This window comes from Corythoichthys intestinalis, chromosome 15 (genome assembly GCF_030265065.1).
Source record: "Corythoichthys intestinalis isolate RoL2023-P3 chromosome 15, ASM3026506v1, whole genome shotgun sequence".
In the NCBI taxonomy this organism is placed as follows: Eukaryota; Metazoa; Chordata; class Actinopteri; order Syngnathiformes; family Syngnathidae; genus Corythoichthys; species Corythoichthys intestinalis.
Window position 1 is genome coordinate 35428526 of NC_080409.1, and position 53044 is coordinate 35481569.

The 53044-nt window shown below is 39.7% G+C and overlaps 1 protein-coding gene across 2 annotated transcripts; it reads left to right on the forward strand.

The window, feature by feature from the left end:
• The first annotated feature begins 4590 nt into the window (after positions 1–4590).
• On the forward strand, positions 4591–51127 carry LOC130931343 (phospholipid phosphatase 2-like). 2 transcript variants are annotated; one of them, XM_057860066.1, is made up of 7 exons: positions 4591–4739; positions 4816–4897; positions 30578–30729; positions 38431–38693; positions 42909–42966; positions 45553–45729; positions 49778–50269. In XM_057860066.1, exons 2-7 carry the CDS (start codon positions 4837–4839, stop codon positions 49913–49915), a joined length of 849 nt encoding a protein of 282 aa, XP_057716049.1. In that variant the 5' UTR covers positions 4591–4739; positions 4816–4836; the 3' UTR covers positions 49916–50269. The 2 variants fall into 2 exon arrangements, with proteins under 2 accessions (XP_057716049.1, XP_057716050.1); XM_057860067.1 differs by lacking the exons at positions 4591–4739; positions 4816–4897 and adding an exon at positions 10447–10643 and having other exon boundaries at positions 49778–51127.
• Positions 51128–53044: the final 1917 nt, after the last annotated feature.

A 53044-nucleotide genomic window follows, 5' to 3' on the forward strand; every position in this document is an offset into this window, starting at 1 on the left:
AGACATGTCCCCCTGCTGAAGAAAGTACACGTCCAGCCCCGTTTGCGGTTCGCTAGAGAGCATTTGGATGATCCAGAAGATGACTGGGAGAATGTGTTTTAGTCAGATGAAACCAAAATAGGACTTTTTGGTAGGAACACAGGTTCTCGTGTTTGGAGGAAAAAGAATACTGAATTGGACCATACCCACTGTGAAGCATGGGGGTGGAGACATCATGCTTTGGGGCTGTTTTTTTGCAAAGGGACCAGGACGACTGATCTGTGTAAAGGAAAGAATGAATGGGGCCATGTATTGAGAGATTTTGAGTGAAAATCTCCTTCCATCAGCAAGGGCATTGAAGATGTGACGTGGCTTGGTCTTTCAGCATGACAATGATCCCAAACACACAGCCAGGGAAAAAAAGGAGTGGCTTCGTAAGAAGCATTTCAAGGTCCTGGAGTGGCTTAGCCAGTCTCCAGATCTCAACCCCATAGAAAATCTGGAGGGAGTTGAAAGTCCGTGTTGCCCAATGACAGCCCCAAAACATCACTGCTCTAGAGGAGATCTGCATGGAGGAATGCGCCAAAATACCAGCAACAGTGTGTGAAAAGCTTGTGAGGAGTTACAGAAAACATTTGGCCTCCATTATTGCCAACAAAGGGTACATAAAAAAGTATTGCGAAAAACTTTTGGTATTGACCAAATACTTATTTTCCACTATGATTTGCAAATAAATTCTGTAAAAATCAAACAATGTGATTTTCTGTTTTTTTCCCACATTCTGTCTCTCATGGTTATGGTTTACCCATGTTGACAATTACAGGCCTCTCTAATATTTTCAAGTGGGAGAACTTGCAAAATTAGTGGTTAACTACTTATTTGCCCCACTGTACATTTTAAAGATCGCGCAAACATTGACTTTTTTAAATCATAAGGAAATGAATAAGTAGCCTAACATATATGAACAAATATAAGTCAAAAGTGCACATTGACAGCTAAGATGATCTGAACCTCCCCATCAGAGTAAAAATAACTAAATATGATAAATAAGTCTCCTCTACTCTTTCGTAGCTCTTAAGCATTTGATCCATTTTATGTTGCATTGCATTTTTTTGTCTTATCAATTCAATTCAAATTTTTTTTTTTTTTTTTTTGCTGTTTCAGAAAACATGCACATTTAAACCAATCAGAGCTAACCATCTCTGCTGATCACATGTCAGTATGTCAGCCAATTGAACGGATAATTGAGTCCAGGCGTTCTGCTTTACTGCGTGCATTCGCACATTGACGTGACTCATCATCGTCAGACACAGATAACTGCAACAGCTGGGGAAACCTCCATACCGTCCGTGGAATAAAATAAATAATAAATATTGGTGGAAATGGATTACGCTACACAAGCACTTTATTATGCTCGTTGTTAACACTTGTGTATGTAAATCTGATGTTGGTAGATTGTTTTCTTCTTGGAAATGAAATGCATGTGTGGCAGCCAAGCATTTTAGGAACAGCATTCCGGCCCTGAATCTTATACTGGAACTGCGTTCCTGACCGTTCTGGCCCACTTTCACCCCTGGTTCAGGTGATATGCCATTCGATTGTACCCTTTGTTTTAAAAAACTACTAAAGCCACATTTTGAAAACTTCCAGAATAAATGTCTAAATTTTATTAGCAAATTTAAATGTAATTATTTGAACACTAATTATATTAACATACACAAGAAATACAAACTTTTTAAATCATCTCTTAGTATCCAGGAATGCCCAGACAAATGTTTTTCTTATTACTACTCAAAATTGTCTTTCTAGACCAGTGTTTTTCAACCAGTGTGCCGCGGCACACTAGTGTGCCATGAGAGATCGTCAGGTGTAAAGCGAGAATTTATCCAATATCACTTTTCTTTTTTTTTTTTTTTTTTACGTCGTTGGGCGGAGTTGCAGTCGGAAAGAATGAGTAGGTAGAATGTTGCGGTCATGTGCAAATGAGCAAGGTATTGCTTGTGTCGCGTTCAAGAACTGCTCAGATTTGTAGCCATCAGCCACGTTGCTGTCCGCGACAATGTGGACCCCAGCACGTCTACTGTACATCATTTGATTAGTCGTCAAGTGTCAATATACAGTGCCCTCCATAATTATTGGCACCCCTGGTTACGATGTGTTTTTTAGCTTCTAATAGTTTTTTGATTCAAATAATATGGGACCTTAATGGAAAAAAAGAGAAAAATCCAACCTTCAATACAAATGCATTTATTCAGTGGGGAAAAATTCCCATATAAAGAAATAATTATTTCACATCAATTAATGTGTGTCACAATTATTAGCACTGGTGTTAATACTTTGTACAACCCCCTTTCGCCAACAAAACAGCACCTAATCTTCTCCTATAATGTTTCACAAGATGGGAAAAGACCTAAAGAGGGATCTTCATCCATTCCTCTTTGCAGAATCTCTCTAAATCCCAGACCCAGTGACGACCCATCTTCAGCTTTCGGGCAGAGGGCAACAGATTTTGATTTAAAATGTCCTGGTATTTCAAAGCAATCATGATGCCATGCACCCTAACAAGGTTCCCAGGGCCTTTGGAAGCGAAACAGCCCCACGGCATCACTGACCCACCCCAATACTTCACAGTAGGTATGATGTGCTTTTCTGGGACCGTGTGTATTTTTGTGTGAGACCAAGATTGAGCTTTTTGGCAACAAACACTCTAAGTGGGTCTGGCGAGCCACCAAGGATGCGCATGCTGAAAAGCACCTCATACCCACTGTGAAGTATGGGCATGGGTCAGTGCTGTCTACACGCCAACAAGCTGTTTGGGAGGCATGCACGGAGAAAACCTTTCCTCACTCACAATCATAAACGCAAACGTCTGGAGTTCGCCAAGCGGTATTGGGGCTTCAACTGGAACAGTGTGCTTTGGCCAGATGAGACCAAGATTGAGCTTTTTGGCAACAAACACTCTAAGTGGGTCTGGCGTGCCATGAAAGATGCGCATGCTGAAAAGCACCTCATACAGTGCTTTTCACACTGAGTAAGTTTAAATATTGAGAAATTATTCTATAATGAAATATTCTATATAGAAAGTAATTTTGGAACATTTTTGGTTTGTGGTGTGCCGCGAGATTTTTTTCCAATGTAAAACCGTGCCGTGACTCAGAAAAGATTGAAAAACACTGTTCTAGGCAAATTAAATACCAGTGGCGCCACCAGGGGGTGGCCAGGGGTGGCCACCCCTATAAATTTTTTGGCCACCCCACTGGCCACCCTGCTTGCCAGTATATCGTTAGATTGTTGTAGCATCAGTTATGCATTTCATCCCAAATTAATGCATTTATTTTGTTTTGTTAAATGTAGGGCTGTCAAATTTATCACATTAACGGGCGGGAATTAAATTTTTTTAACTAATCACGTGAAAATATTTATCGCAATTAACGCACGCATTCGCAGTACGACTCATTCGCCCATTGCCGCAAACAGCCTACAATGGCGTCGTTTTACTTCTATACAGAGATAAGAGGCAGTGTCAAGTGAGTGGAGTAGATAAAAGCATTCATTTGGGCCGTGCTTTTAGTTGGCAAAAGCTTTGTCATCTCTCCCACAGCAACTATAAATATTGTGGGATGCGACGTGGGGAAGAATGACAGGAGTTGATCTTTTTCTTAACACCCTGTAATGTACCCAACGCAGAGAAGATATAGCATTTGCAGCCACCACACACAGTCATGGTTGCACCACTTCCCATCATGCATTTGGGCAGAACAGTTAAGTTGCTACAGTATCATTTACTGAAAGCTCAACAAATACACTAGATGGCAATATTTAGTCACAATATACAAACTCACATTTATCCTTTAAGAATTACAAGTCTTTCTATCCGTGGATCCCTTTCACAGAAAGAATGTTAATAATGTTAATGCCATCTTGTGGATTTATTGTTATAATAAACAAATACAGTACTTATGTACAGTATGTTGAATGTATACTGTATATCCGTCTTGTCTTATCTTTCCATTCCAACAATAATATACAAAAAAATATGGCACATTTTAGAGATGGTTTGAATTGCGATTAATTACGATTAATTAATTTTCAAGCTGTGATTGACTCAATTAAAAATTTTAATCGTTTGACAGCCCTAGTTAAATGTACACCTTATGCCTGATATATACATAACACAATAAAACAGAATTGTTGTGGAACTCAAAATTTTGACTGGACAGTTACGGACTATGCACATTAAATCATTAGTAACATCAAATATTACACAATACACCAAAGTATATCAGTAGCCGTGTGCTTAAGTCTTTCTGATAGTTTTCCCCTGACCTTTTTACTGAAATAATATAATGAAAACCTGAAATTATGGCTTTTAGTTTTGGCCACCCCAAGATTTTAAGTGGCCCCATCTGGCCACCCCTATGAAAAATTTCTGGAGGCGCCACTGAATATAACAAAAAGTTCTTGGTCATGGAGTAACATCAAAATTGTCTTTCTAAATAACATGACAAGTAAGGATTGGCTTTCTTCTGTCTTTGGTCTAACTTTGCGTCACAACCCGTTTTGACCCATCACTACCCGACCCCTCCTCCAGGTGGTAGTGCTGGAAGAGAGATTTCGGCCGGTCGACCCCTCCTCCTCCCGCGGGTCCCAGCTCCTCCTGACGCCCCCGCCTCCCGGTGCCGGAGCGCCCGTCAAGTCCTCCGCGCCACCGCCGCTGGCCCACCCTTCGGAAGTTCCTCCAGCCCGCCACAGCGCGACAGGTACGCCGAAGGGGGCAGCGAAAGACCGGGTCAGCCGACGCGGCGCCATCTAACGTCAAGTTTGTGGGTATTTTAGGACGACAATTCGTTGGCGAGAATGACAGAGCAGGGAAAGAAAGTGATTCTGGTGGTGGTGGATGTTCTCTGCGTCTTCGTAGGTGAGTTTTGTGGAATTATTTACCTTTTAGCGTTCACCCATTCATCATCCTAGCGTTAGCTGCCAAACAAGTTGCACCATGCAGACCACACTAGAAAACACGCGAGTGGGAAAATCTTCATTTATTGATTTCCCAAGCTTTATTCAGACACGGCACGTTTACATGAGAATGAATATGCGTAGCGACAGTGGAAGAAGGTGAATTATTCTGCTTGTTAGACATGAAATAATATTATATATGAAAACAGATGATTTGTAGTGAATAAATTTGATTTTTTTTTTTTTTTTTGGTGTTAATTTCTGTGTCCAACTTGTCCCCTCATGACATACAAAAGTGGGTTAGCGTCACAGTACTGAAGGTTCTATCTATCTTGTTCAAACAGGCCACAGTGGTGTGTTTCCCAACACAAACACACACAGTTACGCTTTAAAGAATGCTGGAAGGTCTCATGTTGCATAAACAGTTATCATTTTCATCTACTCGCAAACATTTTAAATGACCAGTGAGTGCAGGTTTGACAGATTTGACCCTACTGCCAAAACAGACAAAGAAACAGACAAAAAATGGTGGCCACGGTTCTTTCCTATCACATATATATATATATATATATATATATATATATATATATATATATATATATATATATATATATATATATATATATATATATAATACATATATAATATATATATATATATATATAATATATATATAATTTCATATCTTTATATATATATATATATATATATATATATATATAAAGATATGAAATTTATTTTTTTTGTCAAGAATCAACAACAAGTGGGACACAATCGTGAAGTGGAACAACATTTATTGGATAATTTAAACTTTTTTAACAAATAAAAAACTGAAAAGTGGGGCGTGCAACATTATTCGGCCCCTTTACTTTCAGTGCAGCAAACTCACTCTAGAAGTTCAGTGAGGATCTCTGAATGATCCAATGTTGTCCTAAATGACCGATGATGATAAATAGAATCCAAATGTGTGTAATCAAGTCTCCGTATAATGCACCTGCTCTGTGATAGTCTCAGGGTTCTGTTTAAAGTGCAGAGAGCATCATGAAAACCAAGGAACACACCAGGCAGGTCCGAGATACTGTTGTGGAGAAGTTTAAAGCCGGATTTGGATACAAAAAGATTTCCCAAGCTTTAAACATCTCAAGGAGCACTGTGCAAGCCATCATATTGAAATGGAAGGAGCATCAGACAACTGCAAATCTACCAAGACCCGGCCGTCCTTCCAAACTTTCTTCACAAACAAGGAGAAAACTGATCAGAGATGCAGCAAGAGGCCCATGATCACTCTGGATGAACTGCAGAGATCTACAGCTGAGGTGGGAGAGTCTGTCCATAGGACAACAATCAGTCGTACACTGCACAAATCTGGCCTTTATGGAAGAGTGGCAAGAAGAAAGGCATTTCTCAAAGATATCCATAAAAAGTCTCGTTTAAAGTTTGCCACAAGCCACCTGGGAGACACACCAAACATGTGGAAGAAGGGGCTCTGGTCAGATGAAACCAAAATTGAACTTTTTGGCCACAATGCAAAACGATATGTTTGGCGGAAAAGCAACACAGCTCATCACCCTGAACACACCATCCCCACTGTCAAACATGGTGGTGGCAGCATCATAGTTTGGGCCTGCTTTTCTTCAGCAGGGACAGGGAAGATGATTAAAATAGACGGGAAGATGGATGCAGCCAAATACAGGAACATTCTGGAAGAAAACCTGTTGGTATCTGCACAAGACCTGAGACTGGGATGGAGATTTATCTTCCAACAGGACAATGATCCAAACATAAAGCCAAATCTACAATGGAATGGTTAAAAAATAAACGTATCCAGGTGTTAGAATGGCCAAGTCAAAGTCCAGACCTGAATTCAATCGAGAATCTGTGGAAAGAGCTGAAGACTGCTGTTCACAAACACTCTCCATCCAACCTCACTGAGCTTGAGCTGTTTTGCAAGGAAGAATGGGCAAGAATGTCAGTCTCTCGATGTGCAAAACTGATAGAAACATACCCCAAGCGACTTGCAGCTGTAATTGGAGCAAAAGGTGGCGCTACAAAGTATTAGTGCAAGGGGGTCGAATAATATTGCACGCCCCACTTTTCAGTTTTTTATTTGTTAAAAAAGTTTAAATTATCCAATAAATTTTTTTCCACTTCACGATTGTGTCCCACTTGTTGTTGATTCTTGACAAAAAATTAAAATTTTATATCTTTATGTTTGAAGCCTGAAATGTGGCGAAAGGTTGCAAGGTTCAAGGGGGCCGAATACTTTTGCAAGGCACTGTATTTACAGACACCAATTTTTTTTCATTGTGACACAATTTGTTTAAAAGTTTAAAATATGCGATTAATTTTTTAAAGTCGTTTTTTTTCTTTTTCCAAATGAAATATTAGAAATCAATTAATGATTCTAAGCTAAAAATGACAGCCAATTTGAATAATAAATATAATTACTTACCTTTTTACGGCTGGGTTGAAACAAAAGCGGTTGCGCGACGTCCTTAAAAGGGGGTTTCCAGGGTAAAACGGACAAATTAAAAATAGTTTGGGGGCTTAATGCGCCATGAATCTGCTTTGGCAGCATATAGACATTTTGTTCTATCGAACACAACAGTTCTTTTGGCTTAAAATACAGCAGTTTATTTTAAAGAGGAGTGCAAGAGCAGAAACTGCTTTTTCAGTCTTGTCGTGTTTTCCGCCATATATACAGTATATATCGTATTTATTTTGAATAGATACATTTTTAAATTCATAAAATGGTAATAAAAAAGATAATCGAATGAAAACAAAACAGAAATTAACTGGTTTGGCTTGCAATACGATTCCAAAATTGACCTCCCCAAACATTTATAAATCCAATACAAAGGGTGAAAATGCGAAAATAATCCTAATTATTTTGATCCATATTGTTATCCCAATTATTAATCCTTAAAAATGTAGCCTGTCTATATTATTACTGCTTACATTAGACACAGAAAATTTGATGAAAATCAGCAAATCCAAACTTGGATCTTCATTTAAAAAATACAATTAAAAAAATGGCATTTATTTCTTTGAAATTTTAACTCAAGGAGATGTTCAGTAATTTAAGAAAATTTTAATAGCTCTGGGATTCATTTCAATCTTGGTTAAAGTGCCATCATTACTGGACATTTTTGTGATCATTTTAGAAATTTATACTAACTGACTCGATTAAATGACAACCAATTCCACACATTTGTAATGATTTTTTTCACCGCCTCGACGTTCCTATTATTTTATTTGTGAAGTTGTATGGTCTCCAATTGTTACACAAGCACATCATCAGCGATGTGTGATTGCTTGCCTGTTGTGACTTGTCCATGTCTACAGTCATGACACTGGAACTTGTAAGAGTTGACAAGCTCCAGGTGTTGTTGGTGTCAAATCATCATCTAAGTAGGTTAGAGGTGCAAAAAACTGTGCTCCTAAAAGTCGGAAAGATGGCTGAAAGGTTAGCGAGTTTAGGGAGTCATGGAAAAAACCCCCAGTAAAAAATAAACGGTTGTGATAAGTCTAGTAGCACGTCAAGCTCGCCCTTGGTGTACAGCTCAGGTTTCAAAAGATTTAAAATGGAAGTGGATTTCACCCTATTAATAGTCGCAGATAGAAGTTGAATCATGAGGAAGTAGAAAGGACCGTCCAGATTGTGCGTGTCAAAGCTGAGTGTGTAACAATGTAGTGAATATACCAATACGGTGATATGTACAGTTAGCATCCCTGCAATTCTGTCGGATAATGCTCAATTTCTCCCAGAAAATGATTGCAATTGCAAATGCTTTGGTAGTAATATCTTCATTTATTTTGCTTGCGATGGAAAAAAACACAAAAGAGGATGGGAAAAAAAATTAAATCATTATCATTTTACACAAAACTCAAAAAAATGGGCCGGATAAAAGTATTGGCACCCTCAGTCGAATACTTGGTAGCACAACCTTTGGACAAAATAACTGAACAACCGCTTCCGGTATCCATCAGTTAGTTTCTTACAATGCTCTGCTGGAATTTCAGACCATTATTCTTTGCTCCAGGTCTCTGTGATTTGAAGGATGCCCTCTCCAAACTGCCATTTTCAGTGCTCTCCAAAGGTGTTCTATGGGATTCAGGTCTGGACTCATTGCTGGCCACTTTAGAAGTTTCCAGTGCGTTTTCTCAAACCATTTTCTAGTGCTTTTTGAAGTGTGTTTTGGATCATTGTCCTGCTGGAAGACCCATGACCTCTGAGGGAGACTCAGCCTTCTCACACTGGGCCCTACATTATGCTGCAAAATTTGTTAGTAGTGTTCAGACTTTATAGTGCCATGCACATGTTCAAGGAGTCCAGTGCCAGAGGTAGCAAAGCAACCCCAAAACATCAGGGAACCTGCGCCATGTTTGACTGTGGGGACCGTGTTCTATTCTTTGAAGGCCTCCCTCTTTTTTTTTCCCTCTCATGTAAACTCTATGTTGATGCCTTTTCCCAAAAGCTCTAATTTTGTCTCAACTGACAAGATAACATTCTTCCAAAACGTTTTTGGCTTTCTCAGGTAAGTTTTGGCAAACTCCAGCCGGACTTTTTATGTCTCTGGGTCAGAAATGGGGTCTTCCTGGGTATCCACCATAGAGTCCCTTTTCATTCAGACACCGACGGATAGTACAGGTTGACACTGTTTTACCCTCAGACTGCAGGACGGCTTGAACTTGTTTGGATGTGAGTCGAGGTTCTTTATCCACCATCCGCACAATCTTTCGTTGAAATATCTCGTCAATTTTCTTTACCGTCCACATCGAGGGAGGTTAGCCACAGTGCCATAGGCTTTATAGTTATTGACGACACTGTGCCAGTAGACACAGAAACATTCAGATCTTTGGCGATGGACTTGTAGCCTTGAGATTGCCCATGCTTCCTCACAATTGTGCTTTTCAAGTTGTCAGACAGTTCTTTGGTCTTCTTTCTTTTCTCCATGCTAAATGTGGTACACACAAGGACACAGGACAGAGGTTGAGTCAACTTTAATCCATTTTAACTGGCTGCAAGCGTGATTTAGTTATTGCCACCACCTGTTATGTGCCACTGGTAAGTAACAGGTGCTGTCAATTACACAAATTAGAGAAGCATCACATGATTTTTCAAAGGGTGCCAATACTTTTGTCCGGCCCATTTTTGGAGTTTTGTGTAAAATGATAATGATTACATTTTTTTTCCATTCTCCTTTGTGTTTTTTCACCGCAAGCAAAATAAATGAAGATATTACTACCAAAGCATTTGTAATTGAGACTTTTCTGGGACAATTTGAGCATTATCTGATAGAATTGCAGGGGTGCCAATACTTTTGGCCAGCACTGTATGTAGTTATCGATATGCTCCCGTCAAAAATCAATATATATATTTTTAAAACGTGTTGCTGTTTATTAAACTAACCATCAGGTTGCTATTGAAATTTTCCATTGCAAATGTGCCTTTAAGAAAGACGTATTCGTTTTCAAGAATATTGCAATAATGCATTTGCTGTATTTATACAAATTCTTAGGGTTGTCAAAAGTATTGATACTTATATATTGTATCCGGATACAATATTTAATTGCAAAAGTAGCGATATTTATAGTTTAAACTTGTGACATTTGTTTTGTTGTTTTTGCACTACCACAGATCACCAGAAATTTGTTGTCATGGGGGAAAGTCGATTTTGTACTATTCTGGAAACTACTACGTAATGGTAATGTAGGATATTTTTGCATCTTTTTTCTTAATAAAAAATGTTAGTATTGTGATTACGGTTTTGAAATATTCTCATAGTCTGTGAAGAAGGCAATAGTTTTTGACAGATTGTCCGCAACAGCACTATAAATATGTTTATTTTCCCATTAAAAATGGCTTCGTTTCACTTTAATAGTTGTATCTTAGAATATCATAGACCTATATTTCGCAATTTTTTTATTGCCATATCGTGAACCTTGTATTCTGAGGTACCCAGAAGTTCTGTCCCTTAGTAGTGAGTTGTCGATAACTCGCGATCAGTATTGTCATGTTCTTGTAATCAGATTACTTTCTGTCAGTGACGAGCAATCTAACACGTTCATTTATCCAAACCAGTAATCTGAATAAAGTTAGTTTCCTTAGTGTCTGAGCGTTTCTATTTTGTTATTGCCTCATAATGTATGTAGAATGAAGAATACTGTAGTCATGTACAAAGAGCATTTTGAATAGAAAATGCTAGAAAGGTTCCCTCTACACATTCATTTCCATAGTAACCGCTCATAGTTACTCTCTGTTTTGGTCTTGAGTGACATACGCTAAGTGTTATGGGACTGATAGATGTGAGGAACACGGGTGCACATTCGAGCCGAGTGCAGTCACCTGTTGAGATGTGTTCCAGCAATAGGTGGGAGCCACTACATGCCCGGCCGTTTCGTAGCTTTGCCGTTGCAATAGTGGGTAGTCATCGATCCAAGTCAGTGAACATTATTTACATCATATTCGTATGGCACATTTATGCCGTGGGTTGACATGTTCATTTAGTATCTTTGGGATGTGTCGTAAGTCCGATTGAGTGTAAAGTGCAAATTGACGGCGTGTGTGTACGGCGTACTTTCGGGTCGTTCGTGCGCATTGGCGTCCGCCCTCACTTTTGTGTTTATTGTTCTGTGCAATTAATTTGTGTGTTGTTTATTATTGTGCAGTCAATTTGCATTGTTTTGCTAACCCGAAGTTCAGAATTTTTGACATTAGGCTTAATCTTCGAGTTAGCGGGGGTTTAATTAGTCAGTGGAGTTGATTTCAACAAATTCCATGCAGTTTGTCAGTTATTGTTAATTTCAAGCCTCCAGAGTGGCTAAGCTAGCGCGAGTCAATGGTGGTTGAAATCAACTCGATCGAATAATTAAACCCCAGCTAACTCGAAGATTAGGCCTTATGCGAAAAATTCTGCTCTTCCCCTTTAAATTCAATAATAGTGACATTATTCTGATGACATTATTCTGTTGTCATTCTTATATTGAGGCAGCAAAGGAAGAAAAATTGGTAAAAAGTAAGTAATAAATTACTTTTAAGTAGCTTACCGGTGGTTACGCCACTGTACAAGACTGTATCATTAACAATGGTTGCCGCTTCCTGTCTTGTACTTGCCCGAACCTTTTCAGAAGGACACCTGGTGACTGATTGGTTGGAATGATAATAACCAATTTCTGGCTTATTTATTTATTTATTTATTGCCTTCTCCCCTTAACCACAAGACATGCACACAGTCAACACCCCGATCACCCATTTTTATGGACAAACAATCCAATCTGTAATTTTGCCAGTTAAAGACCAAATGTGAAGTAAGGTTGGCCAACCATGTTTTTTAATAATATCAGTGGCTAAACAATTATAAGCATATTTTCGTTTTTTTTTTATTTTACGCAACCCTTGCAGATTCTTTGTTTAACCCATAGCAACGCCCTTGACAACGAAAATGCTTTTCTTCGACAATCTTCGGAAATTACGTCACACAGAGAACTGCGAGAGAAGTCCGCCATAGAACAGTATTGCTGCATTGCTTCTCGGTAAGATGCCACGGCGGTGTGTGGCGATGTATTGTTCTCAATCTAAAGAAAACTTGTATGAGTGGCCAAAGGATAGCAGGGCACGTAAATGGACATTTTTCGTTCGCATGAAGCAAATGAATTTCACGCCATCATCGAGTACTGTTCTCTGCTGCAAACACTTCGAAGATGCCTGCTTCCTCAACCGGTCTGCCTATGATCAAGGATTTGCCAAAAAGTAAGTGTGATTTTTGGATAGATGACTGATGACTTTGTCAAAGCAGAGCTGCCAACTGTTGTGGAATGAACAGTAGAAGGTAGCGACGTTAGCCGAAAAGTAACTCGAGGCAAAACCCCGATCGTGTTGGGGAATGAACAGTAGAAGCTAGCGACATTAGCCGAAAGCTAACGCGTGGCAATCCCCGATCATAGTTGTATTGAGTTCATTTTGCCTACACTTATAAGTTGGTCAAAACTTTTCTTTTATCCCAGGCAATAGTAGGTGGTTTATTTACCTGACATGTTTCGGCGAACACTTCCGCATTCGTCAGAGGGAAGGCGGAAGTGTTCGCCGAAACATGTCAGGTAGATAAAAGGTAACGTCGCTAGCTTCTACTGTTCATTTCACAACATGATCGGGCATTCGTCAAAACGTTTCTTTTGTCCCAGGCAATAGTAGGTGGTTTATTTACCTGACATGTTTCGGCGAACACTTCCGCGTTCGTCAGGGGGTCCGAAGGTGGAAGTGTTCCCAAGTACCGAGTAGGCTAACTGCTTAAACATGAAGTCTGTTCTTTTTTGGACAATGTAATCAGACAAAAAAATAAAATTATGTGCAAATGCCTGCATCTTCTAATCATAAAGATAATAACAGCCTATATCTTACCAATAATCTCGATGGGTCTTCTATCCATTCCATGTCAGGTCGTGTGGGCACATTGTTTGCATCCTGATTAGCGTCTGGCTAATACATATAAGGTCCAACATAATATTCCAACCTCCTCCTCTTCCTCCAACTCTTCAAAAACTTGGATCTCCTCACTTGCGCTCGATCTATCCGTTATATCGCTGTTTGAATCATTGTTTGAAGGGCTTTGTATGGCGGCCGTATGGAGCGCTGCCGTCGCTGTTCTCGGTGTGACGTATCACTTCCGGGTTTGTCCCCTTTCAGGCTCGAACTTCGGAAACACGATTATTTTGTCAAATATACAACATATAAATTATTTTTTCATGCTTTATTTGTTGGACAATGTTTAATTACTTTAATTGTGACTAGGGCTGCAGCTATCGAATATTTTAGTAACCGAGTAATTGACTGGAAATTCTATCGATTAATCGAGTAATCGGATAAAACAAATATATTTTTGGGTGAACAGCAATTATAAATATACATGAGAAAACAAGACATTTCATCTAATCTTGAACCATTTTCAGTCAATCAATGTCTTTATTTTCGATGTATATTGTTGAAAACAGCCAACAATTGCATCTCAGATGTAACTAAAATAAAAAATAAAAAAAAGACTAATTCACTGCTTTCACTCAAAAAAACCTTTAGATCTTATTAAAAAAAAAAAAAAAAAAAAAAAAAATATATATATATATATATATATATATATATATGCCGTTACGCTTGATAACACACATCACTTAAAACATAGGATTTTTTTCCCACGTGTTTCCATTGAATTTCTATTTGTGACAAGCCATTTTTAAGTTCTAGTTAAGTTTTAAGTTAGTCTAAACTGTAAGTCCTGATAAGATTTTGAGTTTTTGCAGTGTTCAAAATAAATGTATGATACAGGCTGTATTGGAGCACATTAGGGACCAGTGCTACTTAGTGTTTTATCCAGCAATGACTACTGAGCTAAAATTGATAGTTAGCATTATTGAGTTTTTATTTTACACCCTCATCACTCCACATTGCTATGTTATGTTAAAGCCTGTATGTAAGACACGTTAGCCAAGCATCGACAGTGGTCATAATTAATAGAAACCTAGCCCTCCACAGGGCTAACGTTACGTTAATCTTATTTATTAGCGCTTAGCGCTCTTTATTAGCGCTTAGCGCTCTACTGTTTTAAGATGGCGGCTGTTTACTAACGCTGCCCAGACGCGGCCGTGTCTGTCATTTGGCATCTAATTCAACATACATGTGATCTCTATGAGACTCATCAGACACTACCTGCTACCAACTAGCATCGTGCGGGCTAGTATTTAGCAACGTCGGCGTCGTTTGTAGCGGTTGTCGGCTGCAGTAAGTTTTTTTTCCTCTTCTTCTTCCTCTACGTACGTGACATCAGCGCGTCCCGCATTAAAAGTAGTCCGAGCAAAACGTGATGCTTAGAGCTGTCAAAATAAACGATAACTCGAGGTGAATAAAACTACTCGGATCAGTTTTTAAACTCGAGTTACTCGAGTTGCTCGAGTATTCGTTTCAGCTCTAATTGTGACCCTATTTGGCATTTTAAGAAATTACTTCACATTTGGTCTTTAAGGCCGCCACGTTTAATCATCAACTAATTCATTATCAAAGGAATTGGCAGTTATTCTGATAGTGAATTAATTGCTTAGACACAGCGTTGACCCAAAATTAATCTAAATCCTCTTTTTTTTAGCCTCATGATAATAAACACTGTTTTTTTTAAAATTTTATTTATTTTTTTTTTTTTAGAGATATTTTTTTACTTGAAAATCTGGAAATGGTAAATATTCCCTTTCATGTATTATATTTTTTTAACGCTTTGAATTATTTTAAATTAATAAAAAGCGGGGAAACTGTGACTATTCATCTGTTCTTCAAAACTAATTAAAAAGAAATCATTACAAAGACAGAAGAAAACAGATGAAAATCTTCATAGTTAATCAAAATGAGATATTTGCAAAGATCTGCTTTTGCTTTTGAAATCTGGTACAGCTACATTGTTACATAATATTCATAAGTCCAATATTTCCTAGGACATAGGTTTTAGTTCCAATGCACATTTCCAGCTAAAATATGAAGCCCAGACTAATATAACACTAAGTGCAAAAAATATTAAGCGATTATTTGACTATCAAAATCGTTTGTGGCAGCCCTACTGCTAGGTTAAAATGTCCACTTGAGTGAGTGTCAGGAGCGGATCAACATTTTGTGTGACGTCATTTATCTGTGTGTGCGGCAAACGGAGCTGGAATGTGCTGAATGTCCACATTGAAGCTAAACTCTCAATCTGTGTGTTTTATTTTGTCCCTTCCCCTCCGCAGTCAAACATCCATCCTGTCATTATGTGTTACCCCTCGATCTTTGACCGTTGCCCTTCAGTCCAGACCGCAACAAGCCCCTTTCACACAGCTTGTTAAAGCTGTGCTTAGTTCTCACCAAACAGTCTGAACTCATATGTCCGAGTGACAGCTAATAACTAGATTCATACTTATATGGTATATACTACAGTTGGAAATCTTTGGCATGATTCAGTATGTATCCAGATAGACGGGTTGCGATTCGATACAAAAAAACGATATCTATAAAGCCATGTTTACTTAACCTTGCTAAAGGTACCGAACCTCACGAATTTCACATAGTCATTCAGCGAACCTTTCGGAATTTGATAATTATTATTATTCAAAAAACATTTTTTTTTTTTTTTTTTACAAATTCAGAACCGATAAGCTAGCAAGCTAATATATAAGTGAATTACCGTTCAAATTTCTTCAAATTTCAGTTAAAAATACCGTAATTTCCCGAATATAAGGCGCACCCGTGTATTATGCGCACCCTAAATTTACTTGTAAAATCTAGGGGAAATTATTGTACCCGTTTATAACGCGCACCCTAATTTTAGCACCAAAAAATAGAAGAATACAAGAAAACAGAGCTCGTGTACAGATACAGAAATGTCATTTTACTGACTGGTGAAACACGGCACCAGCATAGCACATTGGTAGTTCAAATCATTACCATAAACTGACAATATTTATGGTAATTATATGATTTGACAACTTCTCCAACTTACCAGAATCTAGGAGAAAACAAAACATGTGAATTTTCTTATAAAGGCTGCTGTATAACTTTCTCGTTTCATCATGATGAATAAATATTTCTTCCATGGATTGATACGGTAAAATAAAAGTGGGGACTGAAGTCGGAAAACGGAAAAAGTGCATCGCTGTGGACTGCAACAAGAGGAACTCTTGTTATTTGGGTTTGAGTTTCCCGAGGGACAGATATAGTTGATGGACACAGGAACTCTGTGTTGTGTTACGTTTGTCACTGCAGCACTTGCTTATTAAAGTTAACGATGCCCGTCGTCTTAGATCTTGCCAAAGAAGGGGACTTCAAAGCGGAGCAATATGTCAATCATCGTTTAACTTGTTAAACAGTTTCTGCAAGGAAGCTGCGCTGGAATGAATGTGTGTGTGTGTGGAGACAATGGAGACATATAAAATAAATGCAAGAAGTGATCATGAGGAGTTTGAAATTTCTACATGTCACTCCAAGAGTCACAGCTAAGGTAGATAAACAGAAGCATTTAATAAAGCCAAGCATTTTTCTACTACTGTACTTTATTCTTGTTCAAAAATGATTTGGTTGGACAGTTATGTTTAAAACTGATAATTATGACATTTGAAGTGCTTAAAAACCATTTATTTATATACATTTTTTAAATCACTTTGGGGGAAAAATTGAGGGAAAAAAACATGTCCTATATGTATCTCTTTCCAATGCTAAATCTGAATAAATACATTGAGCACAAAAAGCACACACACCAAAAAAAAAAATTGGGGGGGGTGCGCTACTTCGCGGTTTTTCACTTATCGCAGCGGGTTCTGGTCCACATTAACCGCAAAAAACGAGGGATCACTGTACACTGTGGTGATAGTGAGTCATCCAAAGTCCAAACAGCTATTCAAGTCATCTAGTGAAAATTTCTCATTAAAAATACATATATATATATAATATATATATATATATATATTTTTTTTTTAATCTCAATATAATATCGCAAACCCTAAAAAAAATAGCAACAATAGTTTTTTCCAATATCGTTCAGGCCTAATAGTATCGCAATGATAGTTTTTTCCAATATCGTTCAGGCCTTTTCTACAGTATGATATTAATGCTTCTTTTCGTGTTTAAAATGGCTTTTCAAAAAGTGATTAAAATGATTGTTCCATATATTGTATCCTTACTTCCACACGGTATGATTAAATACGAATTGTTACAAACTTTACTGGTTCCTCTTTGTTGGAGTGTCAAGCAAAGATGTTTTTACCGCCGCGTGCAAGATAATCTGCATATTGCCTTGTTAACCAAAACAAACACCGAACAAAGATGGCAGCGATACTTGGCCCCTGAGGGTTATGTGTGGCTCCTTATTGGCCCCTGTTTCAGAAAAATTCTAGCGCCGCCACTGTGCCCTTTTGTAGATAAGCTGAAATGTCACTCACATTCTCAGCACCTGCCAAATATGTGTCAGTGTAAAAACGGGAACTATTGACTCTTGCCAACTCACATTCCCATGTGAAAATGAAAGTGAGAGGCTGAAGAGAAATTGTGCTTGCGTACGTTTGCTTAGGTGCCTTTCACTTCTGTCACGGTTCAAGTGTCAAGTCAAGCAAAATGATCCAAAAAAGCTTCAGAAGCGTAAAATTGACATTAATGTATTAAATTATATTGTCATGTTTAACTAATTTAACTCATTGGCTGCTATTGGCAGTACGAGACGTCCAATTAATTTTGTCAAGTCGAGTCAAAATGGATTGGACGTGTAGTGCCGTCAATGGCACTAAAACATGAGCATTCACAACCAGTCTCCCCAGTTGGAATGAATCAAACGTCTATCACAGGGGTGGCAACCCGGGTTTTAAGAGCCGCATGCGACTCTTTAGCGATGCCGTAGTGGCTTCCTGGGGCATTTTTAAAAATGTTTGAAAATGGGGAAAAAGATGGGGGAGGAAAATATATTTTTTGTTTCGATATGGCTTTTGTAGGAGGACAGAAATGACCCAAACATTCTTAAACTTTTCCAAATCTGTAAAAATGTGTACAATAAATATTAAATTTCAACAATTCTGTCAACGAAAATTTACGCCAGGCAGGTGGCTATTGTAAATAAACTGGGAGCTATTTGATGGGCCATGGATCTGAAAGGGAAAAAGAGAAAAATAACTGAGGAGAACAGAGGATTCAACGCTTCTTGGACCGAATCATTTGCATTCATTACCAATGCGGAATTATTGCCTGAACGTTTACTCGGTGGCAAGAAGTTGTCGAAATACAAAAAGTGTAATGTGGAAAGACATTTCCAGGGAAGGCATGCTACATTTGCAACAGAATACCCAGTTTGGAGTGAAAGAAAAAGTGTGATTGCATTACTCCTGAAGAACTTAGAGGAGCGCAAAAATAGATTGAAGAAGTGGATTGTATCGCCAAACTCCACTACTGCTGCAAGTTTTGTTGCAACCCGGGAGATAATAAAGCGTGGAAAACCGGATGGTGAGTACATGAAGGACGCATTCATCAACGTAACAGAGCACCTATTTGCAGACTTTCTTTAATTTCATAAAGCAATGAAACAATTCATTAATATTGTAATGAAGTCAGTCTCAAGGTGGCATCATACAACAGAGTTGTCACGTGGTGCGTTGGATGCACTGCAGGGAAAATAAACATTAAATCATGAAGGCTCATTATGTATTTTTAGCTAACTTGGTTATTTTGATAGTAGGCTAATAAAGGTAATACAGATACATACAGCATGTGTTGCCTTCATTATAAGTCTTATGTAAGGCTTTAATTTTTTGCGGCTCCAGACGTATGTTTTTTTTCTTGGTCTTTTAACATTTGGGTTGCCGACCCCTGGTTTACCACCATTAATGCCATTTATTGAGTTCAATAGTACGGAGTGAAAAATCTGCTTCAGTGTGTTACTTGGGGCCATAACCAATGTGTATTTCTGATTGTATTCATGTTTATTTCATTCATTTAGTTTGTATTATTCATAAATGTGTGATTATTAGAAAGAATATATAAAATGCAATAATTAGTCATTTTAAAAAGATAGTACAGGTAGTCCCCGGGTTTCGACGCACCCGACTTACGCGATTTCGACTTTATGACTTTTGTTTGTGATGCATGCTTTTATTTTGGCGCAGGAAGCGTAGAACAGGAAGCGAACACATGCATAGACGCGCCTGACCGTCTTATGATTAATGACCTCCCTTGATCTAACCCCCACCTCCATCATCAAGTGTTGATGTAGAAGGTTATGGAGAACCGACACCGTAAATGTAATTTTGTGTCACATTTCAGTATTCTTAACTCATTGGCTGCCATTGTCGGCGATGAATGCCCATTCCATTTTACCGCATTATAATTGCCTGTAATGGTGTTATACTTGAAAGAAAATGGACCAATTGTACTTGCTCTGTTTTGTTTTGTTATGTTCAGCAAACAGCACTAGTTAATGTAACATATTTATGTCACACTGCTGTTGCCGTAGTGTGCACTTCCTGGGGGTGTGGTATTACTAGAGGTGGGAATCTTTTGGCACATAGCGATTCGATTAAGATTACGATTCAGAGGCTCCGATTCGATTATAAATCGATTATTGATGTTACACAAACCCCCCGCACTTTTTAATGTTTTGTACATTACTTTCAAAATTGTTCAAAAATCCTCTCAGGCTAAACCAAACTAATATTTCAGTATCATCTTAACAGTTTAAAACCGTAAATAAAATACTCAAGTCCCGTTCTGTATCAGCAGCTTTAAACTACATTCAATTAATTTAATGATGTGAATCAACCGTTAAAGTTGTTAAAATTCTCCTGTTATTCCATAATTTCCTTTCCGTCTACTTTCGACATGTCAAAGTTTTAAAACTGTTTCATCATTTAAAGATGGATTGAAGTTAAGATTTTGCCGATTTAAGAGTATTTTAGATAAAAAGTTAATTAGGTTCGCTACAATAGAGCCTTCTAGAGAAGTCTACTGCTTTAAGATGGCGGCTGTTAACAACGCGGCAAACTACTAAATGGCAAGTCTGTCATTTTGCATCTAGTTCTTTTTCACGTTCTACCGGCGCCGTCGTCTGTCATTTTGCATCTAGTTCTGCATATATGTGATATCTACTATAGCCGTATGTGGCCGTATGTTTGTAGCAACTAGCAACTGGGCGTTGTTTGAAGCAGCTGTCGGCCGCAGTCAGGTATTATTGTTTTTCTTTTTTTTTTTTTTTTTTTATCAAGCAGCATTAGTTGAACATGATATTTACTCTCGGTCCGTTCCTCATTGCGTCCCGAAGACTGTGCTGTGTTTTAGGTCTGCTTTACCTGGTATAATTCAATAATCGGAATTTGGGATTTTTGTGAATCGTTCTCGAATCTTCCATAGCCGAATTGCGTATAATCTCAGAATCGGAAATTTCGCACGCCTTTATGTATTACAGTATAAAAGGAATCTCGTTCTCAAGTCTCGGCCTTACATGTACTAAGATTAAGGAAGTACCGTATTGACCCGAATATAAGACGGCCCTGATTATAAGACGACCCCCTCTTTTTCAAGACTCAAGTTTGAAAAAAGTCTTTTTGAACACCAAATTAATTTTTATAAATAAAATTATTCCAGTACATCCGAAACAAATGATTGTAAGAATATATTTGAGAGAAAAAGCATGTTATTTTGCCTCATTCAAATCTTAATATCTGAACATTTAAATATGTAAACGAAAGTGCAATCACATTCGTAAATGAATGGCCTTTGGTTTATTTACATTACAAAAACCAATCTATTGTGATAAAACAACAAAATTGTAATAACTGCATTAACCATCAAAGTGAAGTCTAACTGTCACTGTAGTCTTGAAACAAATCTGAATAAGGAAAAACATTGCAATAAAATAATGCAAACTGGTTAAATTTAAGAGTAGCTGAGATCTGTCATGACAGAACATCGCTTCAATCTGGCGCCATCTAGCGTCGTGAATTGGTATAACGTCTAGACCGGGAATTTAAGACGACCCTCGCTTTTTCAAAAAACACCCGTCTTATATTCAGGGCAATACAGTACATAACAGTTAACTTTTTTTTGGTAAATTTTTTTTCAGCTATGATTGATGGGAATCAGCAGCATAAAACCTGGAGCGTCATTAAAATAAATGGTTATGTTTATTAATTGGCATTTCAAAACAAAATTATAAACTTGACTAGGAGGTCTCACTTCTTTGGGCCAATGGCAACCGTTTTGTGAAATATTCTTTATCTATTTTTTGTAGGCTACAATCACGTTTTCAAGAAACTTTAACGAAAAGAATTCTTCTGCTTTGTCATTGGCTATTTCCCCCCCTCTCTTTTTAGTTTAGAAGAAGAGGTCAATTTGTAATTCCCCTCATTCCAGATACACAACTTCAAATGAAGGGAAACACCGCGCCCTCTACCCAGAATGCTCACGCCAAATATTCTGGTGTGAACTGCGGTCCTCTTTCAAGGGTGCCACGGCCACTATTTACACTGCATTGTGTAAGCATAACATTTTGATAAGCGAGTGCTTGTGTGACAAAAGTCTGCTGCCAGCGCGACCACACGGTCGTGCAATGGCAGGCCTTCAAAACAAACTGACCAGACAACCACGCCATCCGGCTCATTCTGTGGCAAATGAAGGATAATCATTTCATGAATTTTTGTTTATGTTTTAATTTTATTCCCTACATTTGTGAACAAATTTCAGTTTTTCAAAAATCTTTTTGTTTACTTTGTCAAAATAGAGTTGTAACTAGGGATGTCCCAACCACATACAATGGGGCAAATAAGTATTTAGTCAACCACTAATTGTGCAAGTTCTCCCACTTGAAAATATTAGAGAGGCCTGTAATTGTCAACATGGGTAAACCTCAACCATGAGAGACAGAATGCGGAAATCACATTGTTTGATTATTAAAGAATTTATTTGCAAGTCATGGTGGGAAATAGGTATAATATATACCAAAAGTTCATCTCAATACTTTGTTATGTACCCTTTGTTGGCAATAACGGAGGCCAAACGTTTTCTGTAACTCTTCACAAGCTTTTCACACACTGCTGCTGGTATTTTGGCCCATTCCCCCATGCAGATCTCCTCTAGAGCAATGATCTTTTGGGGCTGTCGTTGGGCAACACGGACTTTCAACTCCCTCCACAGATTTTCTAGGGGGTTGAGATCTGGAGACTGGCCAGGCCACTCCAGGACCTTGAAATGCTTCTTACGAAGCCACTCCTTTGTTGTCCTGGCTGTGTGTTTGGGATCATAGTCATGCTGAAAGACCCATCCATGTCTCATCTTCAATGCCCTTGCTGATGGAAGGAGATTTTCACTCAAAATCTCTCGATACATGGCCCCATTCATACTTTCCTTTACACAGATCAGTCGTCTTGGCCCCTTTGCGGAAAAACAGCCCCAAAGCATGATGTTTCCACCCCCATGCTTCATAGTGGGTATGGTGTTCTTGGGATGCAATTCAGTATTCTTTCTCCTCCAAACACGAGAACCTGTGTTTCTAACAAAAGGTTCTATTTTAGTTTCATCTGACCGTAACACATTCTCCCAGTCCTCTTCTGGATCATCCAAATGCTCTCTAGCGAACCGCAGATGGGCCTGCCCCGGACATGTACTTTCTTCAGCAGGGGGACACGTCTGGCAGTGCAGGATTTGAGTCCCTGGTGGCGCATTGTGTTACTGATAGTAGCCTTTGTTACTGTGGTCCCAGCTCTCTGTAGGTGGGATTTTTGCTCACCGTTCTTGTTATCATTTTGAAGCCATGGGGTGAGATCTTGGATGGAGCCCCAGATCGAGGGAGATTATCAGTGGTTTTGTATGTCTTCCATTTTCTAATAATTGTTCCCACAGTTGATTTCTTTACACCAAGCATTTTACCTATTGTTGATACAGTCTTTCCAGCCTGGTGCAGGTCTACAATTTTGTCTCTGGTGTCCTTCGACAGCTTTTTGGTCTTAGCCATAGTGGAGTTTGGAGTGTGACTGACTGAGGTTGTGGACAGGTGTCTTTTATACCGATAATGAGTTAAATTATTGTTATTATTGAGCCATTAATACAGGTAATGAGTGGAGCCTTGTTAGACCTCGTTAGAAGAAGTTAGACCTCTTTGACAGCCAGAAATCTTGCTTGTTTGTAGGTGACCAAATACTTATTTTCCACTCTAATTTGGAAATAAATTCTTTAAAAATCAAACAATGTGATTTTCTGTTTTTTTTTCCCACATTGTGTCTCTCATGGTTGAGGTTTACCCATGTTGACAATTACAGGCCTCTCTAATCTTTTCAATTAGCAGAACTTGCACAATTGGTGGTTGACTAAATACTTATTTTCCCCACTGTATTTTTGCATGCGTATTGAGTCAGTCACCTGATTTTGAAGATCTACCAATAATGATTCTCGATCCGATTCCTTGGAAATGTATTAAGGAGAGAAAAATAGCACATTGAAATGTATTCAGCACCCGCCCCCATTTGAACAAAACTATCCAACATTATAGCCATATAAAGGTGTCATTAACAACAACAAAAAAAAATCACAAAACCCTTTTTCATGTTCTGCAGAGTTAGTTTCACAAGTGTAAATATTAAAGATGCCGATCGATCGGGTCCGATCACGTCATTTTCAAAGTATCGGAATTGGCAAAAAAATATCGGACATGCCTTTTTTAATATATATATATATATATATATATATATATATATATATATATATATATATATATATATATATATATATATATATACTGTATATATTTTATTTAAATCGTTTTCTAATTGTATTTAACATTACAGACAAAATGTCTTACACTCATCCAGAGTAGTTTTGGCATAAAGTAGGGCTATCAAATTTATTGCGTTAACGACGGTAATTAATTTTTTTAAATTAATCACGTTAAATAATTAACGCATGTGCTGCACGACCCACTCACGCATTGTCACGTTCATTCAATAAAGACGCCGTTTTACCTATAAATAGCGCTAAAAGGCAGCGTATAACGAGTAGAGAGATTATTCACAGTCTTTGGAGCCATTTTTTATGTGGCTAAAGCCTTACAATACCTCTCTCAGCAATTAAAAATAACGTGGGAGGCAATATGGGGAAGAAAGGTAGTAGTTGATCATTTTCTTAACACCCTATGTTGTTTCCCAACGCAGAGAAGATATATCAATTGGTGCCCCTACGCACAGTCATGGTTGCACTTCCCATCATGCATTTGGGGAGAAGTTAAATGGCTGCAGTATCATTTACTGAAACCTCAACAAATACACTAGATGGCAATATTTAGTCACAATATACAAAGTCACATTTATCCTTTAAGAATTACAAGTCTTTCTATCCGTGGATCCCTCTCACAGAAAGAATGTTAATAATGTAAATGCCATCTTGAGGATTTATTGTCATAATAAACAAATACAGTACTTATGTACTGTATGTTGAATGTATATATTAGTCCGAGTTGTATTCATTTTTTTCTTAATGGATTGCCAAAATGTATATGATCGGGAAAAATTATCGGGAATGATTGGAATTGAATCGGGAGCATTAAAAAAAGCAATCGGATCGGGAAATATCGGGATCGGCAGATACTCAAACTAAAATGATCGGGATCGGATCGGGAGCAAAAAAACATTATCGGAACAACCCTAGTAAATATATAGTGTAAAACATACTGTATATGTATTTTTTGCAATATACCTCAGGATTATTGTGTTGCTTGTAGAGCTGAAACGAATACTCGAATAATTGGAGTAACTAGATTTTAAAAATTGAGGAATCATTTAATTTCGCCAGCTCTAAGCATGATGTTTTGACCGGACTACTTTTAATACGGCACAACGCGCTGACGTCATGTACGTACAGGAAGAAGAGAGAGGCGGCGGACAGAGGTGGGTAGAGTAGCCAAAAATTTTACTCAAGAAAGAGTAGCGTTACTTTAAAATAATATTACTTAAGTAAAACTAGTCGTCCAAAGAGTGTACTCGAGTACAAGTAAAAATGTATTTCGTAAAAAGAATACTCAAGTAATGTGTAACACTTGTGAGTAACTGCTTATAGTTTTGTTGGATTTTTTTTTTTAACAATGGTATTTTTTTGTCTGAGCACAAAGTTGTCTGTATGACACTGTACAATAGGGGGGGTATGGGGGTCGGGAGATTTTTTTAATGTCAGATGCTTGGTTTGCAAGCGGGGAAAGTGTCATAAAGCCAAAAAAGCGCACCAGAGTGGCCAAAAGATTGATTTATTTCAATGAAACAAAGGAGGGTACGCTGTCGTATTCCGATTTCGATGTCCGGCCCGATTTCTGATCACGTGATCGGATCGACATGTCCCAAGACTTTTATTAATTCATCGGTTGCCATTGACGGAAATGGACGTCCAATCTATTTGAACCGGAGGGTTGGCAGTGAATGAATGAATGTTTCTTTTTCAGTTTTTTTTTTTTTTTTTTGTGTTACGTTTTACACAGAGGCTTTTCCTGAGTAGAGATTTGAAAAGAAACTAGGGAAAGTATCGTTTCAAGCTTTCCCAATCCCCCACCGATTCACACTGGAAAAATAAACAAGCTGGAATTTGGGATCAGACACAAGTACAACTTCCTCTTGACCCTCCTCACCAGCAGGAAGTGGAAAGTGTTCCTGTTTTTCAGAGCCTCGATGATCAGCGCCATCGAGGACCAGTCAGGGCAGCAAAGATGGGAGCAGGGGTGTTCAATCTATTTGAACTTGGAGGGAATGATCATGTTTTAATGCCAATGGCGGCAATGGATGTCCATTCTGAACTGAAGGGACCGGCCCGAGTGATTGCCGTCAATTGCAGCCACTGAGTTAACGGTGGAAAAATTTTAACGTTATTTTTTAATATCACAAAAGCCAAGTGTGACTATGAATGCCACAATATAATTTTGTCCTCATCTCAACCAAATGAGCAGGAGCGATGACATTCTTCACCTACACTGGTGTGAAAAAGTATCTTAACCTATTGTAATTTGTCACATTTCTGCATAAAATCACAATCAAATGTGATCTGAGCTTTGTCAAAATCAAACAGATGGAAAAACAGTGTCTGCTTTAACTAAAACCACCTAAACATTTACAAGTTTTCATATTTTAATGAGGATAGAATGCAAACAATGACAGAAGGGGGGGAAATAAGTGAACCCTCTGCCTAAGGAGACTTAAAGAGCAATTGAAACAAAATTTTACCAAACAATTTAAGTCAGGTGTGTGCCCAATCACTGATGAGTGGTTTATAGCTGCCCGACCCACTATAAAACACACACCTGGTTATAATTGTCTTGATGAGAAGCATTGTACGATGTGCATCATATAGCTCGGTGAAAAGAGCTGTCTGAAGACTTGCGATCAAGGATTGTTTACTTGTATAATGCTGGGAAAGGATAAATAACAATCTCTAAAAGTCTGGATGTTCATCAATCGACAGTCGAGTTTGGCACTGTTGCTTCTATCCCAAGGAGTGGTCGTCCTTCAAAGAAGACGCCAAGAGTTCAGCGCAGAATACTCAGAGATGTAAAAAAAAAAAAAAAAAAACACGGCGTGTCTGCTAAAGACTTACAGAACTCACTGGCACAGTCCGATACCTCTGTGCACACAGCAAGTATATGTAAAACTATGTCCAAGAATGGTGTTCATGGGAGGAAGGCATTGCTGTCTAAAAAAACATTTTTGCTCGTTTAATGTTCGCAAAAAGGCACTTGGACACTACACAGTTTTGGCAAAATATTTTGTGGACTGATGAAACCAAAGTTTAATTGTTTGGGAGTAACACACAACGTCATGTGTGGAGGAAAAATGGAACAGCTCACCAACATCAACACCTCATCCCCACCGTGAAGCACGGTGGAGGGAGCATCATGATTTGGGGCTGTTTTGCTTACTCAGGGCCTGGACAACGTGCAATCATTAATGGAAGAATGAATTCAAAAGCTTGTCGGGATGTTTTACTGAAAAACCTGAGGCCATCTGTCAGCCGGTTGAAGCTAAAAAGAGAATGGGTGCTGCAACAAGACAATGATCCAAAACGCAGAAGTAAATCGACTTCAGAATGTTTCAGCAGAACAAAATACACGTTCTGGAGTGGCCAAGTCAAAGTCCAGAATTGAACCCCATTGACATGCTGTGGCATGACCTAAAGACAGCGATTCATGCCAGACATCCCGCAATCTGAATGAACTATAGCAGTTTTCCTCGAGAAGAATGGGCTAAGATTAGTCCTGATCGATGTGCCAGACTGATCTGCAGCTACAGGAAGCGTCTGGTTGAAGTAATTGCTGCCAATGGGGCGGGGCACAAAATATTAAATGTGATGGTTCACTTACTTATTTTTCCCCCTTCTGTCATTGTTTGCATACTATCCTCATTAAAATTTGAAAACCTATAAATGTTTGAGTGGTTTTAGTTAAAGCAGACAATTTTTTCATCTTTGTGATTTTAACAAAGATCAGATCACATGTGATGATGATGATTTTATGCAGAAATGTGAGAAATTCCAAAAGGTTCAGACATTTTTTCATACCACTGTAGACGCACAGTCACAACAGTCTATCACTATCATTTGATCAATGCCAATTGCTAATCGTCCCAATTAAAATGAATTGGACTTCTAACGGCGTCAATGGCAGCCAGTGAGTTCAGTATTCACAACAGTAGGAAAGTTGTTGATGTGTTTCCTAAGTCTGAGTGTTCTAAGTGGTAATATGAATGTAAAAACAGTTGATTTTTAGAGCAACTCTGGTTCATCTATCATCATGAATTGCAGCCAAAATGTTCAAAGTAAAGTAGTATATACAGTGGGGCAAATAAGTTTTTAGTCAACCACAAATTGTGCAAGTTCTCCTACTTGCAAAGATTAGAGAGGCCTGTGATAGTCAACGTGGGTAAACCTCAACAATGAGAGACAGAATGTGGAGAAAAAAAAACATGAAATCACATTATTTGATTTTTAAAGAATTTATTTCCAAATTAAAGTGGAAAATAAGTATTGGCCACCTACAACCAGGCAAGATTTCTGGCTGTCAGAGAGGTCAAACTTCTTCTAACGAGGTCTAACGAGGCTCCACCCGTTACCTGTATTAATAGCACCTGTTTAACTCATTATCGGTATAAAAGACCAGGTGTTTTTCACCTGTCCACAATCTCAGTCAGTCACACTCCAAACTCCACTATGGCCAAGACCAAAGAGCTGTCGAAGGACACCAGAGACAAAATTGTAGACCTGCATCAGGCTGGGAAGACTAAATCCGCAATAGGTAAAACGCTTGGTATAAAGAAATCAACTGTGGGAGCAATTATTAGAAAATGGAAGACATACAAGACCACTGATAATCTCCCTCGATCTGGGGCTCCATGCAAGATCTCACCCCGTGGCGTCAAAATGATCACAAGAACGATGAGCAAAAATCCCAGAACCACACGGGGGGACCTCGTGAATGACCTACAGAGAGCAGGGACCACAGTAAAAAAGGCTACTATCAGTAACACAATGTGCCGCCAGGGACTCAAATCCTGCACTGCCAGACGTGTCCCCCTGCTGAAGAAAGTACACGTCCAGGCCCGTCTGCGTTCGCTAGAGAGCATTTGGATGATCCAGAAGAGGACTGGGAGAATGTGTTATGGTCAGATGAAGCCAAAATAGAACTTTTTGGTGGAAACACAGGTTATCGTTTTTGGAGAGAAAGAATACTGAATTGTATCCGAACAACACCATACCCACAGTGAAGCATGGGGGTGGAAACATCATGCTTTAGGGCTGTTTTTCTGCAAAGGGACCAGGACGACAGATCTGTGTAGAGGAAAGAATGAATAAGGGCCATGTATCGAGAGATTTTGAGTGAAAATCTCCTTCCATCAGCAAGGGCATTGAAGATGAGACGTGGCTGGGTCTTTCAGCATGACAATGATCCCAAACACACAGCCAGGGCAACAAAGGAGTGGCTTCGTAAGAAGCATTTCAAGGTCCTGGAGTGGCCTAGCCACTCTCCACATCTCAACCCCATAGAAAATCTGTGGAGGGAGTTGAAAGTCCGTGTTGCCCAACGACAGCCCCAAAAGATCACTGCTCTAGAGGAGATCTGCATAGAGGAATGGGCCAAAATACCAGCAACAGTGTGTGACAAGCTTGTGAAGACTTACAGAAAACGTTTGGCCTCTGTTATTGCCAACAAAGGGTACATAACAAAGTATTGAGATGAACTTTTGGTATTGACCAAATACTTATTTTCCACCATGATTTGCAAACAAATTCTTTAAAAATCAAACAATATGATTTTCTGTGTTTTTTTTATTGTTTTTTTTACCACATTCTGTCTCTGAGGTTTACCCATGTTGACAATTACAGGCCTCTAATATTTTCAAGTTGGAGAACTTGCACAATTAGTGGTTGACTAAATACTTATTTACCCCACTGTATGTACACTATGTTAGTTTTTAAGAGTAATATATTGCGGTATTTTTTCAGTTCAAGCCGTTAACATGTAAACTTGGGCATTTTTTGCATTAAGCAGCAGAATTATGTTCTTCGCAGCAGGTCATCAGGTGTATTTGGTTGAGTTTTCTTTCGACTACAGAAAGTCACTCGGTCCCACACTCTGGAGGAAGGAAGCGATGTGTTAACGGAGAGCTTTCTCTCTCATACTTCATAAACTTAAGCTTAAGAAAACCATCCATTCTTCCCTGGTATTAGCTTTGGCAGCGAATTGACGAGTTCAGGAAAACAGGAAAAGTCACTTGAATTGTGGACTATTGTTCTGCTCAGATTTAAGAGACAGCATTATATCCTCTGCTCTTAAATTCTACATGCACTTGGAGTCTTTTGGGACATAAAGCATGTGGTTATTTGACTTTTTTTCTACCTGTTGACGGAGCCCGCCGAGGGCCTCGTCCAGCCAGACAAGTCTCCATAGCGACGCCTATGTCACATTTCATCAGAGCGGCCTAAGCGTTTAGGTGCTGTTTCCTTAGTTTTGTCTTGTTTTAGTTTGCCTTTTCATGTTATAACCCTGACCTCAACTTGTTTCTGATCATTCTGCGTTTCCTGTAGGAAGCTCTTAGTGCAACTAACTCAATTCCCAAATCTGTCGTGATCCTCTTCCATCAGCGGCCCTTCCCTCGGCCATATTGACGCTGATGTTCAGTCCGTACCAGAGAGGCATCTACTGTGACGACCAGAGCATCAACTATCCCTACAGGAGAGACACCATCTCCCATGGAGCCATGGCTGCCGTTACCATCACCAGCTCCATAGTCATTGTGAGTAGATGTGGGCAGGTTACAATGAAATAAGGGCTGCCAAGATGAATCCTTAAATACTGTAATTTTCAGACAATAAGCCGCTACTTTTTTCCTTTCCATTTTGAATCCTGCGGCTTAAAGTCGAGTGAGTCTTATTTGTTGATTTATTCGGGTTAATAGGTAACACTTTATTTGACAGGGGCATCATAAGACTGACATAAGACCTTCATAATACTGACATGACACTAGGGGTGTAATGGTACACAAAAATCTCGGTTCGGTACGTACCTCGGTTTTGAGGTTACGGTTCGGTACAGTAAGAAAACAAAATGCAAAATATAAATGTGCTAGTTGTTTTTTACACACCTTTCAACAATAGGAACGTTAGCCTATACAAAGCTAGAATTCTGCTCAAAACGTAGCGGGTATTTAAAGATAATCCAACAACAATTTGCCTTTCAGACCCCGCGTATTGGGCAGCTTTCTTTCTGAAAGAAAGGAGAAAAAAGACGTCCTGTGCTAAAGAGAAAAGCAATCCCAATGACAAAGATTTTGACATGTATTTTACAAATGAAATGCCTCAATTAAACATTTTTTTTTCTTATGAACCGTTTTCAAAAGCTTTATTGGTGGATTTTCTCAAGTTAAAGCGCCACACAGAAATTGATATATTTAATTGTGTAAGCAGGATGTGTGTATTATTCTTATTGTTCAATTACAGGTGTTTTAGCTCATTTAAATTTATTTTATTCAAATGGGCTATTATTTATTTTATCGTGTGTTTATATTTTACAAATATGAATTAGTGTTCATTTATATTGTATATTTTATGTTGTATAACTTTAGTTCCTATGTGAATATTAGTTCCTACTTGTTTTGTTGTGGTTAGGCCTGTTGCAATAACAAATTTTAGTGTGCGATGATTTATCTCATAAATTATTGCGATATGCGATATTATTGCGCACCCCAATTTTTTTTTTTTTATAAACCAATTTACAATAACACCGTGAGAATGCAGTATATATTAATAGATCAAGTACACCCATTTAAACGCGATAAATATTTACTCTTAAATTCAAAAATACTTAAGAAATCACAACTAAAAACAATAGACCATGCCTCTTAAGTAAAAGACAACAATATTAATCCCGCACAAAACACAGAATAATTTAAATGTGTTTTTTTAAGAAAAATAAATAAAATTGCACTTAATAACTAAAGTATTTAGGCAAATGAAAACTTTTCTCCCTCATAGCTTCTGCTATGCTGTTCCGTACGGATGCAACGATTCAGTTAAGTCACGGTTCAGTACAATTTTTGCTACGGGGGGACACGATTTTCGATTCGATTCAATACATTTAATGCTCTGAAAAGAAAATAACAATTGTATTTTTTGTTTCGGGTTTTTTTTTTTTTTTTTTGCTAACGAGCAAAAATTAAATTGCCATCATATAAACATGCATTTTAGTGCATAATATTTATGTGCTTACTTCTTACTGATCTGAAGAAATTTTGTATAAAAGTGCTGAGAACAATCTTTACTGTTTGTAAAGTGAGGCGGGGCACACTGTTGATTGCTACAGCTTGCTTAGCAGCTAGGTTAACTACCGTACATGAGCAAGACATCCTTTGTGGTCCGAATCCATCTGCAGCATTATCTATTGTCATGGATTGATTTGGCCTTCTTAACTTCTCTTCAGTCATGGTGGTTTATAATTCATCGATGTAGTATATGGACTACGTGTCCCATAATCACTTAGTCTGGGCTCACGTAGCCAATGGCATGGGACGTAGCACATCTAGTTTGCTATTTCATGATATCTAGTGTGTGCGCGCATTAAAAAAGTTAGCAAATGCCTCAAAAGTCATGTCTGCTCATTACTGCACAACACCAGCATATGACAATCGACTTTCATAAACAGGACGAGTTTGAAGCACAGTGCTCTTAATTTGCCAATGTTCATCATGTCCGTTGTCAAAGCGAGGTTATTCGTAGCAGCCAAGTCGGTAACAATGTTTTGGCGGACTTCGTTGTAAATATTCTGTGTTGTGCCGATAAATAGCCGGCCCGCGTGAAATGTCACCCCTGACGGGAGCGCCCACACGTCAACAACACCGACACGCCGGAGATGGTCCAAAGTCAATCCGGAGCACTGACGCGGCAGTTATACGTTGAACAATAGGATATAATGGGAACGATTGACTCCGGCGCTATTTTTTGCCGGACCTGGAACGAAGATGAATTTTGCGCAGTTGTTAACAAGGAATCCGAACTTTTAACAGCACGTCTGCTGCACGCGCGCACGCATGTGCACGCGAGGCAAAAAATTGCAGCGGAAAAATTACCGCCTTCATTTTTATTTATCGTGCGATAAATGGAATTATTGCATATTGCGACAGGCTTAGGTTGGAGGGTTTTGTATTGAACACGGGGCGGTGTTGGTTGTTATTATAGCAGAGAAGACAGCAGTAAATCAACAAAGACAAGTCAACTGTGCCCCGATCTACCACTCAAGAGATCTGATGGACTCAAAAAGTGGGTTACGATTGCATATGAGTATGAAAATCGACCGGATCCACCGTATTTTTACACGAGTGACTTCTGGCCCGATCCTAACTACCGGTAGAAGTATTGACGCAGGAGCGCCGCGTCTCGCGTCAAATGATAAACTCTGCCGTTCTTTTCGCGTGCGTCGCGTTGAGCCGCTTCGGGGACGCATCTAATACGTGGCCGCACTGCAACTGGTGTGCATTGGCTGATTGACTTTAACGCCCGCGTTTCACTGCGTTCTCGCGGCGGCCACGTTGTCGCGCCTATTGACGTTTCTGGGTTATACTGTCCTACCGTGTTGGTCATCATTATAGTAGAGAAGACGGAGTAAATATAATCTACACAAATAAACTGTAACCCAATCGACTCACAGCCTCGAAAAGTAAGGGTTATATTACTTCAGAAACTCGTTCGGTACGCGTCCGTTCCGAACTGAGCCGCACGAACCGAAACGGTTCAATACTATTACATGTACCGTTACACCCTTACATGACACTATCGTGGTCATTGACGAATGCTTATGACAGTTGTCATTTAGTGTCATCCGGCAATTTATGTCACTAATTCCATTTATGTCATCCATTCAAAAGTGAGATAACTTGCCGGATAACACAAGATGACATCTGTCATAAGCATTCATTTATGCTCAGGGCAGTGTCATATCATAGTTATGATGGTCTTATGACAGTCTTATGGAGCCACTGTCAAATAAAGTGTTATTTATCTAATTCAATAACTAGCAATTAATGAAACAACTAGAACAGTAACTGAAGAAATAATTGGCACACAATATGAATTTTGATTGACATTTACATTTGTAGCGTTGCAATGCATGCTAGGAGGCCTATTGGATGACAACAGTGTTGACAGCAAGTGGCAACAGAGGTAGACTTTCTCTCCGAAGGGAGGAGTGATGGCTGAATGAAGTTTCTTGAAGCAATGAACCTTTGCTGCCAGTCGGTTCGAAGCTTCATGGGGTTCATATGACAGTCTTATGATGCCACTGTTAAATAAAGTGTTACCAGTTAATATATTTTGGTGTAAATATCCCATGATACAGTGAGGACAGCTGCGGCTTATAGTCCAGTGCGGTTATCTAGGAACTAGTGCTGCAACGATTAATCGATTAACTCGAGTATTCGATTAGAAAAAAATATTCGAATTAAATTTTGTTGCTTCGAGTATTCATTTAATTAAAGTGGCATTTTAATGGTTTATTTTGAAAGTGTTTGCATTTAGTTTTATTGATTAGGGTGGATACACTGCCCTCTGGTCTGCCTCTTTTCACATGGCTGAATCCAACTGCTCCCTGTTAAGACCAACATAAGCTAAGTTTTTGTTTGAGCGAATGTTTTTTAATGCATTCATAATTTAGTTTTAGTTTAGTAAATTTAGTTTTTTTGTGGGAATATGTGTCTGAACCATTTGTGAAGAGTATTGTAAAAAAACTAACTTTTTAAAAAAAACTTTAGCATTTTATAGCATTTAAGCTAGCGAACTTTTTAAATTTAAGTTAGCCAACTGTTCTTTTGTTTTACATAGATCCTCATTTTAAAAAAAACAAAAATTATACCGTTTGAGGCTCTGCTCAGGTATTTTAATTTTTCATGTTCCTTATCCGATTACTCGATTATTCGAACTAAGTAGTCCATTGATTAATTGACTACTAAAATATTCGATAGCTGCAGCCCTACTAGGAACAAATGCCATTTTTCGTGTCAAATTTGGTGGGTGGCGGCTTGTAGTCATGTGCGCTTTATCATCCGAAAATCACGTTAATTGGTAATTTATAGACATTGTTGACCTAAACATTTTTCAAATCCCTACTGGCTGAACCTGACGGCGATGGATGTTCAAGAATCTAATCCATTTGGACTTGAGGGCTGGTAGTGATCTGCCACTCACCCAGTTCAAATGGATTGGACGTCTACCTGTAACAAACTCATTTAAAGTCACAGCAGTATGATTAGATGCCACGTGATTGGACGTCTTTCGTAATCAATAGCACTGAAACAATTAATTTGTCCTTACCTATTGGGATAGGCATAAAACCCTTAAAGAAATCATATAAATTGCAGCTCAGCACCTTGGTTGAAGGACTTATTAGAAAGACTATGTACAGTACATATAAGATGCTGAGTTTGAACAAATGTTGTAAACGCTGCATGGAGAGTAACACATTTTTTTAACGGAAAAAGCAGAACCTTTCCTTTCATATCGTGGGAGAATAAAAGAAAGAGCTTCTCACGTGAATTTTCTGATGCTAACAAGTACTAAAAGGCAGTTTCTTCTGTTGTGCACCTGTGCAATTTTTTGTAATTTAATACACATTTGACAGGCGGGCCTTGTCAAACAAACAAAAAACCATTAAGCCATGTGATTCTTTTTATCCTTAAAAGAAAATTATTTCCCCCTCTTTTTAAAAAATGAATAACACAGAAAAAGAAGTCTGCTCCGTCGCGGGTCACTGGCTGGGCGCCGGTGTATCGGCCGGATGTTGCCTGCTCCGACGGGGGACCTTCCCATGCCCTGGGCTTGGTGGGTCGCTGGGGTCCCATGGCGTGCCGTGCCGGTTGGGGGGCTGTGGCTCGTGGGCCGTGGGGGTGGGCGTGGGGTTGGTGGTGCGCCCCCTCTTGCCATCCATGAAGTCCAGTCGATCGGTGTGTGTGTGGCCCTGGGGACCACCCTGGATCCGGACTGGTGGGTTGCTGGTGGTGGTGTGACTCCTTTCCTGGGCTGCGGGAGGAGGGATGTGCTGGCTGACAACCCCCAACCCCCTGTCCGCCCTCCCTCCCCGGGCTGGCTTGGTGGGGACCGTTGGTGAGCGGCGTCTTCACTCGTCTGCGCGGCTGTCGCGCGCTTGGTGGGGCTCGTGTGCGACTGGATGTGATAGGGCGTGCTCGAGTGGGGGGTCCCGGTGCCGGGATTGGCGATGGGGTGGTGTAGGGTCGGTCGCCAATGGGCTTACACTCACAAGGGATTCACACGATTACTGGGTTCTAGATCACAGAGCTGATTTGTGTACATTCTACCCCTTTCAATCACTTAGCTTATAGACTCCCCCACCCCCGTCCCCCTCTTTCCCTGGTCAACAGGCCCCCCACGGTGTCAACCGGAAATACATCTAGCTGACGATAGCACCAACATATTAGTAGTTAGTGTAGACGTTCAATGGATTTCTTATTGTTGTTTGTGTTTCTTTTCTTTCTTCTCTTGTGTTCCTTTTCTTCTGCTCCCCCATAACGCCTTCCTGTTCGCTGCTTTCTCATAATAAACGAGGTATGTTGAATGATCACAATGGGAGTATGTCTTGCTCAAATTGTTTCACATTAAAATTGTTCAGATCAACCGGGCACTTAGATTTCCATTCTCCGTGTCAAAGAGCTGAACAGGACAGGTTTAAAAAGGGGGAAAAAATGTATATACTGTGTGTGTATATATATATATATATATATATATCTCTTAGGGCTGTCAAAATTATCGTGTTAAAATATTTGACGCAATTAACGCAGATGTCCCGCTCAGACAGATTTAAATGACAGTACAGTGAAACGCTCACTTGTTGTTATGGAGTTTTGCCGCCCTCTGCTGGCGCTTGGGTGCGACTGATTTTATAGGCTTCAGCACCCATGAGCATTGTGTAAGTAATTATTGATATCAACAATGGCGGGCTACTAGTTTATTTTTTGATTGAAAATTTTACAAATTTTATTAAAACGAAAACATGAACAGGGGTTTTAATATAAAATTTCTATAACTTGTACAAACATTTTTCTTTTAAGAACTACAAGTCTTTCTATTTATGGATCGCTTTAACAGAATGTTAATAATGGTAATGCCATCTTGTTGATTTATTGTTATAATAAACAAATGCAGTCCTTATGTAGCGTATGTTGAATGTATATATCCATCTTGTGTCTTATCTTTCCATTCCAGCAATAATTTACAGAAAAAAATGGCATATTTTATAGATGGTTTGAATTGCGATTAATTGCGATTAATTACAATTAATTAATTTTTAAGCTGTAATTAACTCGATTAAAAATTTTAATCATTTGACGCCCCTAATTTTGCACATGCTGAAGGCCTGTTAGGCCCCCAAAGTTTAATGTTGTTCTTGTGGACACAACTTTTAAGTCCTACTCTTCTGTCGGTCGTGAACGAATCCTCTTGAAACTTGGTAGCTACGTGGCATGGGATAGTATCTATTGATCCTCGGACCCTGATTTTTGTTTTGTTTTTGTATTGGAGCTGGTAAATTAATTGCGGTATTATTTGTGCCTGCATTGCCTCTAGGACAAGTTCCATTGAACCGCAGTGGTTCGGTGAATCAGTCTAAGGGGTTCGGTGAAGGTTAAGACTAGCAGGGCCCTATTTATAGATGCTGACTAAATCTACGCAAAATGGCATTTTAGACCAGGTTTTAGTCTGGTTAGTCCACAATTTACAGGCTTTATTCCAATTCTTTCAACTACTAGTCCTCTATGTAATGGGAGGAGAAACGGATTTGCTCAGTGGAAGGGTGACTCTCACTTGGTATGAGGAAGGACAACAGACTTACAGCACTTACTTGACAGACACGACGGCGTTAGCACTTGTATAGAGAACTAGATGCGAAATGATAGACTCGCCGGTGTTAGTAAACGGCCGCCATCTTAAAGCAGTAGACTTCGGAGGAAGGCTCTGTTGTAGAGAACCTTCCGAGCGAAACTAAGTAACTTTTTATCTAAAATACTCCAAAATCGGCAAAATCTTGACTTGAATATCTTTAAATGATTAAACAGTTTTAAAACTTTGACATGTTTAAAGTAGACAGAAGGGAACTGAACTAATGCAGTAACGGGAGCAATTTTAATAACTTTGACGGTTGATTCACAACATTAAATAACAATAAATAACCAAACATAGGAAAGTGTTGTTATTTTAAAAAAAAAATGTTTTAAGGCGGGGTTGTGAAAAAAAAAACATGAAAGGTAACACCAGTTACAAGTAACTTACTACTCTTACATTCACGTAACTGAGTTGCTAACTCAATTACTTCATGGGAGAAGTAATTTGTACCTAATTAATTACTTTTAAAAGTAAGATTAACAATACTGGCAGTCATACATTGAAATCTCAAGGGTTTGTAGGTAGCATTGAGAAAAATGTTTGACACTTGTGCTCAGATCACGACCGGCGAGGCCTATCTGGTGCACACCAAGCGTCTGCGCTCCAACTCCCAATTCAACCAGTACCTGTCGGCGCTCTACAAGGTAGTGGGCACCTTCCTGTTCGGGGCAGCCGTCAGCCAGTCGCTCACCGACCTGGCCAAGTTTACCATCGGACGACCCAGACCCAACTTCTTGGCGGTGTGCGCCCCCGCCAGCTGCAGCGGCTATGTGCTGCGCATCAACTGTACCGGCAGCCCACGTAACGTCACTGAGTCCAGGTGGGCCAGCTGTAAATCTCTAGATTTTTTAGAATACAGTTCCATAGTCTATAAGTTATGAGACACAATATGCAAAAATGTGCCATTTTGCCTTCAGAAAACTAGATTTTCAAAAATGTGCCGTCTTATTCATGTATTTTCTGGCTGTTATTTTAAAAATAAAATAAATAAAAGGAGATAGTACCTTCTCTCATAGCACCGTCTAACTCTTTGTATTACTCGAACACGCCCAATATAAAATAAATAGCACTTCCAGTTGTGGTCAAAAGTTTACATACACTTGTGAAGAACATAATGTCATAGCTCTCTTGAGTTTCCAGTTATTTCTACAACTCTGATTTTTCTCTGATAGAGTGACTGGAACAGATACTTCTTTGTCACAAAAAGCATTCATGAAGTTTGGTTCTTTTATGACTTTATTATGGGTGAACAGAAAAAAAGTGATCAAATCTGCTGGGTCAAAAATATACATACAGCAGCGCTAATATTTGGTAACATGTCCCTTGGCCATTTTCACTTCAATTAGGCGCTTTTGGTAGCCATCCACAAGCTTCTGGCAAGCTTCTGGTTGAATCTTTGACCACTCCTCTTGACAGAATTGGTGCAGTTCAGTTAAATTTGATGGCTTTGGACTTGTTTCTTCAGCATTGTCCACAAGTTCTCAATGGGGTTTAAGTCAGGACTTTGGGAAGGCCATTCGAAAACCTTAATTCTAGCCTGATTTAGCCATTCCATTACCACTTTTGATGTGTGTTTGGGGTCATTGTCCTGTTGGAACACCCAACTGCGCCCAAGACCCAATCTTCGGGCTGATGACGTTAGGTTATCTTGAAGAATTTGAAGGTAATCCTCCTTCTTCATTATCCCATTTACTGTGTAAAGCACCAGTTCCATTGGTAGCAAAACAGCCTCACAGCATAATACTACCACCACCGTGCTTGACGGTGGGCATGGTGTACTTGGGGTTAAAGGACTCACCTTTTCTCCTCCAAACATATTGCTGGGCATTGTGGCTAAACAGCTCGATTTTTGTTTCGTCTGACCACAGAACTTTCCTCCAGAAGGTCTTATCTTTGTCCATGTGATCAGCAGCAAACTTCAGTCGAGCCTTAAGCCTTCTTGCACGGCAGCCTCTCAGTCCATGGAGATGCAAAACACGCTTGACTGTGGACACTGACACCTGTGTTCCAGCAGCTTCTAATTCTTGGCAGATCTGCTTTTTGGTGATTCTCGGTTGAATCTTCACCCTCCTGACCAATTTTCTCTCAGCAGCAGGTGATAGCTTGCGTTTTCTTCCTGATCGTGGCAGTGACAAAACAGTGCCATGCACTTTATGCTTACAAACAATTGTTTGCACTGTTGCTCTTGGGACCTGCAGCTGCTTTGAAATGGCTCCAAGTGACTTTCCTGACTTGTTCAAGTCAATGATTCGCTTTTTCAGATCCATGTATGTATATTTTTGACCCAGCAGATTTGATCACTTTTTCTGTTAACCCATAATAAAGTCATAAAAGAACCAAACTTCATGAATGTTTTTTGTGACAAAGAAGTATCTGTTCAAATCACTCTATCGGAGAAAAATCCGAGTTGTAGAAATAACTGGAAACTCAAGAGAGCCATGACATTATGTTCTTCACAAGTGTATGTAAACTTTTGACCACAACTGTATACCATAGTTTAAAGAAAACAAGCAGAATATAGGGCATAAGGGATAAACAACGCTTTATCAAGGAAGCCCAGCACGTGCGTCATACAACTGACTGAGCAAGACTGACGCACCAACTCTCGCAGTCAGTTCTCCCGGACAGTCCAGAACAAATGGCGGGACGCTCTGTCTCAACACAAGGAACACCGGAGAATGCCCGATATCCAACTGATAAGACTCCAAGAGCCCCTTTGGCGCTGAGGTGGGACAATCCACAACCTTTGTTGCCCTGACAACAGTAACTCCCGAATCCTCCTGTCTAATCCGCAAACAGACAATAATCCCAAACACACCCTTCTTCCAGCCTACGGCCTGCCCCGCGACAGCCTTTAAAGACTGAATGTTTAAAGTGCGTACGACAGGATAAAAAAAGTCTTAAATAGTATTACTATGTGAATTAAAATAATATTTTGAGACGATTCGACTATATACAACAATTTGGCAAAGCGCAGATGACGAGAAATTAGTGTTTTAATCCGCCGTCTAGCCACGCCTACCATTAGGGCTCTAGCGTCCCCAACAGGTGGATGACGTCAGCGGGGGAATGGTTTCATATGATTTAGTGTGCAGTCCATTGAGGGGGAATTATTCATAATGAGGAAAATGCGACAAAGAAATCCACAAAATGTCATTGTTTCAGTCTCTCTACTCCAATATTTTTAAAGGATATTCTTTTTATCAAAGAATTTTTCCCAATTGCTAGATAAATGGTACGGTCATGACAAATAACAATCTTGTGCTAAATGGAATATGAAATAATAAAAATGCATTTATTCAGTACAATATGGCAAAATTACTCCATAATGGACAAAACTGTTGACTTCACCTTTACTGTTGAACCTCCCGAACGCTATATTATCAGGCTTTTGACATTTCCCTGCCCCTCGGCTTCTGAGAATGTAAGCAAACCAAGAGGCGGGACAGATAGCCGACATGCTAACCCGAACCCAGGGACGTCTCAAAGTCCTATTTTCGCTTTTCCAAGCGAAAAATCACACAAAACTAACCCAGATCATGTCACACTGCCGCGGGGTTGTCGATTGTCTTCGCCGATCGGCAACCTGCCCGGCGTAGAGCAAGTTACAGCTCGTTCCCCTGCTACTACGGACAGGAGAGCTCGCCGGGGAAGCAGCTGGAGAGTACCGCCTGACAAACCGGCCGATGTCGGAGGAACGGGTAGCTGCCACATGGTCAACATGAATGTAATCAAAAAATAATGCTTTACTACACGGCGACAACGTAAACAAATAGCGACGTGCAGCTGTTATGCAGCCAACATGACAAACAGAATGTGTCTTTTCTATCTGCCCATCCATGATGAAACATAAGTAAATAGTCCTTTATTTAAAGAAAGTTTGTCGTGTTTTACTTTGTAATAGCTGTATTTGCGACTATTTTTAACACAAAGTTGCAATTTCTGATGGGGTGGGAAATTTGACAGAACACCGGGCACATGAAGAGGGCAATAAACAGAGTACATAAACAGAGGGGATGTGCGACAAGTTGCCGGTATCGTCGGCCGAGTGGACAAGGAGCATGTCAGCCACAAAATGCAAGCCACCTACGTATTAAAATGATCACAGTATTTGACATAATACAAAACATGATGTTTACTTACTTCCTCGTAAGTCCCATGGTCCTACAGGCTTGTTTTGGCCAATATCCATCAGTGAATTTTGAAACCCCAAAAAGGCTCACATGCCTCTTCCTCGTACAGCGAGATTTTTCTGCAGCCGTTTGGCTGGCATAATGCGAAAAATAAATTAATTAGTCCGCAAAATCAGCTGAATCCTTAGTCCTTCTCATACAACAGTACGGCTGTATAGTGAAGAGGACTCCTTCTACTGTACAGGTCACAGCGCCCTCTTTCTCAACTGGAGACTGGAGCCAGAAGTCACTCATGTTCATGGCGCGGGATTAAAAAAAACTAAATAAATATAGTGATCTCCTCCACACACATCCAAGCGGTCCATTTGGTTCAGGAGCATAAAATGCCACGGAAAATATGAATATGCTTTTTGCTGTCATAGGCAGTTTAACTAATCGCTGTCATTTTTTCTCTGGAATCTTTTGTTGACTTCTGATATGGTGACGTTGGAACGAGGTGGTCTCCTCGCCCGAGTCTGTTTCGCCTTTCTGTTTGATCACTGTCGATCTGAATAAATTGTCAACTTGTTCTCGGTGAGCCTTCTTTAAACCTTTCAAAATTGAGTCAGTACAAAGGGTTAAGACTAAGGTGAACGCGCAGAGTTTGGCCTTCTGGCCGAATTGTCGGGTCCCACCGGCCCGGGTCGTTGGAGCTTCGTCAGCGCGGGTCTGGCGGTTCGGCTGGCACGGCTCCGGCGGACTGACTAGAAGGTCAGATTCCTTCAATATCAAATCAAGCAGAGAGAATGGCACATTTGCGTATATTGTCTCATTTGAGTTATTATTTATTTATTTTTTTTAAATGAATGTGTGAAAGAATGTGCTATGGCCTTATGGTAATGCTGGCGTTTGTCTTTTTTCAGGTTGTCCTTCTACTCTGGCCACTCGTCGTTCGGCATGTACTGCATGCTCTTCCTCTCTGTGAGTTTTCACCGCAACCACGCAACTGCACATACAGTTGGGCAAATAAGTATTTAGTCAACCACTAATTGTGCAAGTTCTCCCACTTGAAAATATTAGAGAGGCCTGTAATTGTCAACATGGGTAAACCTCAACCATGAGAGACAGAATGTGGAAAAAAAAAACAGAAAATCACATTGTTTGATTTTTAAAGAATTTATTTGCAAATCATGGTGGAAAATAAATATTTGGTCAGTACCAAAAGTTCATCTCAATACTTTGTTATGTACCCTTTGTTGGCAATAACGGAGGCCAAACATTTTCTGTAACTCATCACAAGCTTTTCACACACTGTTGCTGGTATTTTGGCCCATTCCTCCATGCAGATCTCCTCTAGAGCAGTGATGTCTTGGGGCTGTCGTTGGGCAACACGGACTTTCAACTCCCTCCACAGATTTTCTATGGGGTATCTCTTTTCATTTTTATGCTGATGACCTGCAGCTGTATCTCCCCCTGAGACCCAACGAACAAACTGCTCTCACTAAATTAATGGAGTGCATATCTGATGTGAAGCAGTGGCTAGCGCAAAACTTTTTACATCTTAACGAAAGCAAAACTGAATATATTACTTTTGGCACACCTTCTATGTTAAATGCCCTTGAGCCCAACCCTGGCACTCTGGCTCCCTTTTTTAAAACACATGTTAAAAATCTCGGAATGATATTCGATTGCAGGCTCAACTTTGAAAAACAGATTAGTTCTGTTGTAAGAGCAAGTTTTTTCCAGCTCCGTCTCCTGGCCAAAGTGAAGCCTTTTCTTACTCGCCACGACTTGGAAAAAGCAATTCACGCTTTTATAAGCTCAAGGCTGGATTACTGCAACGCTCTTTATGTTGGTCTTCCCAAATCCTCAGTTTCTCGTCTCCAACTTGTTCAAAATGCTGCTGCTCGATTTTTAACAGATACACCTAGACGTGAACATATTACCCCCGTGCTATCATCGCTCCACTGGCTTCCAGTCCATTTTAGAATTTAAACTTTTACTGTTTGTTTTTAATTCTATGATTGGCCAGGCTCCTTCTTACTTATCAGAAATTTTAACCATCCATAACTCTGGCAGGAGTCTTCGCTCTACCGGCCAACTTCATTTGCAAGTCCCAAGGTCCAAACTCAAACAGTGGGGAGACCGATCTTTTGCGGTTGCTGCACCCAGGTTATGGAATAGTCTTCCCCCGGAAATCCGCACCACTACAAATTTGGGCCTTTTTAAATCTCGTTTAAAGACACACCTTTTTAGACTCGCCTTTCCCCAAGATTAGTTTAGCCTGGTTTTATTTCTTTAGGGTTTTTAATGTTTTCGGATTTTATCTGTTTTATTGTTTTGTTTGCTGTCTGACTAATCGTGATGCGATGGTTCGTTTTTTTTCTTTTCTTTTCTTCCTAATGTCATTGTATAACACTTTCCTGCCTTTTATTTACTATGTGCCATGTTTGTCTTTGTTGTAAAGCACTTTGGGGACCTTTCGGGTTTTGTAAAGGGCTATATAAATAAATTTGATTTGATTTTGATTTGATTTGATATGGGGTTGAGATCTGGAGACTGGCTAGGCCACTCCAGGAACTTGAAATGCTTCTTACGAAGCCACTCCTTTGTTGCCCTGACTGTGTGTTTGGGATCATTGTCATGCTGAAAGACCCAGCCACGTCTCATCTTCAATGCCCTTGCTGATGGAAGGAGATTTTCCCTCAAAATCTCTCGATACATGGCCCCATTCATTCTTTCCTCTACACAGATCAGTCGTCCTGGTCCCTTTGCACAAAAACAGCCCCAAAGCATGATGTTTCCACCCCCATGCTTCACAGTAGGTATGGTGCGAGTATTCTTTCTCCTCTAAACACAAGAACCTGTGTTTCTACCAAAAAGTTCTAACACATTCTCCCAGTCCTCTTCTGGATCATCCAGATGCTCTCTAGCGAACCGCAGACGGGCCTGGACGTGTACTGGCTTCAGCGGGGGGACACGTCTGGCAGTGCAGGATTTGAGTCCCTGGCGGCGCATTGTGTTACTGATAATAGCCTTTTGTTCCCGTGGTCCCAGCTCTCTGTAGGTCATTCACTAGGTCCCCCCGTGTGGTTCTGGGATTTTTGCTCACCATTCTTATTATCATTTTGACGCCATGGCGTGAGATCTTGCATGGAGCCCCAGATCGAGGGAGATTGCAGTGGTCTTGTATGTCTTCCATTTTCTAATAATTGCTCCCACAGTCGAATTCTTTACACCAAGCGAAGAGTGAAGAGTTACAGAAAACGTTTGGCCTCCGTTATTGCCAACAAACGGTACATAACAATGTATTAAGATGAACTTTTGGTTGACCAAATACTAATTTTCCACCATGATTTGCAAATAAATTCTTTAAAAAACAAACTGATTTTCTGTTTTTTTTTTTTTTTCCCCACATTCTGTCTCTCATGGCTGATGTTTACCCATGTTGACAATTACAGGCCTCTCTAATCTTTTCAAATCGGAGAACTTGCACAATTGGTGGTTGACTAAATACTTATTTTCCCCACTGTATGCACGCGCTGACTGTGAGACGCTTGTGTTTAGCTGTACGTGCAGGCTCGCATGCAAGGCAAATGGACGCGTCTGGTGCGTCCCACCATCCAGTTTTTCCTGGTGGCCTTCTCCGTGTACGTGGCTTATACGCGAGTGTCCGACTACAAGCACCACTGGAGTGATGTGCTGGTAGGACTCCTGCAGGGGGCGCTTATTGCTGTTCTCACTGTGAGTATGGCACAATATCACACTTGGTTTCACGTCACACTTAATCGAGTCCTCATTGAATTCGTTGGCGACTCTAGACGTCCAATCCATTTTGACTGGGAGAGGCTGGCATGTAATGATGGATCTAAAACACCACCATACACAGCCAGTGCTCCGAGTTTAAAAGAATTGGATATCTATTGTTTTCAATGACAGGCAATGGGTTAAAGCATGGGTGTCCAAACCTGTCCTCAAGGACCACTGTGGGTCCTGGTTTTTGTTCCTACCAATCGAGCACAGACCGTTTAACCAATAAAGTTTGTGCTAAAACAAGCAGCACCTGACTGCAATCAACTGATTACACTTGTGGGACACCAGATTGGTGAAAGGTTGTCCTCATGATGGGTTTGAACAAAAATCTGCACCCACTGCGGCCCTATGTGGAATAGTTTGGACACCACTGGGTTAAAGCAACACGTCAATTTTAGCGACGCTGGTGGACAAAAGCGGTAGTGTTTTGCCTTGAAGTGTGTACGACAGGAGAAAAAGTCTTAAATAGAATTATTATGTGAATTAGAATCATATTTTGAGAAGATTCAACTATATACAACCATTTAGCAAAGCGCAGATGACGAGAAATTAGTCTTTTAATCTGCCGGTTAGCCACGCCTACCATTATAGGGCTCTAGCATCCCATACAGGTGGATGACGTCAGCAGAGTAATGATTACATCTGATTAAGTATGCAGCCCGTTGAGGGGGAATTATTCAGAACAAGGAAAACGCGACGAAGAGAGACGCAAAATGTCATTGTTTCAGTCTCTTTAGTCCAATATTTTTATATGCTTTTTATCCAAGTATTTTTCCCCAATAGCTAAATAAATGGCATGATCATGACAAATAACAGTCTTGTGCTTAATGGAATATAAAATAATAAAAATGCATTTATTCAGGACGACATGGCAAAATAACTCCACAATGGTCAAAACTGTCGACTTCACCTTTACTGTCGCACCTCCCGAACGATATTTTATGCCACATAAATCGGGCTTATGTCATTTCCCTTCCCTTGCTTTGGAGAATGTAAACAAACCAATAGGCGTGACAGCTAGCTGACATGCTAACCCAAACCGAGTAATGTTTCAATGTCTTCGAAACGGAAAATCGCACATGACTAGCCCAGATCATTTCACATGACGACTGGGTTCTCGATTGTCTTTGCCGATCGGCAACCCGCCCGGCTGCGAACAAGTTAGAGCTCATCGTTCCCCTCCTGAGGGCAGAGGGCTCGTTTGCGGGGAAGCACCTGGACAATGTCCGCCGGACAAACCGGCCGACGTCGGAGGAGTGTGTAGCTGCCAAATGGTTAACACAAATATGGCAAAATAATGCTGCACTACACGGCAAATTCGTAAACAGCGAGAGATTCATAGAAGTATGTGTATGAGAAGAGCTTTTTACATGCCCATCCATGATCAAACGTAAGTAGTCCTTTATTTAAAGAAAGTTTGTAGTGTTTACTTTGTAATCGCTGTATTCGTGTCTATTTTTAACACAAAGTTGCAATTTCTGATCAGTTGGAAAATTTGACAAAACACCGGGCACATCAAGAGGGCAATAAGCCGAGTATAGTGCTCTCCCGGCAGGGGATGTGCGACAAGCCGCCGGTCGTCAGCCAAGGGGACAAGGAGCATGTCAGCCACAAAATGCAAGCCACCTACATATTAAAATGATCCCAGTGTTTGACATAATACAAAACACGATGTTTACTCACTTCCTCGTAAGTCCCATGGTCCTACAGCAGTAGGGCTTGTTTTGGCCAATATCCATCAGTGAATTTTGAAACCCCAAAAAGGCTCACACGCCTCGTCCTCGTACAGCGAAATTTTTCTGCAGCCGTTTGGCTGGCATAATGCGAAAAATAAATGAAGTAGTCCGCAAAATCAGCTGAATCCTTAGTCCTTCTCATACAACAGTACGGCTGTATAGTGAAGAGGACTCCTTCCCCAGTACACGTCACAGCGCCCTCTTCCTCAATGCAAGACCGAAGCCGGAAGTCTCTCATTTCGTAGCGCAGGATTTAAAAAATTGAATAAATAGGGCTGTCAAAATTAATGCGTTAACAGACGGTAATTAATTTTTTAAATGAATCACGTTAAAATATTTAACGCAATTAACGCATGCGCGGAACGACCCACTCAAGCATTGCCCCGAACAGACTACAATGGCGCCGTTTGAAGTATATGCTATATATGCTAAGGCAAGCAAGTGGAGTGGACGCAGGTGTTACCGGCACCCGCCAAGGGGTCCGCTGTTATTTTCAATGTGGCCCGACATTGGCAGATTGAGCAGTGAGGAAGAAAGTGGTCGAGCGAGAGAGGGAGCGAGAGAGTAGAGAAAATGCGCAGTTAGCGCAGGCTCAAGTGCTATGTCCCCCACATGCTTTTGTTTTGTTAATAATAGTACCCACAAAAAGCCATCCAGCGCCTCTCGGTGTTTATACGTACGCCGCCGTCTTCCTCAGGAGGAAATCGAATGAACCGAACCGGCCGACGACAACGAGCCAACATGAATCGAAGAATAACTGGCGATGATCTTTTTCTTAACACCATGTATTGTACTCAACGCAGAGAAGATATACCATTTGCAGCAACCACTGAGACTCATGGTTGCTCAAATTCCCATCATACATTTGGGCAATTAAGAACATCTAAGTCGCTACAGTATCATTTAGTGAAAGCACAACAAAAATAATATTCCTATCTTTCAAAAATAAAATAATGTTCACAAAAAGAAAAGCGCTCAATGCAAAGAGACCTGGCATTCCCAATCAAAATAGCTATGCAAAATAATACTCTATTCAAACATTAAGTTTAGCTCAACAAATACACTAGATGGCAATATTTAGTCACAATATACAAACTATAAAAATTACTATAACTTGTACTTATTTATCTTTTAAGAATTACAAGTCTTTCTATCCGTGTATCCCTTTCACAGAAAGAATGTTAATGTTAATGCCGTCTTGTGGATTTATTGTTATAATAAACAAATACAGTGCTTATGTACAGTATGTTGAATTTATATGTCCGTCTTATCTTTCCATTCCAACAATAATTTACAGACAATTATGGCATATTTTAGAGATGTTTTGAATTGCGATTAATTGTGATTAATTATGATTAATTCATTTTTAAGCTGTGATTAACTCGATTAAAAATTTTAATCGTTTGACAGCCCTAAAATATATCGATCGCTTCTTCACACACTGGAGCATAAAATACCGCGTGTATTATGAAATAAACATGCTTTCGTGTCACAGGCACTTTAAGAATGAGTGTGTTTCCCATGTGGACCAGCGCACACCCGCACAGTGTTGTAAAATCATCAATTAATCAAAAATTTATCTCCCGGTCGTCTGCAGATGGATTGAACAAAATTTGTTTCCAGCAGCTGTGTGAAGGATGAATAGTAATAAGGTAATGAATCCAGTTGTGACTAAACAATAGCATATGACGGTTAGCAAACGTGTCTGAGTGGCTGAGTGTAAGGCTTTAGCCAATTAAAAAAATGCTCCAAAGGCTGCCAAAATTCACTACTCAATTTACGCTGCCTTTTATCTCTCTATATCGGTAAAACGGCGCCATTACAGATTGAGCGCAACAATGCGTGAGTGGGTCGTACAGCGCATGTTAAATATTTTAACGTGATACATTTTTTATAAAATTAATTACCGCCGTTATCGGGATAAATTTGATAACCCTACCATAAGCCTAAACTAAAGACTGTGGATGAGTGTAACATGTATGTAACGTTAAATACAATTAGAAAATAATTTAATTAAAAAATATATATATATTAAAAAAAGGCATGGCCGATATTTTTTTGCCGATTCCGATACTTTGAAAATGACGTGATCGGACATGTCTAGTTAAAACATCCATAAAATTCTAATTATTGAGGTCTTTTCAAAGGTTGACGTAAGCATGAGTAGCTATGAGAAGAACTAAAACCTCATTGAGTATATATATATATATATTTTATTTATTTTTGTTTAATTCCACGCGCAGGTGAAGTACGTCTCAGACTTTTTCAAGCAGCGCGGCGAGCCGGCGTGCACGCGGACCGACGTGGCGGACGGCGTGCGTCTGGAGCGTAAACCCAGCCCGCAGCGCACTAACCACATCAGCTACACGCCACCCGTATGACGGGCCCGCCATTTCATGTCCGCAACCACTGGCTGGAACTCTTCCAGTCCCTTCCACCAAGCAACACTTTTGTATTTCTAGAAATAAGAGTGAAATGTGAATGTGTTGTCTTATTATGTGCAATGACGCTTGTTTGGAGGATGATGCTGTGACTTGATGGAAAAACGTGTGAAAAATTCAAACAAACTTTTTCATTTTTATTTAGGAGGAGACTGTTGCTGCTTCACCACTAAAAGCTTTTACAAGCAGACCACTCGCTGCTTAAGCTAACACATTTTTATATACAGTATTTTTTTTTTCAATGATTACTACTGTACCTTTAAATAAACTGTGCTGTTATTTTTAACAATGCTGTAGCAGTTTTTCTCTTTAAAAAAAAAAAAAAAAAATCTTTAGCTGCTATTGACAACGATAGATTTGAACTGAGAGGACTGGCAGCGAATGAACAGTTAAATGTTCAAATGGATTGGATGTTTACTAGTGAAAAACTAATTTAAATTCACAGCAGAAGGACGGGAAGAGCCACGTGATTGGATGTTTATTATCGCACCAAAAGAGTCAAATGTTTTTAAATACATTTTTCTGTTTTGCTTTTTTTTTTACCTTTATAAAAAAAAATTTTTTAAAAAGGTTTGGGACCATTTTTAGGTCAACAATATATGGCGGAAAACACAAGACTGAAAAAGCAGTTTCTGCTCTTGCACTCCTCTTTAAAAGAAACTGCTGTGTTTTAAGCCAAAACAACTGTTGTGTTTGATAGAACAATATGCCTATATGCTGCCATAGCAGATTCATGGCGCATTAAGCCCACGAACTATTTTTAATTTGTAAGTTTTACCCTGGAAACCCCCTTTTACAGACGTCGCGCAACCGCTTTTGTTTCAACCCAGCCATAAAACGAAGGTAGTTAATTATATTTATTATTCAAAATGTCTCGTTTTTAGCTTAGAATCACTAATTGATGTCTCATGTTCCATTAAAAAAAAAAAGAAAAAAAAAAGACTTTAAACATTTATTCACTCACATATTTTAAACTTTTAAACAAATTATGTCACAATGAAAAAAATTTCAACCACCATTGACTTGCGCTAGCTCAGCCACTCCGGAGCCCTGAAACTAACACTCCAACGACTAATTAAACCCCCGCTAACTTGAAGATTAAGCCTAATGTCAAAAATTCTGAACTCCTAGCCGTTAAAATGCTGTAAAAGTTGTAAAGCAATAAAACAACAAAAACAAATGAAATGAACAAGAATCCTACAAAGTATTTCATAATGCATGCAATATAGGCCAAAAGTTTGGAGACACCTCAAGGGTGGATACTTTGAAGAATGTAGAATATAAAACCTGTTTTCAAGTACATAATTCCTCATGTTCATTCATAGTTTTAATATTTTCAGTGAGAATTTACAATAGTAGTGAAAATATATAAAAAGCACAAATGATGTGGTCTGTCCAAACTTTTGACTTTTTGACACCCCCCCCACACACACACAAAAAAGTCACACTCCGCCTATGGTTACAAACTATAACTATAAAATGTACGTAAAGGCTGCTTACAAACTGTAAAAGTGCTGGCTGTCTCGTTACCTGATGGCTTTGTTTCGATTTTTGTCACGTTTTGCTGTAATTCCAAGTGGTTCCTTGAATTAGGTGTAGAGTTATTAGCGGTCGACTGCCCTTTTGAGCCAGCGCAAAGTTTGCGACGCACGGAGATATTTTTGGTCATCTTTCTTGGAGAGAAATGTGAAATCATGGCAGTATGTCCAATAAGCAAATGCAGCCGTTTGTGGTTCTTCTCCTACGTCTTCCACTGTTAGCATACTGAGAGGTAGCTAGTTGTTTGTTGGCCGCCAACAGCGCTCATAGCATGGTAATACACGTGACCCGTTATTTTTTTTTCACCGATGAGAAAACGTGACATCCGATGCCACTGCCAAACTCAAGAGCAATATTTTCTATTCAGATTCTCTTCGTACATGGCTACAGTATTCTTTATTCTACATTCAGTGGGGAGAACAAGTATTTGATACACTGCCGATTTTGCTGGTTTTCCCACTTGCAAAGCATGTAGAGGTCTGTAATTTGTATCATAAGTTCTCTTCAACTGTGAGGGACGGAATCTAATACAAAAAAACAGAAAATCACATTATATGATTTTTAAATAATAAATTTGCATTTAATTGCATGAAATAGGTATTTGATACATCACAAAAATCGAACTTAATATTTGGTACAGAAACCTTTGTTTGCTATTACAGATACCAAACGTTTCCTGTAGTCATTGACAAGGTTTGCACACACTGCAGCAGGGATTTTGGCCGACTCCTCCATGCAGATCTTCTCCAGAGCCTTCAGGTTTCGGGCTGCTGCCGGTCAACACGGACTTTCAGCTCTCTCCATAGATTTTCTACCGGGTTCAGATCTGGTGACTGGTTAAGCCACTCCAGGACCTTAAGATGCTTCTTACGGAGCCACTCTTTAGTAGCCTTGGCTGTGTGCTTTGGTTCGTTGTCATGCTGGAAGACCCAGCCACCACCCATCTTCAGGGCTCTCACTGAAGGAAGGAGGTTGTCAGCCAAGATCTGGCGATACATAGCCCCATCCATCCTCCCCTCAATATGGTGCAGTCGTCCTGTACCTTTGGCAGAGAAGCAGCCCCAAAAAATGATGTTTCCTCCTCCATGTTTCACAGTTGGGATGGTGTTCTTGGGGTTGTACTCATCCTTCTTTTTCCTCCAAACGCGACGAGCCGAGTTTAGACCAAAAAGTTCAATTTTGGTCTCATCCAACCACATGACCTTCTCCCATTGCTCCTCTGGATCATCCAGATGGTCAGTGGCAAACTTCAGACGTGTATGGACATGCACTGGCTTCAGCAGCGAGACCTTGTGTGCGCTGTAGGATTTTAATCCATGACGGCGTAATGTGTTTCCGATGGTTTTCTTCGAGACTGTGGTTCCAGCTCTCTTCAGGTCATTGACCAGGTCCTGCCGTGTAGATCTGGGCTGATCCCTCACCTTCCTCAAGATCAGTGATGCCCCACGAGGTGAGATCTTGCATGAAGCCCCAGAACGAGGCAGATTGACTGTCAACTTGAACTTCTTCCATTTTCTAATAATCGCTCCA

Excerpts from the sequence above, each read along its gene's own strand:
- LOC130931343 (XM_057860066.1), top strand. The coding sequence starts at position 4,837 with ATGACAGAGCAGGGAAAGAAAGTGATTCTGGTGGTGGTGGATGTTCTC. Across the intron at positions 30,730-38,430 it reads TCACCAGCTCCATAGTCATT|ATCACGACCGGCGAGGCCTA; the intron begins GTGAGTAGATGT and ends ACTTGTGCTCAG. Across the intron at positions 38,694-42,908 it reads CGTAACGTCACTGAGTCCAG|GTTGTCCTTCTACTCTGGCC; the intron begins GTGGGCCAGCTG and ends GTCTTTTTTCAG.